The following is a 72,089-nucleotide window of genomic DNA, read 5'->3' as shown; positions in this document are numbered from 1 at the left end:
AAGCTGATGTCCCAAAACACTGTTTGCAGAAACCAAGGTCACACGCTATCACTCAAAGGTAAAAGTGAGTCATCTCGGAGCAAAGTAACATGCACTCACTCAGAAGTAAATGACACTAATCACTGAGCAAAATCAAGGGGACTCACTCGGAAGCAAGGGAAACTCATCTCTGAGAAAAGTTACGGCACTCACTCAGAAGTGGAGACGACTCTTCTCTGGGTAAAGTTAAGGGCGACCAGTGACATATCAAGAGCTTCAAACCTCACTCAAAATTTTGCTTGCTCTCCTGATTCTATAATCAGTTTTATTTAATTGTATTTGGAGTTATTATACGATTGTCGCAAGGCTAAATATATTTGTTTTCAATGTAAAGGGAAGCTTATCTAAAGCCCTGTTAATGTAAGGGATCCCAAATAAACATTAGAAATGTAGTTGATTTCTGCGCAAAAGATTCCAGTGAAACGTTCCTCAAGTTAAAAAGACTATCATATTTTTGTTATATAATTCGATTGATAATTCGAAGCTTGAGTCAAAATTTCGATCAACCAGGAAATTAAGTGTTGGAATCATAATTTTATTAGGACATGTCGTGCTAAGCATTAAATACTCTCGAGCCATATTTTCTGGTGTTTTCCAAACCTAGACGCTCGACATAATAACTATGTAGGACTATTTCTGCAAAGTCTGACATTTTTCAAGCATTGCCTGTCCAATTTATTGCTATCTATGAGTGCCATGAGCAAATGCCTTTAGTAGGTATCATTTGCAATGGCTTCATTAATTTGAAAGCAAATTTCTTGTAACAATCAGTGGGTACATTTGATACCTAATAAAATTCTTTCTTCTTCTGTGTAAACTTCACTACAGACAATAACAAGATTTGGCGGGGCCGACAACACGAAATTTTGAGCGCGCGATGAAAATTTCAAAGTGCGACACTGGCCACAAGAGAAATAATGATATTTATTGTGAGTCGACACAACCGCAGGTTACATTGAACCCAATTAACCCAATAAACAAATCATTTTAAATATGCCCGCATCGGTCATGGATTGCACAATTGTATATTGTACTCATTGAGTTTTAACGTCGACCTCGGGATTTTTGTAACGGCGATATCTTGCTTAAAAACAATCTCGAGTGCGAAGGAACAAATCAAGTTTGACAAATCACAAGATCGCAAAAATACGATTCCAATTTATTTATAGTTGGCAGTTTATCACGTATTTTATGTTATTTTAGAATAGTAATTTTTTATTTAAGTAATCCTCATGGTAAGCTTGAATCAAACGTGAGTAAAGATGAGCACAATTAAATTATTATGACAGGACAATTTAAATGCTCGCATCAGCCATGGATTGAAGATTTTACGCAACAGAAATCTCGTTATCCACTGAAATTTTTTTTTTCTTAATCTCGAAGAATGTTCCAACTTTGATCCCCCCCTCCCTCTTAAGAATTCTGGCTGCGCACCTGCTTATAAATAATGTCATTTTTGAATTCCGTCTCTTTTGCATATTTTGAGGCTACACTGTTGTCAAATTTTATTAAAGCTGTTTGGACAGTTACAAAATTAGCCAAGTCAGTCTTTTGAAAAGTAATCAAATAGCTCGCGGAGTCCCTAGGCTTCTCCACGGAGCCCTGGGGCTTCGAACGGAGCACATTGAGAACCTATGATCTATACGACTTGACGTTGCCTGCGATGTGAGACCCACAATTCCGAACAATATCAGAGAAGAGTTTTTTGTTTCTTCCGAAGTAGGTTCTTCAGAAATCAGTGAAATCTTGCACAGAGCCGTGTTCAGATGAGTAAAAATGATATCAAAAAAGTTCTCAAATTTCAGAAACCACAAGAAAAAGGGACGTATACTCGTATGTCGGCATTGCATCTGGCGCTCGATTCAAAATTTATTTTTATTCGATTTAGTGAATTCTTGACTTTAGCAATTTTTGTTCGAAATTTCTCTTTCCAAGCATTTATCATCTAGCGGTCAGCCAAAAACTTTTGATAAAAAACGAAATGAATCTAGTTTTTATAAATTTACAATGATTTGTGAAAATTTCTCTATTCAATGTGGTCCAATTTAGAATATAATCAGTAGCATTGAAATCCAATCAATTTCATTTTAAATTTCTCAGATTTTGAATAATAGAATAACAACATACTATTCGAATATCTATATTTGAATTTTTAAATGAACATAATGTGCCGTATTTTTGTAAAATTCGAAACTTCGATAAAAGTACCTAATGAAATGAAGTTTATAAGGTGTTCGAACGGGAGCGCGTAATATGAAAAGACAAACAAAAATATACAAGGAAAAAGCCATATTTTTTAGAAACATGTGGAAAGAGCTTTGGTATAGAATGAAATATGAAAAGGCGCAAACAAACTTATCTCAGAGAGAGAACATATTGTTGTGAAACATAGAGGAAATGAAGCCGTATTCTTGTAAACATGTCGGAAGAGATTTGCAATTGCGTGCAATTTGAGAAAACCATAAACAAACTCATACTGTAAAATGCTATATTATTGTTAAACAAGAGGAAACGTTTCGTGACAGCATGTAACCTTAAGAAGAATATCCAAACTAAAACTGGGAGTGGCCGTATTTTTCGGGAAACATGTGGGATGAGCTTTTCAAGAGTGTGTAGTTCGAAGATCTTACACAAAGCATAGGCGAGAAAGCCAAAAACTTATGAAACATGTGAAATGAGCTTTTCAAGAGCATTTATTATGGAAAGGCAAACGAGACCGTATTCTTATGAAGCATGTGAAAGAGATTCGCTATGACGTGTAATTTGGGAGAGCATAAAAAATCGTGTTGAGGAGAGACCATATTCTTGTGAATCAGGCCGAAAGAGATTCTCGATAACGTGCAACTTCAAAATCCTATATACAAACTCATACTGGGAATAACATATTCTTGTTTAACATATAAAAAAAGCTTCGTGGCAGCATGTAACATTAAGAAAACGATACTTACTTAAAATTGGAGTAGGCGTATTCTTGTAAAACATAAGTGATGAGTTTTTCGAGAGCGTGTAACATGAAAAGACCACCCAAACTCACAGTGGGGAAAGGACGTATTTTCAAGAAAAATTTGGAATAAGCTACATTATTGAGTGTAATTTGACATACACAAAGTCATACTGGTTAGAGGCCATATTTTTGTGAAACATGTGGTAAGAGCCTCGTGACACCATGTAATATTAAAAAAAGAATACAATTTTGAACTGGGAGTGTCGTATTCTTGGGAAACATGAGGTATGAGCTTCGCTATAGCGTGCAATTTGAAAAGCCAAATGCGATCTCACTGAAAAAAGGCCATATTTTTGCTAAACATGTAGGAAAATCTTTTCAAGAGCGTGTAGTTTGAAAAGTCCTACACATACCCAGACTGAAGAAAGGCCATATTTTTGTGCAGTATGTGAGACAAGATTCTTGGTAGCATACATTTTGAAGCCCGTTTACTAATACTGGAAAAGGACATATTCTTGTTAAATATGATGGAAAAGCTTCCTGACAGCATGTAACATTGAGAAAAAGATACAAACTAAAACTGGGGAGTAGCCATATTATTGTGAAACATGTGGGAGTAAATTTGCGATAGTGTGTAATTTTTGAAAGGCATACACAAATTTATAGATGGGAAAGCCAAAATCTTGTGAAACATGTGGAATGAACTGTTCCATAGCATTTAATATCAACTAAAAAACATATACTGATAATTATATACTCATACTGAAGTGAGACCCTATTTTTGCGAAGCATGTGTGAATAGATTTGCTATGACGTGTAATTTGAGAAGACAATAAAAACATTAACATGGGAAGAGATCATATTCTTGTGAAACGTGTGGGAAGACATTCGCAGCGGCGTGTAATTTGAAAAAAAAAGCATAAACAAATTCATACGGAAGCGAGACCGTATTATAGTGAAACAAGAAGCGAGAGCTTTACGATAGCATGTATTTGGAAATAAATACACAAACTTATACTGGTGAGAGGTTGGATTCTTGTGAAACATTTGGGAAGAGCTTCTTGAGAGCGTCTCATTTAAATAGGAATAAACAAACTTATACTGCAAAGAGGCCATAATATTGTGAAACATGTGGCAAAAGCTTTGCTATAGAGTGTGATTTGAAAATACGTAAAACAATTTAACCTGGGAAAAAGCCATATTCTTGTGAAATATATAAAAACAATATTGTTGAAATATATACAAACTTAAATCGGGATCAGCCGTATTCTTGCGAAACATGTGGAAAGAGATTCGCAATTGCGTGTAATTTGAAGAAGGCACACACCCATTAATACAGAACAGACGCTGAATTATAGTCAAACACGAAGTAAGAACTTTTAAAAAGCATGTATGTGAAAATAAATACACAATCTCATATGGGTTGAAGGCCGTACTATTGTGAAATATTTGGGAACAAATTTTCGAGAGCATCTAATTCGAATGGACATAAACAAACTTATACTGGAGAAGCCATAATATTGAGAAACATGTAGGAAGGAAGAACTTCTCTATAGAGAGTGTAATTTTAAATTACGTTAACACACTTATTCTGAGAAGAGTCCATATTTTTGTGAAACATGAAGGAAAAGCTTATAATATAGAAACTGAATCTGGGAGAAACCGTATCCTAGTAAAACCTAGGTTTAATATGAAAAAGCAAGTACATACTCATACTGGGAGATACCATATTTTTGTGAAGCATATGAGAAGAGACTCGCTATGATATGTCGGACGAGAATATTGATAACGTGGTAAAAAAGATTAGACTCAAACTGGGGAGTAGCTGTATTCATATGAAACATGTGAAAGAATACCAGTTTTAACAGTGCAATTATAATAGGATACATAAACTCATACTGGAAATAGGCCATAATGTTGTGACACTTGTCGGAAATACGTAAACAAACTTATCCTGGAGAGATGTCATATTTTTGTGAAACACGTGGGAAAAGCTTCGCGGTGGCATGTAACATTAAAGAAATGCAAAATTGAACTGTGGAGTAGGAGTATTCTGGTAAACCACATAGGAAGGGTTTTTCAAGAGCGTGTAATGTAAATAAGCAAACCCTAACTCATACTGGAAAGGGGCCATATTATTGTGAAACATGTGGCAGAAGCTTCGCTATAACGTGTAATCTAAAAAGAAATAAAAAAAACTTATACTGGAGATAGGTCATAACATTGTGAAACATGTGAGAAAAGTAAACAAACTTATCATGGGGAAAGACCATATTTTTGAGAAGCATGTGAAAATTCGCTATGGCGTGCAATTTGGGAGAGCATATACAAACTCATACTGGGAAAAAACATATTTATATTAAATATGTGAAAAAAGCTTTTCGGGAGTGTTTCAACAATAATTTATAAAAGTAAAAAGTGAGGCCACGAAATAAGTGCATGGTTAGCTAATTTTTGGTCGTCATTCTTAGATTTTCCTCACCTTGCTCGTGCGCTGGGCGTGCTTAATGTCAGCTTAGTTTACGTTTTGTAAGAGATTATAACATGCCTAAATGATTTAACCTGGATTAAGACGTTTAAATAAATATTTCTCGGTATACCGACTATTGGTATACAGTACTTTAAAACGGATCTACACTGAGGACCACACATGTTGTTCGTTTGTATGTATTTATATTTTAAATGTAAAATTTTTATTATTCAATAGAGCAGTCATATCATGAGATCAAGTCCGTATACTCGTTATTAAAACACATGATAAATGAATAACTCTTGTGGGAGAGCCCTTCGATTTAATATCACATATAATTAACACGGATTTCGACGAACGAATGCGTTTGCTGTTACATTAGTGCAGAATGAATATAGGATTGAAATGTAAAATTATCAATTTTTCTAATAAAGCAACTATCAGTTTTTATTTGATATTTATGAACTGTGGTTCACCAAAATGCACAAATGTTTCCTAACGGTTTCGTCTCAATGTTGTAAAATTAGTTCCGTATTAGAACATGTGCAACTATTTTTGTCTTGTCGAATTCTGAAACACTTTATTAGTAGACCCGAAGATAATTTTATTTAAAGCTATTTCAACATCGTTTCAATTTCAAGGAAATCGTTTTTTATTAGCAAGTCAGGAAAATCCAACTACTGTGAAACTAAAGCTTTGGCCAATCAAGAGTGTCCGGCGCTTCACAATCCATTGTGCAAGTTGATTCGTTCACGCCCACCCGAGTTTCCAGCAATTTACCGCAGTTTTGTTGTATCTGTTGGGTACATGAGACTCGCAAGGCGTAACTATTATTTTATTAGTAGATATGGCTAATAAATATGATTCTCCTATTTCCATACTTTAGATATATTATATACCACAAGTCTGTTTCCTTTAATATTCAGTAAGGTACCGTATATATTATTCAAGAAAATAAACCCCCAAGTTCATACCCACTGATTTTTATCAGCTGGTATTTTAAAGAGAAAATTCAGTTAACTCAATATTAGATGTCGATTTGATATGTCAGTATTCGCTAGATAGTCCTCTGTGATAAAAAAAAACCAACAGTGTTTTAATGGATGGATCTTGTGGGGTTTCCAACTCCAGTCAGATACAATTATAAAGCCGAACCTGAAAAAATAAAAACTAATCAGCTTTTCAACAGTTAACCCAATTTTTACACCATTCACTCAAAATAACCGTCAGTCTTATATACATGATACTAAGAGTGAACATGGGGGCCTGACTCTGATGACCATATATGGTCTTATCGCTCCCCCAGTGCATATAAAAAAAATTAGCGTATATTGTTGTAGGTTTTTATTACTTTTATAATACTCGTTGTTTGTTTTTCTGGTTGAGAAAATAAATCTCTCTCTCTCTCTTGTGACAGACAAAATTCAAATCCCCGAAAAGTTACTGAGTTTGACAATAGATTTATGGACTATGATTTTAAAATTTAGGGTTTGGTATGCAATAGGCTGCGACTGGATAACTTACGGGCAGTCATTTCATCTGGGCTAATATGTATACCTACTTCACTGCTTTTATTTTACGCCTGATTGCTACATTACCTAGCACAGTACTAGCTATCGACCCCAACGTTGCAATAACTCGGAACGCCCTGCAGCGTCTTTTCCGAAATATGTGCTCGCCACTAATAATTAGTTCAGAAAATCCCGTGAGCTGGAAAGCCACACAAATAGAATGGACGTTCACGATGCAAACGAAGATACTTTACAAACACAGATATTATTAGAGCGACAAAATACGGTGCTTATTCCACGGCAGCCAAAGCAATAAGAACGCTGCGAACAGTAGCAAGGCTTACGTATGCAGCGGTGTTTGGAGTCGTACATATGCAAGGACTAAACAATAAATATAAGTACAATACATAAAAGATATGACGACGCCCCTAGCACTACTTGCAGAAGGCACTGGTGTACATCTTGCAGATCCTCTTGATGCTATGGTGAGCTGTGTATGTTTGAGAAAAGCAGGCCCGTTGATTTTGAACAGCTGGCATCAGATAATTAGGTTTATTTTCGCAATTAGTAAAAATCAATCGTACACAAATTGCCCGAGTTTTTAAGTACATTAGACCGTTTCACCAGGGAAACGAAGCCGTAGGAAGACGAAGCTGGTTATCGAGCAACGGAACAAATACAGTTTATTTTAGTTTTGTATTGTTGTTAGCTGTGGGGAAGTATGGCTCTGATTATTTACCCGATCAATATTGTCATTCAAATACTATATTAAACAAACCATAGAACTAACAAATGGACTTGATTTTCAACAAGATTTCTTGAACAAAATTTTCAATTCCTGCGAACAGTTTGAAGAATATTGAAAGTGGCCCCTACCCATGTTGTTACAATGCAGAAATACTTAACTGTGTGCACTGGTAGATAATACAAGACAACCAGGTAAAATGAATCAAAAAATAACTTAGTTGACACATCAGGTGGCGCTCTGGAAGTATTTGTACCAAGATGACGCACAACCTGAACAAACTCAACCTGGTACACATACAATGTTCAGTTTGTGCGCCATCTTGGTACTATCACTTCGGGAGCACCCATCAGGTTTTATACTTTTGAATAAGGGAAGTTTGATCACAATGACAACTCTGCAAGTTCTAAAAACATGTTGTTCATTAAATGAATGTTTTAACTATGGTTTGGAGCTAAGTTGATATTGGGTTGATTGGCACAGCAAAGTTAAATACATTGATATTCAAAAAGCATGTATTGTACTTATATCAGGACTCTGTATCCTGTAAATCCGAGGGTAATATGTTAAAAGTCTCAAAAACATTTGTTCGTCTACAATACATCTCTATTTGATCAAGAGATTTGCTGCATAAATGTATTTCGATATCTTACTGTTTACCATTATGTTGTGGAACACGACACCAACAGCGGAAAATATTTGATTCAATGAATCAGCTGTTTTGGCGTTCATTCATAAAACGGTTTATCGTTCAGTGAATTCTTTTGCTTTAATTAAATAATTTCACCCGTTTTTGACAAGGTTGTGTATGTTGCATAGATGCCGCGTTTTGAAATGAAAGTATCATTAGGAACTGAGAATATTGTTAGAAGAAATTACTTTACGTTTGATACTTTGTGAAAAATAGGTTTCATCTAATATTTGTGATTTTTTTTTTTAATTTTAACGAAACAAGTTGTTTCTTTAACAATTACACAGATCCTACCATGGTCGTAGTTTAAATGTCAATTCACAGAAATTCATTTTCAGTTGGATCAGATTATTTCAAAGCAATGATGTCACATTAAATGTCAGTTCACAGAAATGCACTTTCAGCTGGATCAGATTATTTCAAGGCAATGATGACTCATTAAACGTCAATTCACAGAAATGCACTTTCAGCTGGATCAGATTATTTTAAAGCGATGCTGTCTCATGAAATGTCAGTTTATAGAAATGCACTTTCAGCTAGAAATGCACTTTCAAAATTTCAATAAGATGATATATAATTCATTCAATCATATCAACGCGTATATTCAAAACCTAAAATTATGTACAACAATATGTAATTTAAAATCACTTCTATCATTGCTAGTTATATTGCTAGTTTGGAGCGTATATGCAATACCCCAAAATTTCAATAATATGTAACTAGATATTTATTTTATCGTTGATCACATCTTCTTTTCTTCTTCCCTGGACTTGAACGCTTTTCTTTGATGTTCGTCGTCGTCATCCCGAACCACAGTGACGACAGTACCTTCATCTTCTTCTTTATTTTCTTGTTCGTCGCCCTGTGGTTCTTCAACCTGCGGTCCTCCACGTCCGGTCTCTACAATAGCATACAGAGAAAAATTGTGATAACTTGGGGCTAGTACATAATTGGTTTAGTGGATACAATTGAACAAATTTGAAATCGACAAGTCCCTGTTCTTCTAATCTCTAAAGCAATAAGTAATGAATTTTAATTTATTCAATAATCATTGAAAAAGCTTTCAGACCGCACTTAAAAGATTAATTTGAATTTCGAAAAAATTATTAAATTTACATTTCTTACCTCGAGGCCGCCGAGGGTTGTCATCAGAATTATCCTCATTTTCTTCTTCACCTGAATGCATTTCAAAATTCAGGGGTCCACAATTACTTTTCTGTGTTATGTGTATAATGGAATTGGTTACACTGGGGCTCAAAACTCCATATGAATAAAAACCAATAGATAGGCTAACATTTGTATAATGAATTAAAAGTATAAAGTAACAATATCACATATATTACTTTTGGCATGTTTTTTATCGATATTTTAAACGGCAAGGCCAATTTAATGTCAATCTACGTGAAAAATATTTATCGGTGGCTGTATAACTGCGAAAAAGATAGGAAGGCAATTTTTTGGCTTATTTTTTCGTTGTTATTATTGTGTATGCAACATGAATTGATCAAGTCCAGTTATCGTTCGACACCGGTCATGGGCATTTTAGCGGCTATTGCGGGCCTGAGATTGTCAAAACGAGCAAAAATACTGATGTCACTCACCCGGGGTCATGAATGGATGATCTTCTGTAAAAAAAAATAGCTGATATTATACAAAGCGGATGTGCTTCAATTCAAAGCTTTTAGGTTTATTGGTTTTGTAGTTTAATTACAAGAAAGTTATTAACTTGTAAGTGGAAGAGATATATGACTTGTGGAGAATGATGTCCACCGATCTCTACGACTGCAAGGATTCAGAGTACTGGAACTGTTATACAAATTTCGTGCCCATGAATTTGAGCTCGGATCTCTCATATTTACAAATTATGCATCAAATAATGAAGGCTGAATAAAAACTTACCATCATCGACATGATCAATATCGAACATCTCGCCTTCCTCGACATCTTTAACTGTGGTTTGTCCATGCTCATCAGTCACGATACGATTGTCAACTTGGCCGCTTGGTCCTGCTGTGAATTCTTTAACTTTGGTTTCTCCAAGTTCATCATTATAGACGCGGTTGTCACTCTGTCCGCTTCTTTCTGGAGTTTCTATCGTGACATAAATCACAACTAATATTTATCTTATTCTAATTTAGCTTATATTTTACTAGATTGTACATGGAGGCTAAAAATACTACTTTGTTTTTATTACAGAAAAACTGGATGTTACAAAGCAGTTGAATTTGCGATGGAGTAGTAATACATTTAGTCAGACCTGGAACGTTTCTCTCATTATCTTCCGCAACGACTTCTTGACTCTCTTCTTCACTAGACGAGTCACTGCTGCTATCTGTCAGTGATAAAATAATCTATCTCACATATCTTTGACGGAAAATAACCTTTGTGAAAAGATTGCTGATGACTCAACTTTGGATGCAATCGTACTCAAACATAAGTTCATTACAAGATATCTCACGATTTTTAGTTATTTTTTAATGTCACCCATTCAAATGTATGTTATGTACCAGGGTGTAAAGAATCGGTAGGTGATCTCGCTGCGGACAGATTCCGATCATTTGAAAGTCTGAAGTTTTAAGCCTAGAGGAAGGCGATATGCTTGCAAGCAATATTAAATTTAGATTATGCATTTAAAATATGTAAACACTCACCTATAAGTGGAAGTGCTACAGCTGTAGTAATAAAGTAAGATCGATTATTAATTCGAATTCATCTGTAAATAAATCCAGTTAACTGCAAACCACTTGCACCAGAAGAATTTTTATGTTAATGCATTTTTCATTAATGAAGTTGAGCTCTCTGAAGGTATTGGAGTTGAAAACAAACCACAAAAATTTCTAGCATCACGTCGAAAAACGTTTTAAGGTGAATCTCTTATATATTTCTCTAGGAGAACACATTTTTAGAAAAGGTCAGTCAATGAATAAGCAAGAGAAATATAGAATATTTTAAACTATAAACGACGCTGGTAGGGGATGTATTTTTTACTGCGCTGTACTTTAAATATAATAAGCGTGGAAAAATATACCACATGCTATGCTCGTATGTATGTATATTTATTGTTTATTTGTTAAGAGATTTTTAGAAACTTACCTGAAGTAAATTTAGGATCTGAAAATGATTAACTCAATCGTTTATCCGTCAAGACAAAGTTAAAGTATCAGTTTTATTGAATATGGCTCGATCTGGCTAGATCTACCAACGTAGATACATTGTGAACTATCAAACGAGTAACGAAAATAATTTTAACCAAATTTCTTGGATACATTATGAACAAAAGAGTAGGGTATTAAAAGTACCCATAAAGAGCGTTTTAATTGAGGATTGTCATAGGGGAAGACATTTGTGTAAATGGTCAATGAAGATGATCCAAATGATATGAGTTGCAAAAATATCCCATGTGTCAAATCATAGAATTTACAAAAATATATTTTTTGTTTATTAGTTTGAAGTTTTTAGAAACTTACCTGATAGTCGAGGGCCTGAAATTTATCAATTTTTGTGTTAGTTTGAAGAACTTTAGATAAACTATAAATAATGCTATATAATTAATAATCATCTGATTAAAAAATACAAAATGCAACCTAAAATCAGTAACAGCCCACTAATCGCTACGAATAGACATTATATTAATAAATTAAATTACTGACACTAATACATGTCTTAAAATACACTTTTTTATTTTGCTTATTTGAAACCTGCTTCGATAGGCTAGCAGCTTATCAGGTTAAAATCCCAATCAATCAACTCGATTCAGGAAAATCACAATAATATGAAAGCAGTGAGGATCACGAAATATTTGATATCTATTGATTCCTTTGCCACGAATGTACAGGATAACCGCAAAATGACCATTTGGTCTACTTGTCCGCGGCAACTTTGGTATGAATACGAAACTATAACGCCAAAGCTTTTATGTGAGAATTATTAAGTCAATTAACTGTTAATTTACTCGGAATAGAAATAATTTTTTTTGACTAATTATTTATTTTACCATACTTCATCTTGTTGCTCTGGAGATATTGTTGAAAATGATAAACATTTCAACAAATATTGAAGTAAGTACGTTAAAGTATTTAAGATATCTCACTCATATGTTTTTGTTTATTAAATCTATTTAAAACAGTCGGGTTGCAGTCAACCCTACAATTTTATAGTTCATGTATTAAATGAATCGCTCACCGTTAATTGAGATTTGTATCCCTGAAATAATAAAGTAACATTATTTTACCATTGGTATTCATTTAATCTTCAGTTTGTTATAAATGCAAGTCGGTTTAAAAACCTACAAAACACTTGGAAAAGATAGGTTTTCATACTAATACTTTTTTCATGATTAAATTAAGCTTGATTATAGTACTATTTGTAAAAATGTTGAAGTTAAAAACAATCTAATTGATTTGCATTGCACGGGTTCCTTGCGCATTTCCAATTTTGTCAGGTTGAACCTTCAACACTGTGTTATGTTGATAAAACGTAAACGCAAGTGTTATAGTAAGTAGTACAAAGCAGCTGAAGTGATCATTAGAGGCGTTTTTAAAAGAAATTCTTTTTTTATAAGGATTGTATGGTTCATAAATGACACTGTTCTATATATATATTTCCGTACGTAATCAATTTTACAGTCAGTAACAATGTTGACTCGAACAAAATGTGTTCACCTACACCCATACGTGAACATGCCGTACAATAATGAGCATTTTGAATCTTCAGATTTACCGTAAAAAGGTAATAAAATAGTGTCTCACCTTCCCCTAGCACTTTAAACATAGGCATCGGTACTGAAAAAAAAAATATTACTGAGATTTATTGGATCAAGTTACTCTTTTTCATACAAAATATATTCTTGAATTTGACTCAATAACTGTTGATAACCTTATTGCAAGTTGGTAAATAACTCGAATAAAAACAACATATCACTGAAACAATTTATGCCTACAATAACTGACAATAATATTCGCATTTTGGTGATAGATTGAATTCTCATCTAAAAGATAGTATTCCCATCATCATATTCTTGTTAGATAATAGGTGTTATTAGGTTAAATGACTCTTTATCTAACCCTCCAACGACTCGAAATGAAGCTAAATAGTATTAGATTAGATTGAAATATTATGTCAAGCCGGGAAGAGTTTTTCCAACAAATTTGCACATGTAATTTCAATTCATACAACTAATTGTTTACTACAGTTTTTGTTTTAAAGGGCATGTTGATTTGACACAACAATTACTGTAGAAATCGACTGCGACTCGGAACTAAACAACTAAAGGCGGTTGTAGGATAATATCGTATCAAACAATAATAAAAACGTTGTATTCTTCATAAGGCGATTCTTTGAACATTTAGTTAGGGTTTTCAATTCAATCCAGAAAAGAGTTTTGCGCCCATATTATTATTTCAGGAATGCTTTTTCAGAGATTGTGATCTCTATCTCTGGCGATTTATTATGTCACAAAAAATGCAAGTACATTGACTAACCTCGTATCCACTTTGGAGGTATTTTGGATTCTGTGCTTGAATTTTTCGGAGACGAAGTATCTAAATAACATCATTTGAAAGCCAGCTAGGATCTCTTGTATCTACAAAATGTACATCAAATAATACGTGAAAGATGATGAAGGTCCTATAAAAACTCACCTCCACCGACAAAATTCATTTCGAACATCTGGTCTTTCTCATCGTCTTTAACTGTTGATTGTCCACGTTCATCAGTATAGATGCGATTGTCAGCTTGACCGCTTTGTCCTGCTGCGACATCTTCAACTTTTGTTCCCCCATGTTCATCATTATAGAAGAGGTGGCCAGCCACGACATAATCAATATCAACCATCTCGTCATCTTCAACTGTTGTTTGCCCAAGTTCATCATTATGAACGCGGTTGTCGCTTTGTTCGCTTCTTCCTGGTGTTTCTTCTGTTGAAAAAATCACATGTCATCACCAACAGTCCGGACAAAAGAGGAGGATGCTAATATTTAGTTCTATCCACTTTTATAATTTCTTCTATACTCTCAACACTATTGACGCCGCGTCAAGTTGACGTACATTTCAATTCATATATGTTGAAATCATATCTTTAATCAGAAATTGAAAAATATTTTTAGGCAATATTAAACGAAAACACGATTGAAAACAGTCAGTAGTTTATTTATCACATGCTGAAGTACACAATGGACGAACATAATTGAGAAAGATAGTGTGAAGAGAGACGCAATAAACCAGTGATGGTTATCGAGCAGTGTCACCTGTGAACAGGGCTGCCATAACGTCCTTATTTTAAAGGTTGTTGATTTGTCTTCGAAAATATTTTGTCCATATTTCTAAGAAACGTCCTTTTTTTCACATATGTCCTTATTTTATGGGTAGAGGTTTTTCAACCTGGCACTTAAATCGGTCAATTCGAATAATGATCTTTTACAACCTCATTGATTGCGCATTTATTACGTAACAACGGCAAATTAATCGCCACAATGACAAAACAATGGACCTTTCCCCGAGCATCGACTTCCTTGTTTACTTCGTGACATTGGCCAATCAGCAAGATGCAAAAAGTGACGTAACAATGTTCCCTTTTCGCACCCGCTCAGACACTTTTCTCACTCTGAGACAGATTTTCAGTCGTGGGCGTACCCATTACCTCATTTTCGCGTTTTTGAACTCCATTCGTCAGTTTTCAGTTGTGTTTCGGAAATTTAGTATAAATCAGATAATTCAATGATCACTCTGTCTTCTTAGGAGTTTTAATTTAATTGCAATAATGAAAATTAGTGTGGAAATAGCTGTGTTAGACTAGGCTAAAATTTTTTATCGGTACTTTTAAAAAACAGATTGTTGTAGGCGATGAATCAAAATAATGGTTTGAAACAAATACCCCATTTTACAAGCGCCAACTCGCGAAATCACTCTTAAAAAAAGCCCTGAAAATTTTGCAATGGTAATGTATAGGAAGAATTTTTCGGGGTTCAAAAGTCGGGGAAAGGTTCATAGTCTACCGGCCAAAATCAGTTCGTGTAACTTGAATCAAATATAACTTAAATATGAGATGAAACAGATTGTTTCTAAGAATAAAGAATTACTGGAGCAAAATCCTTTCTAGTTTCTAAGAATAAAGAATTACTGGAGCAAATCCTTTCTAGTGCAAAGTATGATTAGACACGGGTCGCACTGGCATGAATACAATTTGTATATTACATTTCGTTCTTTTTTATTCTATTATTATGTTTCCCTAATGTTTTTTTTTTTGGTTTCATAGCGATGGCAGCCCTGCCTATGAGGGAGTGAGTCTAATAATAAATCATACTGAGGAAAAGTTCAAACATAAAATACTAACAAAAGCCAGGCTTTGAGACACACTTAAGCGCCACGATATCACAGTGTCATTCTATTTAATGAAAGAAAACGACCACAGACACTACATGCCGGGATAACCGTGGTAACCAAAGTTGATTGAATAACAAACGAAGAATAACGGTACTTATTCCAATAGCTGCGATGTGGACTGTTGGTATTTTGACCAGTACCGTAGTACAGCATAAGAGTAGAGATCACCGAACAATTAATAAATTAGTTTTTTCAATCTGAAAATTTTCTATTTTTTATGGTTCTATTACTTTGTGTATGTCTACTGCGTATCCAAGCATGGTGGGGAAATAAACTACTGATTACTAACTAAATCTTGGTAGAAACGTTCATTCCAACCAAACCATAAATCAGAAACCACAACCCTGAACGTTGCTATAATTTATTCCTAATACATTTCATATGTGATATTCAAGAAATTCAACGAACAAAAATTTATTTTTCGACTTATCAATATTAGACAAGAAAACTTCTACGGGATAAGATTACTTTGGCTAATTTTCCAGAAATAGAAGAAGTTCTGAGTCACTCAGTAAAACTAGTTTCAACATGAGTGTACAATATTTTAGACCAGTGTTTCCTAAACGAGGAGTTTCTCCCTAAATAGGAGAAACCAAATTTCGTGCAATTTCACCAATATTGTTTTATTTGTATGATTATTGCAATAGGTGCATATCTATTCATCAATTTTCAACTATTCAAACCTCGCGATATTCAAAGTGCGTGCTGCATTGGCTAAATTATTATCAAATTTGGGAGTTTTCATGAATAAGAAGAAGCAATAGGCAAGAGAAGAAATATATCAAAAAAGTTGGCGAATCACTGGTTTAGAACCTATTTCTGTAAAATAAGAAGAAAACTTTCATACCAGTTAAATTGGTTTGTTCCAAAGTCTTTGTAGAGATATGAGCTCTTGCTGCAGAAAGAGTTTCCTCTTCTGTTTGGACAATTGCCTTTTGCGATGCTATTTTTGTATGTTCAGAGATCACCGAAACATCTTTCGCACTTTCTATGGTCATATCTTCAATAGCAGCCCCGGTAATGCTGGTTTCTGGAAATGAAATAAATGACCTTTTCAATTATAATAGTGATCGTATTTGACAGCCATAAAATAAACTGAAGCAACATTCAATTATTCCTGATTAGTTGCAGAGCCCATTTCGAATCTAATTTGTGAATGAACAGGAGCATAGATTGGCTCTAACTAATGCAATATTATTGATGCAAATTGTCAGTAGGAATATACTTGGCGGTCACCGGTGAGTGAATGCGTCATGAGCTTGAAATAAAAGATATTCAATTTCATGCATATAACTCTTCTTAACATAACATTTCTCTCAACAAACATCGCCAGAACTCAAATTTTAAGATCTTCAACACAAGAATGTGACTTGTTGGCCACATTGAAAGTAAGTTTGACAAGAGGTATAAAAATATTTTACCATCAATGTTGGTTTGTTGAAGTATATTTGCAGAGATAATTGCCTCCCCTGCCGTAGCGTTTGCTTGCTCAGTGGAAACAGCAACCTCTTGAGCTTTCACACTTGTCTCCTTGCTCGCTGTAATATAATACCATATAACAGTCACATATACCAAATTAATCGGATCAAGTATTAATTAGAATCACTTCCTTGTGCCCTAAAACCCGTAAACCTATTTTTTTTTCAAAAAAATGAACATCTACTGAAACCTAACCTTGCCTACTGAAATCTTTATCAATAGTACTTTGTAATTTTACATAATTCTGATTTCATCATTTCAATCAGAATTTGCGGAAGTCGGGAAAATTGTAAATAGAGTTCCGCCTGCATTTCTCTTTAAAACAGCGATTTCCAAAGGGCGAAAATGAACCAAATTGAAATATCATCGAGTGAAAATTTTTTTTGCTTCTCACATTCCAAACTGGAGTGCCCTGACCGCAATTCTAGATGTCAAGAGAAACAACAGCAATTCGGCGTTGCCAGAAACACTGAGTTAAAACAATATTCCAAAACTAATTCTCTTACCGATGTGGCATTGTTCCGCAGTAATGACGACATCTTTAACTGGTACATTCGCTTGTTCTGCTATCACAGATGCTTCGTCTACATGTGCGATTTCTGATCGTTCTGTTGTAACGGAGACTTCTTCAGCGTTGTTCTCGCTCAAGTCTTGCACAACGATATCGGTTATGTGTGTCCCTGACACCGACATAGCTGGCCCGATCTCCTGCTCCATTTACAAATCTATAAAACATCAGATTTGGAGTTGCCGGATAGATTATACAAAAGAAAAAGAAATATGTAAAATAATTTGCTGGGGATATTAATAGACTATAGCCATAAAACTGTTAAGAAGGGCATTGGAAAGAAACCTTTTCTAAAAAATGTAAATCAACACAACACCGGTCAGGATAATAATATAATATGGTTATATATGGAAACCTATATTCTATCTAGCATTCTATATTCGTCCGTGGGAAGAAAGATGATATGACGATTCAAGCATAGAATAAGTTTTTAATATTTGTCACAGGGAGAGAAAAGTGATAATAAAGATTAATAATATACCACCACGTAATAGTATTAATCTGTGTTATCGACTTTGTTCTCTTCGGGATAAATATTGAACTTCCTATTCTAAAATTTTCAGGAATATTTTACAAAAGTAATGCCCATTGACTAACAAGTTCATAATGTAGTAAACTCACCATCAATTGCGATGAAATGAAACTTCAACACTTCAAGTGTTTCATATGGTTTACTTCAGGTTGACTCTTATGTTTATGGTTTAAACTGAGAATGACAAAGTAAAATTTGGCCAGTGTTGGATTTTTGTAATCTTAAGTTTTATCAAATATCCTAGGTATTCGTGTCGTTAAATATTCGTAAAATCTGCCTTGGTTTTCCTCGACAAAAAGCTTTATTTATAAAAGTTCCACTGTTTAGTATTATTATAGATATGAAATGTCAAATATTTCCGCTTTCACTATCGAATTTCTCAACATTATAGTAAAATAATCGATCAACATATCCCAAAGTACATTATATATGGCTTTCATTAGTTGAAGCTTAAACCGATGAAAAATGGCGAGAATTCAATAACTGAAAATAAATCTGCAAAACCTGTTTTAAAACCCCAAAATTCATTTCGGTTCGTTTGGAACAATGCAGTAGTCAAGTGCTTGTGATAATATTGTGACAACACATACCAAATTCAACCAGGCCTTTTAGATTGGTTATAGATCGTTTTGACATATTTGCAGTCACAATGACTCTTTGAGTGTCATGACATAACGAAAATCGAGTATATAAAAAACAATCCAAAAATAAAACTAAAATTTAATTGTTTTTTGTGTGCGCACTTTAGCAATGCATTTGGACATTTTCATGTATAGAATATGCGGAAACATATCTCTAGCAATCATATCGTCTGCCAAATACTGGTATATTTGGATCTCCGCTATAGGAGACCTTTATTATCGGTCGTTCTGTTTGTCTGTATGGCTAAGTCTTAGCGTCTTAACGGCTGGACCAATCTAGATGAAATTCCATGCATGTGTTACCCTAGTAATGTGCGTTTTATAGGAAGTACGGAATGAAGTTTCGTTTCTATAACAACAATGAAAAACGCGCCGGTTGTTATGAAAGCCCCAGATTTTTTACAATTCATTGCTGCTTTATCTTCAAACAAGTCGATAAAGAAAATTAAAATCAATCAATCATCATTTTATTCGTCAGCACAAAACAAACGTATCATAATAAAAAAAATTTCAAACACAACAGGAATATAACTTAAGTTGTGTGACAGGAGTCGCGAGGGACCTAATAAGGTCTTAAAAACTCTACCTTCCGCACAGAAAAATACTCTTTTCAACAAATCGTTTTTCGTCCCGATACTCCATAAATTGGGTAAGCCTTGGTGATTTTAGTGAACATCATTTTAATTTTTAGCTACAGTTTATCACTAACGCAAGAACGTCTACGAAACGCGCATCGTTTAAAATGAACTGACAGTTTCGGTTCACTTGATCACGCTGACGTTATACAATCGCAAGTTTCTGTGGAGGGTAACCGGTTGTTTGAATGTGGGCCTCAATTAGCGGGGATCCTGCGCACTTACCGGCTTGTTTAGAGTATTATTGCTGATTCTGCGTAAAAATATTAAGTACAAAACCCTTGAGCAAATATACAGTAATCAGTGGATGGTAATTTGTGAATGAACCTCGCTGCGCTGCTAATAGAATAATTTCCGCTGTTGGCATCGAATTTCACAGCATCATAGTAAACACAGCAGTAGAGTCAAACATTAGAGTTAAAGGAGTATCTTTTGTACAACGTTATATTTAATGACGTTTATCTTAACTCAAACTGGAAGGACACACTAATCTGATTTAGATGGCACATTTCCTACGCTAACGGCTTTTTACACAAGTTGAAGATTCTGAAAGATTATATAAAATATTACTCGCCTAATTAAACTCTAAAATTTGGTTTAATAATCAGTTGCGGCATTGTCTATTAAAAACTTAAATTTCAGTCAGATACAACGATCTCTACAAAAGGCATCGAAAACAATTCGCCCAAACAGTTGAATCGGGAACGCGCTGACAGCACTCGAAACTGCAATACAATACTATTACATCAGTCCAATTTACAATTTAGTTCGTTCTTCCGAAAATATACCTCATTCGAATAAATAACCTAATCTCCGGTATGAGCGGTCCATTACCAAATCGGCTGCTGAATAAACCAGAATACACGTGTGACGACCCTTGTTTTATCCGTTAAATGATGTCATGTGAAATTATTGCTATAGTTTGTATTTTTAAAACTGAGGGCTCTGTGACACTGTGAATCTGTCCTTTGGTATCCTGTTGGCATAGGATGGGGTTTAAATGATCTAGGTCTATTCTGAATTATAATAAAATAACATTTAAAACCGTATTACGTTTTGGGTATTGCCACTTATATTCCAAATATCGTATCCGCATCGCTGCTTTTGCAAAACTTTAAACAAATGGAGCAAATTATTACGAAAGTTATAAGCAAGGAAAAAACTGCCAGTTTCAATCGGTAGAAAGTAGAGAACATATGTAACCTGTGTTTTGGGAGAGACGGAAGTGTTTGATAATTCTTCTGATTCTTTCAAAAACTTGCCGCTGAAATAATCCGTCTGTGTTTCAACTGAAACAAACCGAATATTTATTTCATTTTTAAATTATTGATAGATCCTACCAGTTTGAGGATTACGGTTAAGATGTTTGTTGGCTATCTAGAAGTATCCTGTTACAGTGGTCCCGACCTATTCTTTAATCGGTTCAAAATTTCCACAACATAAATTTCATGAAATTACGCGTCCCTGGGACATGCTAAAAAACTAAGCGTCAGAAACCTCCAGAATATGGTATTATATCATGAAAAGTTGTATAAACGCAATTCGAATAAGACAAAACAAGGAGTAAAACAAAAACTCGAGGATACAAAACCAAGTTGTTCAATTTGTAAGATATAAAGTTGAATTCTGAATCGGCACAGACAACGAGAAAATTTTCCAAATATTTAAAAATACCTGATTGAATAGATCACAATATCAAAAAAGGAGGGAGGTAATTCTGTCGTTTAATTAAGAAAGATTTCGAGTTCTCGATTAAAATCCAAAAGCGTAGATGAGAGGAAAGCAATCACTTTCCATCCATAACTTTCCCTGTGCAACTGAAATGTCATAAAATTCAGAAACAAAACTCGAAGTAATTTAAAACGGAGACTTCTAGATTGTGTAAATGACGATATTGTGCAAGAGAAAAAAAATCAGACAAACTAATATGATCTGTGCACATCAACAATTTATCGATGGTAATTTATGCTCGAGACTACAATTCATATTTCAATATCGGTAATAAATGATAAATTAAATGGTAACCAGTCATTCATTCCACTTTAATGCATCGATCTATGCAAAAATTCTGTTTGAATAAGAGAAAGTCAAGTCTGAATCAACCAAAAATAACTTGAAAACAGGGGTTTCAATGTCGAAACTATATGTTTCAGATTCAGAGCTTATTATCTTTTTAATTTTGGCCGGAGTCGGTTAGTTATAAGATGATTCTTTTATCGACTTCACGATTCGACAATAAAGAATGAAACAATCAAGAAAATCTTGCTGAGCTGCGCGACAAAAATTGCTGTTACGGTTTATTCTAATCACATGAAACCCATGATGTCTGATATTGAAAATTGTTTGACACTTCATGTTTTTCAGCGGGGCATGGGTATTAAATACCCATTGTAAAATAGCATTATATTCAACATGACCCAATAATTGACCATACCTTTTTAAATAATGCTGATTTCCTTGTAAATTAATCCTGATTTATATCAACTAGCGTTTTATTATTTAGTGACGGAAATGAATTTTAAAATAGCTAAAAGATTGTTTCTAATCCGGTTTCAGTTTCCTGAAAAACACAACACTTTCTAGATTAAGTAAATTTCATTCAAGAATAAATTCTCATCATTTCAGACTATCAAAGTAATTTCAGACTCATTGCTTATCCACATCAGCTATCAATTTACAAATGATATCGCAACCTAATACCACCCCATAACGACCTTGTTTTGAAAAACGTTTTCTTCATCCTAACCAGCTCATCACTTTTTATATTTATGTAAGTTGTCGCTCAGATAATAACATGTTTGCTCAGAAAGTTTTTTTTATGGTAGGACCTAAGTAATTACACAGAGAGGCCCTTGTTATGAAATAGCTTGACTTATAAAGATACAGAAAAACAAACGTAAAGTAATTACTTGTGACAATATTCAGTTCCAAAATTGGTGGTGTTAATGATAATTTCATTTCATGGCGCACCACCAATGCAACATACATCACCTTGCATAGAACGATTAAAATTATTTAGAGCCATCGATTTTCATCGAACGATAATGAGTTTTATGGATGTACGCCAAAGCAGCTGATTAATTGACTCGAATAATTTCCGCTATTGGTACCGTGTTCCACAACATTATAGTAAACAGTTAGATCATGGTTGTGCTCAAAATATAGTTCCCACACAGCTGCCTCGCTACTTATAAGTGCTGCTGAATTATGTCATCGTATCGCTTGTCTTGAATCTTAAGAAAGCGGCTTGGCTCTGGTATTTATGTGTAGTTTTTAGGGATTTTATAAGCAACTAGAACGATGTCTTGGGCACTTATTTGAGCAATCCTGACCAAACTCACAGATTTATTTAAAAAAATGGCCATGGCGTCATGCCTGCGTCCGCACCAAGAAGTATTTGGGCGTTATTGAAGCATTGGTCAAGTGTTTGCAGATAGAGGGTAATAATTGTAAAGTTTCCAGCATTATAGCACAGTAATTTAGCACTTCTGGGTGATTAAAACAGTCGGTAACATAAATTTTCTCAACTTAACTAGTCTGTCTGGAATTCCATCATACTAGACTGATACATCAGACTAGATTTAAATATAAAAATCATATATTGATCCAATTTCTAGTGTAAGTATGAGACGGGAAGTATGAGTGAAGCAATAAAACAGATCAAAGCAAACTGATCTGCTGGTAAACTTATTAAAGTATGAATTACTAGAAAAGTACAGAAAAATCAGTAATCAGTTGAAACGTTAGCCTACCTACGACAATAAATTAAGATTTTTACTTCAGATAATTTTGATTTAAACTCTCTTTACTCATTTTGTGGATTGAGCTTATGGCAACATTCATTCTGACGAGAGCCTTTATTGACAAATCTATCTAATAAATTACATAAATAAAACCAAATTATAAAACCATATAAACCGTCAAATTACCAAAATACGAGCTTATTTGGGCTTAACGTCCACTGCCAATATCGGGTATTACAGCATCATATTTATAGAAACTGCATACCAATTGCTGTAAAATAGGATTTACGACGTGGATTTATGTTAAGTTTGCTCGCTTGTTACAATAACTCGAAGAAAGTCATGTCGATGATGAGTGTTGTCTGTATACGAATAAATCATAATTAGTTAGGATTTAAAAAAAATGTCCAACTCAAGATGGAAGTCTTAATTAGAAATGTATAAATATCACTTTTTGCCTATATTGATCAGGTACCAATGTAAACGGGCCTTGTTTCAAATTAGTGACATTTTTATAATATGTAATTAACATCAATGTATATCCAATGGATAGCATCATAATCGTACAAATATATTTTATTCACAACTTTATTATTTTGATTAGACTGGTTATAATAAATAAAGCAAACATATTCGATTTACTAAAACATACGTTTGTCTTACTATCTGTTATTTGTAGCTTATTCTTACAATACATTTTTATTTCGATCTTTCGTCTACAACAAATGTAAGAAAACACACAGACAAAGGCAAATGAAAGATCGGGAAAATGGGCAAAATCTATATAAAGGTTTATAATAAACGCTGCAACCAGCGCCTGTGCCCATTCACCCACACTCACAAAAGTGAAAACGCGACAATCATACCAGAATAAAATAATGAACAGAGTACATGATCACGAGAAAATAAATTTCACGGGCGAAGCCTACTTGTAATGTTGTAAATAAATTTGATGAGTGAAAGTCGTGAACAATACAAAAACATTTAGAAGTTATACGACGGTGCCTGTGCCGAAATGCGAATACCAATAATAACAATTAATTGATTAGCTGCTGTTTTTCTGTAAACAAATAAAGCTAAAAAGTAAACAACAAACATAAAAACACGAAAACTAGTTTCGGGCGTTGTTTCTTATGTTTCAAAATTGGGGCAAATGATTTTAGTCTCTGCAACGTCCAACATTGCAAAGACTAAAATCATTTACTCCAATTCTTAGCCAGTTACTTTTGAAGTGGGGCGCGAGACTTTACAAATTTTAAAAAGGGCGAAGCCTTAAAGAGTTTGAGAACCATTGATCTAGAATAAATAATTCTGATTTAAATTAAATTTACTTGTTTTGTGTTCTAAGCTTCTGCCAGAGATTTTGACCAAATCCCATGTTTACAAAGCTATCCTACTCTTGTCTGACATAGATATTCAAAGACCTGCACTCGCGAATATATCGAAAACTAAGTTGTATGCTTAGAATAGTTGCGCTATACATACAGAGATTGAACCTAAACTGCAACAATGTCAGGTTTTGCTCAAACGCATCGAAGCTATAGATGGGAATACGTGGGACAGGAAATTGAGTCAATCCTTGTATAAGATTACAGGGCTATTTATAAAATGGTAATTCCATCAACACAATGTATTGCAGCAGAATTATATACTTCAATGGCGTTTCAGGGTTTTAGTTAGGTCAATTTTTTAAAACAAAACTTTATTTGAGCATGCAGGTGATCTTCTCCATAAGATCGCTAATGCCAAATTCTGGAAAATTTAAATTATGATTAAAAGGGATTTGGAAAACTTTAATAGCATTTTGGTATTCTGGAATAACCTTAATAAATGGAACGTATGCTTCCAAATCAAAGTGTAAAGTAGATAAAAGAAACTTTTACGCATCAAAACCAATGATCGACATTTTCTGTGAAATTACAATGCCAAGGAATTCCAACACGAATTTTGTACAAAGCCCCATCAAAAATCACCCCACCACCTCTAGGATTGAAATGAGAATTATCCATTTAGAATAAGAAGGAATGCAGATTGCGCTAGAAATTCTAACTTTTATTACATTTCTAACCCTAACTAGAAAACACAAATTTGATACTTCAAATTTAAAACGTTGCGGGGATGTTTTTTCTCAAATCTCTCATGTTTGCATAATTACGAGCCGAGACATCAATACTGTATGACATTTAACAGTTAAATCAACGAAAATATTAGTAAAAAATAGGAGTAAGTTAGTCTGTCACGATATATGTATCATGATCTAAGCAAAGCAACAGTTCATAGGGGGCGGGGAGCTATAACTCTGACAACATTTCAAAGTTCAATATCGGTATAAATTGGTAACAAGTTATACCACTTCGACATTCGAGGCAAAAAATTTTTTTTTTTAAACTGGATAAAGTCAATCTAGAAATGACTACATCAAAATTATATATTCCGGAATTAAAAGGTTATTATGGTTTCAACTTGCACAAGAGCTAATTGTCGTCTTGTGGGAAATGTGGTAACCTTGGCACAAATTATAATTTTTCGTAGTTTTCGGGTTATCCTCTATTGTGAAAATGGGTTATATTTATTTAATAAGAAACTATTTTGGCATTTTACAATATATTCAACATAATAAACAGGGTTAAATGCTTTGATCATCGTTTATTAATATTATATGCATCGTGGTGTTTCCGATTGAGTCACCTTTTTGCGGTTTGCGTGCCGAGACGACTAAATTCAAAGACAAAAATCTTCCGCGTGCAAACTGAAATTTGTGAAAACATACTACTGACATTTTTAAAGGTATTTGTAAAGAACCAAACAGTAAAAATACAATGAAATAAAAGCAGATTGCCAGACAAATACATTTCATAGTTTTATCACTAACAGCAAAATATTTACCACCCTCCAATTTTGGAAACAACTCCCTTAAAATGGAAAGCTGGGGAGCATAGTGTTACGCTTGTCTCGAGAGAATTGTTTGAAGTTCGAGAGTTTAGCTAGTTGTTGCGTTATAACTCATTTGTAACCATATGTCACGAAAGAACAAAGACAGTTTTAATAATTTCATCAGATAATGTATTACCTTTAAGTAACTTTTTATCTGAAAAAAGGGAATGATCACGTTTCCGAGGCTTGCGTGCCGGGGCTGGCCCATTCTATTAGAGAATGTCATTCTGTCAACGCGCTGTCGCCTGTGGAAGCTGAAGTGGCTAAATAACATGTCAGCATGCCCACAGACAAACCAAGGGTCGCGACTACAAATGAGGTTTGAGAGATAATAAGCTGGGGTCGCAAATAATTAATAGGGCCAGTGAGGTATCGAAAAAGACAAATGTATGCAAAACAATTTTGTCTGGTTGATATAGTTTGGGAATTATTGTGAAACAATTTGCCCAGTACAAAATTCTCGAGCAATAAACACTACTTAAAACTTAGTGAATGAACGTTGCTACAGCTGACACTGCTCGCAGCTAGAATAATTTCGCTGTTGGTATGGAGTTTTGCAGTTGAAGGTAAAGGTTCGAGTATTGTACGTTCTGCCATGAGAGTTACATTCAATAGCTGATATTACCAGATAACATTCAGTCTCTGCCAGGATGTAACCACCAACACACTTATTATTGTACAGCTAAATCTTTGCTGATATAATTCTAACTCCATAACTTTATAAAAAAAACAAATATCTCCAAAGCACTCATATTGCAGTATAAATTATATTCCTATCTTATAATGCACTGATACCCATACTTCAAATTTCAGTTACACTGATATCAATATTGCTGCTTTATTTTATTACCGCGGACATATAAATACAATGTTCTGGACTGAACGAGATAGAAACAAATACTCAAGTATTGAGCCTATTTGCAAAAAGAAGAACATACCTATCAGATCGTCAGAAAGAGCTTTTTCGAATAAATATCTTTAACTCAGATGCATGGACAATGTGTCACTATTAAGGAGTTGTTAAAACAGTCACACACTATGATGAATATTGTGCACGCTTCAACAACACTCATCTTCATTAGGCAAGTTGAACTCAAATATGCAGTTGACAGCCAATCTGTCACCACATTCATTTATTCTCAAAGTTAATAAAAACCACAATTTGCAACAATGAAAATCAAAACTATTATTTTTTATCCTCAATACAACAAAAAGCCTAAAAGTATTTTAGCAGCAGTTGAGGTTTCAACACGTCAAAATTCGGCAGGAGGTTGAGAAACTGAATTATCTGTTATTCTGTAGCCGTGTTCAACATTGATCAGCATGTGGTCATCGACCACATACAACAGAAGATAACTTAATTCAGATCTATAATTCTCTAAATTCAAACATTTACGGTAAATATAAAGTCGCTAGACTCTGACTCTCACACGTCCTGCAATTTTAATTAACAAAATGCACATGCGATTGTCCAGTCTGGCATTTTAATATTGTAACAAAAGTATGAATAAATGAAAATTAAGAGTTGAAAAAGGGTAGCTGAAGACAACTGAACAGTATGTAAATAACAACGGGAAGGCTTATCATAAAGGTGAAAGGTAACGAGGCCCGATGGAAAATAATTGAAGATTGGCCGAACTCTTAACTTAATGCTTTGATTATAACATTTCTAAGGTATCAATGCGTCGTACATGCAAAACTATTGCGACACATATTTCTACGTCAATGAGAACAGATCAGTGTTTCTCAACCTGTAGTACGCTTACCACTAGTGGTACGTGGGATATTTTTAACTGGTGCGCGAGCAGCATTGAATTATTAACAACAATTTACTTTCAAGTAGGCCAAAATATAGTGCTAGCGCATTCTCTTTATTTTCCATACTGTATGTATTTGCTGAGCGGGTTTATAGCACTGCCAGAGCGGGTTTATAGCACTGTCAGTCGTTGTCTTAAGAGATCGCTCTCGCCCCCGCTACTTCCCACCTTAAACAAAACGAGGCGGGCATGTGTTCGCCGGTTTGCGAGTTACATATACTTATACATACGCAATGCATCTGCATTGAGAAAGCGCGGCAACGGAGGTGGCCTAATAGTGTGAAGATATTCTAATGGTGCCTTCATACACCATATAAACGTTACTATTGCTACCTTGTGTATGTGTTGATTGATCGACATAATCTTAAGTTTTAACGCTAATTAATTTGGAGACCATGGTTTTCGTTTGCGATCAAGTGTATTCGCTCGAGTTTTGCGATAAACAAACGATGGCAATGATTATAGCCCCATAGCTTTGACGGCAAATGACTTAAGTTCGCTTGCGACCTTGCAGACGATTAATACAGTACATTGTAACCGAACATAAATATTACGTTGAAACTTTACACGAATGTCTAAAAATGGATGCAGCGCCATATTATAAAATACTATCATAGCGCGTTTCTTGTGGCATTGTCTGTGGTATGCTGCCAGACTAAAAACACTGAAGTGGTACGCAGCCAGTAAATTGTTAAGAACCACTGGAATAACATCTCACAACATCAATACTTTCATGTAAACACTCAAATCAGCCTCATTTGCCTATGTGTTTCCTATGACTCACAAAATCAACGCTTTTCCCAAGAAGGGACAAAATATAGCACATCCAGGTCACCAAATATTGGTATAATATTTCGAAGTATACTTAGTGTATATGTATAATCCGGCATTTCCATAAATTCTTTGTTTTGATTTAAGTATTGTTGAAAGTGAAAACGAAATTGAAGTGCTAAAAGTCTGGAATGCCAACACCGTCAATCTTTCAAAACCAAGATATACCCGGTGTTGACTTTTGACAGAGTTTAGGACATTCTCGGCGATTTGTATCGTACATAGCAAAAACGTAACGTGCCTCTTTCTAAGTAAGACTGGAGGTATCACCCAAATAATTTGCGATAACACAATCATTGAAAACGTCAGTAAATCCACCTGATGCCGAAAATAAATTAAGATTTTTACCCTGGATAATTCTGATTTAACCTCTCTTTACTCATTTTGTTAGTTAAACTTTTGGCAACAGTCATTTTAACCAAAGCATTTGTTAACAAATTTATCCCAGCCCCGCCTGACTTGGATATTCAAACACTTCGCACTAACAAATATAATGAAAACTAAATTACTGTATGCTTGAATAATTAGCCGCTATACATACAGTGATTCAACGTAAACGCAACGCATTTCCTTATGTGTCAGGTTTCGCTCTAACGCGTCGAAGCTATAGGTGGGAATATATGAGACAGGAAATTGAGTCAATCCTTGCATAAGATTACAAAACTAGTTGGACACGTAGTGAACATAACGATCGTTTCCATATCATGTTGCTGTTTTTCGTCATGATTATCAATAAAAAGTCGCTTATCTATTCGAATACTGGACCAATTGCTTTGAAATTTTCAGTGGTTGAAGATTGATTTCTTTTGCCAGAAGGCTATTACTTTTATTCATTCCCAATTTTTCTATGAGATATGATATTTCATTCAAAATTTCGCTGTTCCAAAATTTACTCATGGGAACACAGTTTTAAAACTTATTTCAAGCGGTTGCGTGATCAAGCCTGCAGGTACGGTACTGCTAAGTGACAGTACCGCAGAGAAATTGACTTATTCCTTACGCGTTATTAGTATTGCAGTAATGTAGGTTATCTAGCAAATCTTGGCTACCGTATTTGTTAATTTTGATATGAGCAAATTGAGTTTTTATATGCCAGAAAAGAACCGTTCCACGATCGAATAGCAGGCCTACAGGTACCGGTACTGACCACTTCCCAGAGAACTGGCGCGCCGATCCGGACGAAATTTGGTGTGATCCCTGGAAGTGTTACCAGACTGACACAGAAAAGACATTTTCAGAACGATCGGGCAAAGGGAAGTAGGAAACAGATTTTACGTGACCCGGAACATGCCACCTGTCAATCAAACCATCGGTCAAGTCACGCTAGAGTGATTCTGGCGTTTAGAGGCCGTTAAATTTCGTCTCGTGAGCGATTCCGACTTCAGAGGCGGCTGAAATGTTTGATAGTTCTCTCAGTATTTGAAGTCCAACCGCTTCCCCTATTTTAATCTGTCTGCGTCTCAACAAACTGAATTTTGAAATATTTATATTCATTTTTAAATCACCAACAGATCCTACCAGTCGTGATGATCACGGGTAAGGTGTTGGGTATCTTGAAGTACTCTATCATTACTGAAATGGCGATTCGCAGGTTGGTGGATATCTAAAAAACATCCAGATTGTGCCACGCAAATATCAAACCGGACATTCTAAACTTCTAAAAGACTGCTAAACACTAGATTGAATACAGGATATAGTAATTCCGTCGTTTACTTTAATTAAGAAAGCGTGGAAGAAAAAAAAGCAATCACTATTTCGTAGCATTGTTCATTGTAGCATTGTAACTCCGAGTCGAGGGAATTATTTTATTTAGGAATCCAAATTGCTGATATGTCTAACTCTGATCCTGAAGTGGGGAAAGTTTGCCTGATCACCTCGAGCCGTTATTATCCGAAGTGGAACATTTAAATGAAGATGAGAAAAACCAACTTCAAACAACCAAAACGGATTTTATTATCCATGTGTTTTAATTTAGTTTGTCTGTTTATATTTGGATATACTTCATCCGGGTCCGGTTACTGTGAGACGCCGGCCACCATCGAGTAGTGAGAAAAAAGAGCTTCCGGTCGCCGCGCTGGTGGCCGGACGTGATTTCCTATGTTCTCTGTTTTGGGCTGTTTTAACTGTGAAGTTGCCTCCTAATAAACCACAATTCCGGAATCTGAGTCTTCTGATTCAATACACACGGTAGCAACATCTTAAACCGTGATACATGTTTGCTATATCGGGTGGCGAGTTGCTGTTATCAATAAATAATCAATCCGTAATCTTGTGTCTTCTGATCTATCAAACACAGTAAAACAACTAACTTCATGACTCAATGCAAAATTGTATGCCCCTATGAAGTCTGTCAAGTTAGGTAAAATAGTAACGTTGTTATATTGTTATGTCATAAAAGTCGTAACAGCATTGTTGCCAAAGCTGCATATACAGACTACCATAGTGATTCATTTATTGCTGGATTAAATTAAAGACTGCATTATTATAATTTTCATCGCTGAAATGTCTGTGCGTTTTTGCGACTGTTTGTGGCTTGACAGGGCACCGCAGTAGCATGCGGTTGATTAGTCATTCCTGACTTACACAATGGGTTGGTGATGAACGAATCTTATTTTACGAACAGACCGATTCAAAAAATAACCCCCAATTAGATAGTGTAATGATGCATTATATGCGTTTCAAATGTAATATCCATTCTCGTGGACTCCGGCGACCACAACTACCCATAGTTCCATCGTTACACGTGTTCCGTATCTTTTGGTTGCGACCGTGCCGCAAACGTTCGTTTCAGTCAGTTGCACGTTTGCTCCGGATGTTCGTATCTACAGCATTTCGTGTGGAATTTGCCTGGGACATGTTCGGGTAATTAAGCTAGTATACTTTACTTGTTTTTTCTATTATTTCGATTTGTTCTGTTTTTCTGTTTACATGGCATAACATAATCGACCTTGTTTCCTATATTAGAAGCTGAAAGCTGAGAAAAATAATAGCTCTGGTCACCTTTCTCGTGATATGTAAGATACTTAGGCGTATTATTCTATCCGTCTTATTTTAAAATGTCTTAATTCAGGTTATTTCTTCGAGTTGAGAGGTAAAATACCAGTGAACATATCCGCTCATATTTTCCATCTTAGGTTCTTGACGCTGACAAGAGATAGACTACTGATGATGCAGATTCGCAGAAACTAGACTTATAGAAACAAGACTTCAGCAAGGTGCGGAGAGGAGAGTGTGACAAATGAGATAAAGTCAATATTATATTACTAGAATACGATTCAGTGTTTTAGCATCGTTTTATTTCATATCTTCAAGCCTAAATGTTAACATCTGAACACGTTTGTCTCACGCGCACAATGACAACGATGCCTTTCGGGTCGTTCTGGTACGATTATGTGTACCTGTTGTAAATGGAAAGAGGACAACTCGCTTTTAATCGTTTTTTGATTTAATAACATTGGTTGTAAAATACCTCACTGCAAGTAGATAACACCATTTAAGATAAGGACCATTTAAGTCGCTCCGTTTAACTATTGAGCTTAATCATAGCATGAATAAACTGAATGCAGAATTATTTTCTATTATTTTGATTTGTTCTGTTTTCTGTTTACATGACATAACTAAGTCATATTTGTATTCTTTCTCGGCAGATGGAAGCGAAAAAAAGATACTTGCTCTGACCACTTTGCTCGTGACTTGTAAGATAATTTGACATATTATTTTATCCTTTTTATTTTAAAATGTCTTTGTGCTATTGTTGAGTTATGATTTTAAATTCCAACACAACACATTTGCCAATATTTTTCATTTTAGGTGCTTGAAGCTGACAAGAGATAGCCTACTGATGATGCAGATTCGCAGCAACAAGACTTGTAGAAACGTGACTTCAGCGAGATGCGGAGAGGAGAATGTGACAAATGGGATAAGTTAAATCAGGGTGGTCCAAACACAGGCCCGCAGCGTCTATATCTGTGGCCCGCGTCGCCTTGCTGAAGGGTAATCGAAAATCGCATGTGGTGTTGGTTTGTCATAAAAATAACCAGAAAATCTTTTCGACATCTTGTTACATCACGAATGTCACTGAATTGACTAGTGTCGCGGCTAGCTAAAGCAACTAGCGAAGTTGGATAGTGTGCCTGAGTAGTCTAAATTGTTAACTGGCTTTCTATTATTTTGGTTGAGAATATATTTCAACAGTTATTATAACTAAATTTTACTGTTATGGCCTATGAATATTATTCGTTTTGGTGATGTTTTGCAACCAGCCTAAACAGTATTACAAAAAATGCTTCCAATATGTTAGAAAAATTAGTAATTACTCTTCTGTACCTTACATTCGGTAAATTATGATATTCAATCATTCAGCAGTTACGGCAAATAGTCTAAAACGCCATTTTGCTATCATGTGAGCAATGAGCATTTCCAAATTTTTCTTGAACCTCATCGATGTGCGGGAGCACTTTTTCCGTTGTGAAGAGTTTGAAATCTTACATTAAATGTAGATAAATGTTTCAGTGATTTTTCTGACGTATTTAGCATGTTTTAGCTTGATAAATGACAAACAATGATAAATTGTTTGCACAATAAAAGTGTTTGTTTTGTATTGCCCTGTTTACTCATTTCTGACACTGTTGTGGCCCGCGAACAATGCAAAAATAATTTTGTGGCCCGCGAAGGCAACAATCTTGGACTAACCGGAGTTAAATATTATATGTAACAAGATTCAGTGTTTCAGCATTGTTTTATTCTAATATATTCAAGTCTAGGTGTTAACATTCGAACACGTTTGTCTCACCCGCGCAGTGGCAACGATGTCTTTAAGAGTCGTTATGATGCTGTGTACCTGTTTTAAGTATTTGACTCGTACGAGTGCTCAACACGGAAGGCGCATAACTCGCTTTCAATCGTTTTTTATCTGACCATTTAAAATAAACCAACGTATATAATATCAAGCTTTGAATGAGCTTACTTAGTTGCGACTAATATCGGTTGTGAAATAACGCACCGCGAGTAGATATCAGTCTGTAGCTAGAATTCCATTTTGCGGAAGAGAACCATTCAACAGATGGGCACTGCCGCTACATTTAACTATTGAACTCAATCTTAGCATGAATGGGCTGAATGACATACGGCCTCGGTCTATAACCAGCACCACGGAATATTTTTGAGACAGCTCACTTGCTTTACGAATCATTTGATAGGTTTCGTCTATAAATATTATATATCAAAGATCTACTTACTCGTTGCATAACTGTAGTGTATTCTGCCCTTAGATCTTTATAGACAAGCACCAAGTTTCCATTACAACACTACTTTATAATAAGAGTCAAGCACTTCAACATTAAGACATGTAAGACACCATAGCAGTAACAGACTAAACAGCAAGTTAGCACTCAGCACGTGCACAGATAGAGCAAGAATGACAGCCTCGGATATACAAGATTAACCCAGTCTGGTCAATAGCGCCACCTAGCGGTATTACATCATATAATATACAACAATAACAGTAGACGCATATCTCTGAGCACCCCAGCTCCGCCTTTCAATAGCCTTAGGCCGTAGCTTTCTTATCGCTCACGCTTCTAATTTCCTCAGGCTAGGGTATCTCCGCCACATCCGACTCTGTTTTGACGCTTACCACACACTCATACATTTTGCAAAAGTGCCGCCATATGTTTTTGCGCTATGCTATTGAAACATCTGTATAAACCTCCCCAAGTGATTATTTGTCTTGATTTCTACATCAAATACTGACCTTTTTATCTTTCTGCATCTCTTATGGCGAACCTGGAAGAAGTTTGGGTTAAATGCAAAATAATATTTCTCTCTTGTTGACAACGTTCGTTTGTTAAGTTGCTTTTTTAAATAAGAATGTTTGTCCTACTCTTCGCGGTGGCCGCTTGTATACAACCAGTCATAGCTGCAATCCTAGCAACAGGGAATTCAATTCCTACTCGAAGAGTACTGTTAAAATATTTGCCAACTCCACTGACGCAGTAATAAGTTGCGTTTAAGTAGACACTAATAGACGTCTTTTTACACAGCAGCATTAGAACAGCGGCATAGTGATCGTAGCTTTTTCAATTGATGAATGATTAAAAGTTGGCTAAATTCATGTAGTGATATAAGACTAGCAAGCATTTCTTGAAGGCTTTGATGACTAAAAGGGCATTATGCTATTATGTATTGAAACGAGTTTTGATTCTCATGTCTTAAAATTCTAACATATGGAATAGTGATGCGCTTGAGCGGTTTCGGTTTATCAATCAGTTTTTGATCCTAGCTATGGTTTCTAAGCATTTTCGTGGCATATTCATTTTGCCGTGAGACTAGCAAGCATTTTTTGAAGGATTTGATGGTTGAAGAGTATTAGGCTATATGACTTTCTCTACAATGTTGGTTCCTGCACTGGATTAATTCTAAAGTAATCTTTGATGATGGTTCTGTGTTTACGTTGAGTGAAACAATGTTACATTTCCTGATATGTTATAGATAATTTTGTGGTTCAAACATTTGAAATTAATATTGTATAATATCATGCTTGAAATTTGCACTTAGCTACCAAAGTCGGGCAAACAAATTCTTAAGATTGTTGTTTTACGTCTTCGTTAACATTATCAACAGTAAAGCATGCTCCAGTTATTCTCCTTGTTTTTCACTTCCACTTCGACATTGTCTGCTGCACGGATGCATTTCTTCCCTGATAACCGTCAGCATATACACAGTCCTCGACCCGCTAATATTTGTTGGTATTTTGGGTGCTACCTGCAAAGAATAATCACGAAATCTTTGATTTTCAGGATAACTAAGGTGTACAGAGAGGAGAAGGTTAGGTATTGTTTAATGCTGTATCTTTCTCTTCGATCAATATTATATGTTATGAAAACATCAAAACAACATAAATGGATTCATATGAGTAAATATTTCGTTTGCAATAATAATAAAAAAAAACTTTACGGATCTGCTTTAGAATGTACAGTGTTGCACTTCGAACATATATGTGTTCGTATCTATCGTATAGTTTTTGAGCTGCCTATCTTTATTTTAACATCATGGGTTCTATCATGATTCGTCTACTGTCGAAAACAGTCGCCAAAATGGTCCTGAATTCACTCAGGTCTGCATCTCCCATGTATCTACTGTACGATTCTTTGAGTAATCGCTTGATATGAGGTTCTGTACGTCCTCGCATATTTTCGTTCAATAATTACATCTCTGTAAAAAGATAATGGTTCGAATTCATAATAAAATGTCAGATTGGTAATTGTCCGAATGACAGGTGTATAAGGGACTAAAGAAGCTGTTGTACGCAAAATAAGATGAACCGCGTGATTGTTAATCGGCAAATCCCGCTATTTGTTGTGACAAGTTTGGCTAACTTTCATCCCACGTTATTAAAATTTTCCGTATTTTCTCACCTTGAGCTCGAGCAATTTCTGTTCATCATTCACTTTTTAATTTATGCTATGGTTTCTGAGCATTTTTATGGTATATTCATTTTCTCTAGGGCTAGAATAGTTAGTATTTCTTGAAGGATTTGATGACTAAAGAACATCAGGCTATCGCCTTCCATGACGTGTTAATTACAGCAGTGGGTTGGTTTCGCGTGCTCTATCGTAAAGTCTTATCAAACTTAGACCCTTCAACCGTTGTCCAAAATGTATGTTCATACTGATTATTCTTGACGCAGTTTCGGTGTTAAATGCATCACGTGTCCCTCAAAGGATCAAGGAAATATTAGTGAGCCTATTTACTAGATCTCTCTAAGCGGGCAGCAGCATTGGCAGTACAGGGTACGAGAGTATCCTAATATCGGTTTTAACAAGATATTCCTCTCCTTTTACCCGGGTACGCGTATGTAATCCCATTCATGGTAGAAACCTCTTGCTTTCCGAAAGCTTCCTTGACAGCGGCGAGTAGCTCGAGCCAACTACAGATCAAGGACTAAGGACTCTGTGATTGACAAACCTCTGTTTTTTAATTACCAATATCCAATTTTTTTCGATTTTCGGACATTTTTGATAATAATGAGAATTTTCGGGGATTTTGATCTTAACTTATCAGTATTATCGATATTGGCACCGAGTAACTTGAGCCTGCTACTGGTCACGGACTCTGTGAATGACAAAACAAACCTTTCATATCTTTTTTTCTACCGTATATTATATTTTTTGTCTCATCTTCGGACGAATTCAATAATAATGGGGTTTTCGGGGATTTTGATCTCAACTTATCAGTAATATCGATATCGGGTTTAACAATAGAATAGTCGAGATTTAGGTTGCAGTTTAGGGTTTTGCAACGAAGTCTTCAAACTTTTCGTATTCCGTTTCTGGCATGGATTTGCAGTCATGATGATTGATAGTTTCTTCGACTGTAATGTTTTAAATTATCCTGTTTTTTTATTAGAGGTTATTTGTTCACAATGCAATATGCGGTTACCACTCGCCAATTCATCAATAAAAATCCTTCCCATTAACGCAGTTGGATTTTCTTTTGCAAATCAAAGCTTTTGGGCATCATTGATACTTTTTATAATATTCTATAGTTTCATGTTTTGTATTTGTTGTGATCGCATGAAACTTAAGAATTTTTGCTAAACTAGCGAGCATGTTACTTTGCATGTATTCTAATAAATTTTTAGTGGTTAGTTCATGAACATATTCAAAGTCGATGTTGGTGGAAATGAGAGGCCATTCAGCTTTCATTTGGAAGACATCCGAGGATCCCTCCCCTGAGAAAAGTGAAAATTGATTTCATTAGATTCTGCGCATGTTTTTTTATCAAATTCATCTTCCATAATGGTTTTGATTTTTTTTAAAGTTAGTGATGTCATCAAGTGACCAGTTACTTTCTGGGAAGGACATCCTCGAGCTGGCCGCTTCAATTTTGGACCCATTTTGCTACTAATAATTTTGATATGATCAACTTCATAATTAAACGCTGTACTGGCAGATCAAGAATAATAAAAACCGGGGGATCTGTTGCATGCAGAATAGATGAATCGCGTGATGATAGCTGGCGAACATCGCTATTCGTTGAAACATGTTGGATTAACAAAGACGTGTTGGCCTGTTCCGAGCATGTTTTCCTATCTATTACAACAGTCTACGTTCGTTTCAACCCCAGGAACGGCAATGTAACTGTCAAACTACTCTAACTGCCTGACTAATCTTTTATCGTCTTTCCTCACCCCGGGATAAAAATGTAATATCCCGAATCTATGATACATCAAGCAATGATAGTTGCTGATACAGCATGACCTGGTTTCTTGAACATGGTAGATAGGACGACGAAAGTATTGATTATTCCGTAAAAAAACAATTTCTGGTAATTTTGTACTCGGGGCGTTGGACGTATTAAGACGGTCGTGTCTGTAAAGCAGTTGCCGGTTAAATTATTTTCGTTAATAAAAGATTACGAGCTGCGGTTGCATACATATACAAAACATCTTAGGAATTTCTTCAGTTGCTCAGCCAGCGTTTTGATATATGATTGTGTTCAATATTAATACTATGATTGACTGCACGTCCGAGCGTACGAGTCATCTGGTAAATATTCTACCTGCTCTAATAGCCAATTCAATAACGTTATCGTTTGTATGGGCAGCAAGAGCAATTTTCCGCGTTGCAGTTTGATGCGTCATTTGACTAACTGAACTGCGCAGCTTAATCAAAAGGTTGCTTTAAGGTTGTAACATTCTGGTTGCTTTAAGGTTGTAACATTCTGTCGTCCTAAATGGGACGCAGACGGCGAGTTTATTCGATGTTTCTTTGATGAGATAACGAACTACGTCTGTATGGAGCCATACGAAATCAGTGGTAAAAACCATTAGCTTCTTTTTTGTGCCTTTGAATGAGATTATTTTGAAGTTTTCTTGGTTGTCTAAGCGTAAGATATACAAGTGTTGATCAGGAGTCGGGTTGTTACCCGGTACGTCCAGAGCTTACCGAAGATTATCAACAACATCTTTTTGAAGCCTCGTAAATTAGTGGTAAAAAAAATCGCTTCTTTTTTGTGCCTTCGAATAACATTTTCATCCACAAACCACACAATAAATATTGCAAATTTCGGCAGGTTTTCCTGTGAAACGGGGACTTCATGTTCGCTTTAATCATAAGAACAGCCATTTCGATTTCAAATATAAAATAAGTAATCAATATATTAATAAGACCAGGTTTTTTGACTTGCTGCTGAACAATCGCAGTTCACATTTTTTTTGTTCTATCCGGGAACACTCCAATGGAAAAAGCAGAAAATTTTCTAGTTACGAAATTGCAAGCGTGGCCTTTCAGATCGTTTACAACAGGGGTGGCCAACCTTTCACATACCATGCGCCACGTTTTAAACATAATGTTTCAGATGCGCCGTAAATCTCTTGTATTCCCACGCCTAATGTCCGCTTCTTGTTGAAATTATATAAATTTATAATACACACACATATATACACACGTATATGTAGTTTTTACAATTTACAACTTCACATGATTAGAAATTAAGCAAGGAAGTATAATAAATAAAACTGATCAATTTTATTTAAGTACCGCCTTTATGAGACTTTTGCTGCTGTTTTACTTTCGCCAGTTTTTTTTTTTCTTGGAGTTAAGTTTGTTACTGAGAGGAGCAGTGCATTCTTCAAATTTAAATCTGTAAGTCTTGACCTCGCTTTGCTTTTAATTAGTTTCATGGCAGAAAATGTTTGTTCACATCTATATGTCGTTCCGAAATGACATATAAAACCCTGGGGAAATTTTCTCAGTTCTGGAAAATTTTCACGGGGTAACGATTGCCAGAACTTGATCATGTCAGATGCACTTGGGACTGAAGAAAGCTCATCAAATTTAATTTTCAATGATGGATGAGTTTTCAAGTCAATTAGTTCCAATTGTATATTGCTTGGCATCTTCATTATGGTTAGTTCACTAAGTGAAAATAGGTTTGAAAAAGCAAGTATAGAGTCTTCTTCTTTTGAAATATCATGAAAACGACTTTCAAATGACTCTTGCAATAACTTGATTTTTTCTGTGTATATTGCCAAATTGCCATTACCAGCAGCACATTCACGGTATTCTTTTATGTGAGGAAATTGGGACAAATCCTCTTTTTCCAACTGGGAAACGAAAAGTTTCAACTTCATCTTGAATGCGATAATGTCATTTACTAAGCTTGGAAATAGTTTGCTTTTGCCTTGCAGTCTCAAATTTAGATCATTGAGATGGCTATTAACATCAACTAAAAATGCCAAATCAAATAGCCAGTTTTTATCACATAAAAGTGCTCTTTCCTCAGGTAGCTCGTTTTTCTCTTCAAGAAAATCATGGACAGTATTTTTTAGCTTCCAAAATCTATTCAGCACCTGTCCCCTAGAAAGTGGGGAAAATGGTTGTGGGTTGATTTTTAATAATTTTTTCAGGCTTGGGCAATTCAACTGGTTGTTCAATGGTTATTGGGAGATATTTGGGAAGTCTGGGCAATGGAAAATCCATGTTTCAAGCTGATAAATGACGATTTTTTATTTTTCCAGAAGTTCTGAACTTTTTACTTCAGTAGGGAAAAAATAGTAAATTTTACTAATTTTTGCTAAAAGTCTAGAATGAATGTCATAAAGTCCGTCCAAAAGCTAACATCGATAATCGCCTGTTGTTTCTAATTCCAACAAGCCGTAAGTGGGCGACGTGGAGTAAGGAGAATAGATTTTAGGTACAATCAAAAGTCACCATGTAAATCGCAAAAAAAGCCAAGTGCAATTAACAATTTTGGCATGAAAAGGGTTAAAGATGCAATGCGCCACCTCTAATCATGCAATGCGCCACGTTTGGCGCATGCGCCATAGGTTGGCCACCCCTGGTTTACAACATGTTTTTCTAAAACGTTAACAAACGGCTGACTTCTTGTTGATCGTGTGTGGTCCAGTTTTCGACCGTTCCCGTTCGCTTATATACTAAATTTCGTTCCATTGCTGTCAGTAACTAGGATGGCGTTATCATGAGAGATCGTACATCGAATAAATATTCAGTTTGCTTCCCGCTTGCCCCTATTTTCTATGGCTTGCTTTTCACACGGAAGTCTGCCTTCATTTTCTTGTTCATAATGTTAATACATCGCCAAATGTATTTACTAAAGGTCCATCTTTTCCAAGTGGATCCTCTGGCAGTCACCAACACCGTTGAACGATTTTGCACTGTTCCCGTTTCTTGGTCTATCAACAAGGCATTCGAGCTTGATCGGGTAAGATGCTTTTTTGCCTGGAGATTGCCATAAGCCTCCTTCGACGTCTTTCCAGACTTCAACTGTCCTTCGATTTCTTCAATAGTTTTTTTAGTGGTTCGTGTGTGTGCTCTTCCCTTTCGCTTAGAATTTTTAATCAGGGAGATCAACGTGAAATGTGTGATCGCCAAAGGACAGTGTTTTATCTTACCGTCATCGTGTTTCCAACAATAGACGTGTCCTTGAAATGGATCACTTTCCCGTCCTCGAATATGCAATGAAATAAACTATAGCCTACTGTTTTCTGTGGGCAAAACTATCGGGAGGTAGAAGAGGATGTCAATTTTTTTTCTTCCTGCGACTGACATTTCATGAGACGGCATTGCTTTGAAATAATCTGATATAGCTGAAAATGCATTCCTATTAACTTCTGGCATTTCACTCGAGCTGCTGATCTTGTAAATTGATTGGACGGGAGGTCTTCTATTTTCGGTGCATAGAAGATCTTTTTCCAGAATTATGTTAATTCCGCGTTTCCACATTCCTTGATAGACTCACCTGATCTTATTTTGCGATACATTGATTGTACATTGGGGTATTCTGCGCTTTTATCTTTTGAACAAATCCCTTATTGATGACTTTTGAAGACTCGGGGTTGGTTTTGAGCCATTGACCATTTGCAAAGCATGTTCTTCAAACATAGACTTTAGTACGTCACTCTCGAGCCTGCGCCGGATTGCCTTGTCTAACTCTAGAATACTGGAGCGCCACGAGTTTTGTTATGGGTATTTTAGTGAGTCAACATAATTCCACATGAAATCTTTCTAGTTTTCTATTGTTCATTGTTATCTGGTTTCCGAACGTAGTGTTTTGAACGCCGACCTCTTCATCCTCGATTCAATTCTATTCATAGGGCGGCGAGGCAATATTTGCTTCAGGATGGAATATTTTTTCTTTACATTCCCCTTCGTCAAGAGAGATGTCTTCTAGTACAAGCAGATGATCTTTCTCGTAGTTCCACCTAGTTTGAGTACGTACTGGGACATGGTCTTGTTGAACCGATATTGTATTTTTCGATGCATTCGCAAACCGGATTTTAAGGTAAATTTACGACTGATGTAGGGAGCAGGAATTGATTCGCTGCTCTTAGAAGACCCGGTTGGGTTCAAACTATATCCCCCTCGCAGAGGCAATAATAATCTAATCCAGCTGAAAGTGCATACTGTGAATTAACATTTCATGAGACAGCATTGCTTTGAAATAATCTGATCCAGATGAAAGTGCATTTCTATAAACTGACATTTCATGAGACAGCATTGCTTAAAAATAATCTGATTCAACTGAAAGTGCATTTCTATGAACTGACATTTCATGAGACAGCATTGCTTTGAAATAATCTGATCCAACTGAAAGTGCATTTCTATAAACTGACATTTCATGAGACAGCATCGCTTTGAAATAATCTGATCCAACTGAAAGTGCATTTCTATGAACTGACATTTCATAAGACAGCATTGCTTTGAAATAATCTGATCCAACTGAAAGTGCATTTCTATGAACTGACATTTCATGAGACAGCATTGCTTTGAAATAATCTGATCCAACTGAAAGTGCATTTCTATAAACTGACATTTCATGAGACAGCATCGCTTTGAAATAATCTGATCCAACTGAAAGTGCATTTCTATGAACTGACATTTCATGAGACAGCATTGCTTTGAAATAATCTGATCCAACTGAAAGTGCATTTCTATAAACTGACATTTCATGAGACAGCATCGCTTTGAAATAATCTGATCCAGATGAAAGTGCATTTCTGTGAACTGACATTTCATAAGTCAGCATTGCTTTGAAGAAATCTGATCCAGCTGAAGGTGCATTTCTGTGAACTGACATTTCATGAGATAGCATTGCTTTGAAATAATCTGATCCAACTGAAAGTGCATTTCTATAAACTGACATTTCATGAGACAGCATCGCTTTGAAATAATCTGATCCAGATGAAAGTGCATTTCTGTGAACTGACATTTCATGAGTCAGCATTGCTTTGAAGAAATCTGATCCAGCTGAAGGTGCATTTCTGTGGACTGACATTTAATGTGACATCATTGCTTTGAAATAATCTGATCCAACTGAAAGTGCATTTCTGTGAATTGACATTTAATGAGACGGCATTGCTTTAAAATAATCTGATCCAGCTGAAAGTGCATTTCTGTGAATTGACATTTAAGGAGACGCCATTGCTTTAAAATAATCTGATCCAGCTAAAAGTGCATTTCTGTGAACTGACATTTCATGAGACAGCATTGCTTTGAAATAATCTGATCCAACTGAAATTGCATTTCTATAAAATGACATTTAATGAGACAGCATTGCTTTGAAATAATCTGATAAAACAGAAAGTGCATTTCTATGAACTGACATTTAATGAGACAGCATTCGTTTGAAATATTCTGATCCAACTCAAAAGGCATTTCTGTGAACTGACATTTCATGAGACAGCCTTGCTTTGAAATAATCTGATCCAGATGAAAGAGCATTTCTGTGAACTGACATTTCATGAGACAGCCTTGCTTTGAACTAATCTGATTCAGATGAAAGTGCATTTCAATAAACTGACATTTCATGAGACACCCTTGCTTTGGAACAATCTGATCCAGATGAAAGTGCATTTCTATGAACTGACATTTCATGAGACGACATTACTTTGAAATAATCTTATCCAGCTGAAAGTGCATTTCTATAAACTGACATTTCATGAGACAGCATCGCTTTGAAATAATCTGATCCAGCTGAAAGTGCATTTCTATGAACTGACATTTCATGAGACAGCATCGCTTTGAAATAATCTGATCCAACTGAAAGTGCATTTCTATGAACTGACATTTCATGAGACAGCATTGCTTTGAAATAATCTGATCCAACTGAAAGTGCATTTCTATAAACTGACATTTCATGAGACAGCATCGCTTTGAAATAATCTGATCCAGATGAAAGTGCATTTCTGTGAACTGACATTTCATGAGTCAGCATTGCTTTGAAGAAATCTGATCCAGCTGAAGGTGCATTTCTGTGGACTGACATTTAATGTGACATCATTGCTTTGAAATAATCTGATCCAACTGAAAGTGCATTTCTGTGAATTGACATTTAATGAGACGGCATTGCTTTAAAATAATCTGATCCAGCTGAAAGTGCATTTCTGTGAATTGACATTTAATGAGACGCCATTGCTTTAAAATAATCTGATCCAGCTAAAAGTGCATTTCTGTGAACTGACATTTCATGAGACAGCATTGCTTTGAAATAATCTGATCCAACTGAAATTGCATTTCTATAAAATGACATTTAATGAGACAGCATTGCTTTGAAATAATCTGATAAAACAGAAAGTGCATTTCTATGAACTGACATTTAATGAGACAGCATTCGTTTGAAATATTCTGATCCAACTCAAAAGGCATTTCTGTGAACTGACATTTCATGAGACAGCCTTGCTTTGAAATAATCTGATCCAGATGAAAGAGCATTTCTGTGAACTGACATTTCATGAGACAGCATTGCTTTGAAATAATCTGATTCAACTGAAAGTGCATTTCTGTGAACTGACATTTCATGAGACAGCATCGCTTTGAAATAATCTGATCCAACTGAAAGTGCATTTCTATAAACTGACATTTCATGAGACAGCATTGCTTTGAAATAATCTGATTCAACTGAAAGTGCATTTCTGTGAAGTGAAATTTCATGAGACATCATTGCTTTAAAATAATCTGATCCAGATGGAAGTGCATTTTTATGAACTGACATTTCATGACACGACATTGCTTTGAAATAATCTTATCCAGCTGAAAGTGCATTTCTATAAACTGACATTTCATGAGACAGCATCGCTTTGAAATAATCTAATCAAGCTGAAAGTGCATTTCTATGAACTGACATTTCATGAGACAGCATTGCTTTGAAATATTCTGATCCAGCTGAAAGTGCATTTCTATAAACTAACATTTCATTAGACGGCATTGCTTTGAAATAATCTGATCCAACTAAAAGTGCATCTCTATGAACTGACTATTCATGACGGCATTGCTTTAAAATAATCTGATCCAGCTGCAAGTGCATTTCTGTGAATTGACATTTCATGAGACGGCATTGCTTTGAAATAATCCGATCTAAATTAAAGTGCATTTCTATAAACTGACATTTCATGAGACAGCATTGCTTTGGAATAATCTGATCCAACTGAAAGTGCATTTCTGTTAAGTGAAATTTCATGAGACATCATTGCTTTAAAATAATCTGATTCAGCTGAAAGTGCATTTCTGTGAATTAACATTCAATGAGACGGCATGGCTTTAAAATAATCTGATCCAGCTGGAAGTGCATTTTTATGAACTGACATTTCATGACACGACATTGCTTTGAAATAATCTTATCCAGCTGAAAGTGCATTTCTATAAACTGACATTTCATGAGACAGCATCGCTTTGAAATAATCTAATCCAGCTGGAAGTGCATTTCTATGAACTGACATTTCATGAGACAGCATTGCTTTGAAATAATCTGATCCAACTGAAGGTGCATTTCTGTGAACTGACATTTAATGTGACATCATTGCTTTGAAATAATCTGATCCAACTGAAAGTGCATTTCTGTGAATTGACATTTAATGAGACGGCATTGCTTTAAGATAATCTGATCCAGCTGAAAGTGCATTTCTGTGAATTGACATTTAATGAGACGGCATTGCTTTAAAATAATCTGATGTAGCTGAAAGTGCATTTCTGTGAACTGACATTTCATGAAGCAGCATTGCTTTGAAATAATCTGATCCAACTGAAATTGCATTTCTATAAAATGACATTTTATGAGACAGCATTGCTTTGAAATAATCTGATAAAACTGAAAGTGCATTTCTATGAACTGACATTTCATGAGACAGCATTCGTTTGAAATATTCTGATCAAACTCAAAAGGCATTTCTGTGAACTTCATGAGACAGCCTTGCTTTGAATAATCTGATCCAGATGAAAGTGCATTTCTGTGAACTGACATTTCATGAGACAGCCTTGCTTTGAAATAATCTGATCCAGATGAAAGTGCATTTCTATAAACTGACATTTCATGAGACAGCATTGCTTTGAAATAATCTGATCCAACTGAAAGTGCATTTCTGTGAAGTGACATTTCATGAGACATCATTGCTTTGATATAATCTGATTCAGCTGAAAGTGCATTTCTGTGAATTGACATTCAATGAGACGGCATGGCTTTAAAATAATCTGATCCAGCTGGAAGCGCATTTTTATGAACTGACATTTCATGAGACGACATTGCTTTGAAATAATCTCATCCAGCTGAAAGTGCATTTCTATAAACTGACATTTCATGAGACAGCATCGCTTTGAAATAATCTGATCCAGCTGAAAGTGCATTTGTATAAACTGACATTTCATGAGACAGCCTTGCTTTGAAATAATCTGATCCAGCTGAAAGTGTATTTCTGTGAACTGACATTTCATGAGTCAGCATTGCTTTGAAGAAATCTGATCCAACTGAAAGTGCATTTCTGTGAATTGGCGTTTAATGACTCATCATTGCTTTGAAATAAATTGATCCAGCTGAAAGTGCATTTCTGTGAATTGACGTTTAATGAGACAGCATTGCTTTGAAATAATTTAATCCAGCTGAAAGTGCATTTCTATAAACTGACATTTCATGAGACAGCCTCGCTTTGAAATAATCTGATCCAGCTGAAAGTGCATTTCTGTGAATTGACGTTTAGTGTGAGACATCATTGCTTTGAAATAAATTGATCCAGGTGAAAGTGCATTTCTGTGACTTGACGTTTAATGAGACGGCATTGCTTTAAAATAATCTGATCCAGCTGCAAGTGCATTTCTGTGAATTGACATTTCATGAGACGGCATTGCTTTGAAATAATCCGATCTAAATTAAAGTGCATTTCTATAAACTGACATTTCATGAGACAGCATTGCTTTGAAATGATCTGATCCAACTGAAAGTGCATTTCTGTGAAGTGAAATTTCATGAGACATCATTGCTTTAAAATAATCTGATCCAGATGGAAGTGCATTTTTATGAACTGACATTTCATGACACGACATTGCTTTGAAATAATCTTATCCAGCTGAAAGTGCATTTCAATAAACTGACATTTCATGAGACAGCATCGCTTTGAAATAATCTAATCAAGCTGAAAGTGCATTTCTATGAACTGACATTTCATGAGACAGCATTGCTTTGAAATAATCTGATCCAACTGAAGGTGCATTTCTGTGAACTGACATTTAATGTGACATCATTGCTTTGAAATAATCTGATCCAACTGAAAGTGCATTTCTGTGAATTGACATTTAATGAGACGGCATTGCTTTAAGATAATCTGATCCAGCTGAAAATGCATTTCTGTGAATTGACATTTAATGAGACGGCATTGCTTTAAAATAATCTGATGTAGCTGAAAGTGCATTTCTGTGAACTGACATTTCATGAAGCAGCATTGCTTTGAAATAATCTGATCTAACTGAAATTGCATTTCTATAAAATGACATTTAATGAGACAGCATTGCTTTGAAATAATCTGATAAAACAGAAAGTGCATTTCTATGAACTGACATTTAATGAGACAGCATTCGTTTGAAATATTCTGATCCAACTCAAAAGGCATTTCTGTGAACTGACATTTCATGAGACAGCCTTGCTTTGAAATAATCTGATCCAGATGAAAGAGCATTTCTGTGAACTGACATTTCATGAAGCAGCATTGCTCTGAAATAATCTGATCCAACTGGAATTGCATTTCTATAAAATGACATTTAATGAGACAGCATTGCTTTGAAATAATCTGATAAAACAGAAAGTGCATTTCTATGAACTGACATTTAATGAGACAGCATTCGTTTGAAATATTCTGATCCAACTCAAAAGGCATTTCTGTGAACTGACATTTCATGAGACAGCCTTGCTTTGAAATAATCTGATCCAGCTGAAAGTGCATTTCTGTGAAATGACATTTCATGAAGCAGCATTGCTCTGAAATAATCTGATCCAACTGAAATTGCATTTCTATAAAATGACATTTTATGAGACAGCATTGCTTTGAAATAATCTGATCCAACTGAAAGTGCATTTCTGTGAAGTGACATTTCATGAGACATCATTGCTTTGATATAATCTGATTCAGCTGAAAGTGCATTTCTGTGAATTGACATTCAATGAGACGGCATGGCTTTAAAATAATCTGATCCAGCTGGAAGTGCATTTTTATGAACTGACATTTCATGAGACGACATTGCTTTGAAATAATCTCATCCAGCTGAAAGTGCATTTCTATAAACTGACATTTCATAAGACAGCCTTGCTTTGAAATAATCTGATCCAGCTGAAAGTGCATTTCTGTGAACTGACATTTCATGAGTCAGCATTGCTTTGAAGAAATCTGATCCAACTGAAAGTGCATTTCTGTGAATTGACGTTTAATGAGACATCATTGCTTTGAAATAAATTGATCCAGCTGAAAATGCATTTCTGTGAATTGACGTTTAATGAGACAGCATTGCTTTGAAATAATCTGATCCAACTGAAAGTGCATTTCTGTGAAGTGACATTTCATGAGACATCATTGCTTTAAAATAATCTGATTCAGCTGAAAGTGCATTTCTGTGAATTGACATTCAATGAGACGGCATGGCTTTAAAATAATCTGATACAGCTGGAAGTGCATTTTTGTGAGTTGACATTTCATGAGACGATATTGCTTTGAAATAATCTTATCCAGCTGAAAGTGCATTTCTATAAACTGACATTTCATAAGACAGCCTTGCTTTGAAGAAATCTGATCCAGCTGAAAGTGCATTTCTGTGAATTGACGTTTAATGAGACATCATTGCTTTGAAATAAATTGATCCAGCTGAAAGTGCATTTCTGTGAATTGACGTTTAATGAGACAGCATTGCTTTAAAATAATTTGATCCAGCTGAAAGTGCATTTCTATAAACTGACATTTCATGCGACGGCATTGCTTTGAAATAATCTGATCCAACTGAAAGTGCATTTCTGTGAATTGACATTTAATGAGACGGCATTGCTTTAAGATAATCTGATCCAGCTGAAAGTGCATTTCTGTGAATTGACATTTAATGAGACGGCATTGCTTTAAAATAATCTGATGTAGCTGAAAGTGCATTTCTGTGAACTGACATTTCATGAAGCAGCATTGCTTTGAAATAATCTGATCCAACTGAAATTGCATTTCTATAAAATGACATTTTATGAGACAGCATTGCTTTGAAATAATCTGATAAAACTGAAAGTGCATTTCTATGAACTGACATTTCATGAGACAGCATTCGTTTGAAATATTCTGATCAAACTCAAAAGGCATTTCTGTGAACTTCATGAGACAGCCTTGCTTTGAATAATCTGATCCAACTGAAAGTGCATTTCTGTGAAGTGACATTTCATGAGACGGCATTGCTTTGAAATAATCTGATCCAGATGAAAGAGCATTTATGTCACACACATGCGCGTCGAATTCCTACATACAATGTTCTCTGTAAATGATCAATTAGTTTCTTGAAAACTAAATTCTTCTTTTACTAAGCTTAGGAAGCGTGGATAACCATTCAGTGCAGGAAGAGCAATCATTTTCATTTCGCCGAAACCCCAATTCCATGCATAAAAAAACACTGTTTTAAACCTAGTGAATTGCCTCCCCTGCGCTTTTGCTCTGGTTCGTTGTTTAACATGAAAATAATCTGTTGTTGCATTTCAACTTGCAGGTACAATGATGCTTTTCTTACCTAGACTAGATTCTGACAATAAGGGATATGTGCCCTGATTTGTCTTTTACTGCTTTCTTATCGTTAAAACAGCTTAGTTCCTTACATATTGGAATTCAAATAAGCTTTACAAATTCTACTTGTACAGACTTCGCTCAACATACTGACTTATGACAAACTTCTAGAAATCAGACCAAAATACCATATTATATAGACAGGAACACGGAGACTGGATAACTGAGCTGCAAAAAAAAACATTATTCCAAGCACAGAGAAGCAATTTCATAGGATGTTGAGGTCGGTGTTCGTTAAGAGTTGACAAGATTTCGAAATGCATCGACTAATCACCATGTGGAGTCAAGAGAAAGGGAGCTACAGTCAAGAGATGAAAAGAGGGAAAATAATTTCGTCGCAAAAAACATTCGTACGAGCAATACACTCAAAATGACATTGTGGCAATAGACAAAAATGACATACAGTCGAAAATTGCTGCAAGTCTGTTGAAGCAAAGTCCCAATTTCATGAATGATTTTGTGCTACGAGATATAATGACGTAAGAATACGGGTCGAAAAGAGAAGAACAACATTGCCTATTTTTTGTCGACGAGAATGGTGTTGAATCTATTTTATGGTTGCACTGTTTAATTTTTATTTGTCACTTTCGTGAATACTGAATTGTATCATTAAAAGCTCGTTATTTTGCGTGTAGATATAGTGTCTTGCTTTGGGGAAAGCTTAGCATGATAAAGAACTTTGAGTATAGAGGCGGGACGTAGCCGTGACGTGGTGTTAGGATGACTCGGTCGTGTAGGATCGGGAATGTCATATACCATTATTGGTGCTTCTCCCCCACATATGTACTTGCGGTATCAAGGCACAGTGGCCGTTCCATACTTCAGCTTTGTTCAGGGTATGGTTTCGGGAAAATATCTCGGCTTTCGTGTCTATATATTTGAGAATGGTTTATTTGCATACTCCTATTTTTTCTTATTTAGAGATAGATGACTTTGTTTCTAAACATATTGTACAAGCGGTGAACCTGTCGGTTTCGGTGAGGCTGTCATGGGCTAAATTATCTAGCGGCGGCTTTTTGGCGTCATTTAAATCTATCCTTGTGAATAAACGTTAATTTATCACGTAATATTTTTGAACCTCGTAACTACAAAACTTTTGAATACTTTTTAACTTTTTCATGTCAGCTGATAAATTGTTTGATATTGATAAATTTATATATATTATATACCACAATTTACCAAAAGCTGACTCTTGGCTCTCTATCTTTACTGTTAACCTAAATTATCCTGAATGTCTCAATTTAATAAATTATACAACTTTATTGTTATAGGATGTATATATATATATATATATTGCTAGTTTGAAGCGTATATCCAATAACCCAAAATTTCAATAAGATGATATATAATTCATTCAATCATATCAACGCGTATATTCAAAACCTAAAATTATGTACAACAATATGTAATTTAAAATTACTTCTATCATTGCTAGTTATATTGCTAGTTTGAAGCGTATATGCAATACCCCAAAATTTCAATAATATGTAACTAGATATTTATTTTATCGTTGATCACATCTTCTTTTCTTCTTCCCTGGACTTGAACGCTTTTCTTTGATGTTCGTCGTCGTCATCCCGAACCACAGTGACGACAGTATCTTCATCTTCTTCTTTATTTTCTTGTTCGTCGCTCTGTGGTTCTTCAACCTGCGGTCCTCCACGTCCGGATCCTACAATAGCACACTGAGAATTACCTTGGAGCAAATTCATGCTTCAATAAATGCGTAAGCCAAATATAAAATCGACAATCTTTGTCGCTGGAAAGCAATAAAATGTTATGGATAGTTGTAAAATATATTTTTCAAATTACATCCCGAAAATGAAGTGTATCACTCGAGAGAAAAGGTGATAAATAATCTATCCGCGATATTTAATTAGATGTTCTTTTGAATTAGGGTACTTGTTATTAATTGCACTTTTATGGGATTTATCCGAATTTCGAAAAAAAAATGAAACTAAATGAAATTTTTTTTTTCTGAAAGTCGTCTATTACCTGGCGGTCGATGACTGTTGTCATCGGAAGTATCATCATTTTCGACATCACCTGAATGCATTTCAACAGTGACTTAGACACTTAGAAATTCAATTTTTGCAACTTTACTTCAAACATAAATATATGGAAGTCCCAATTATGAGAAAGTGCTGAATATTTAGCGATCGGCGGTGCCTAGCCAATTACGCTATTGTGGTAGTACCATAGCTCAATATAACCTACGACGCCAACATTTATAACGCTAGATCGCTATCACGTACATTTCACTGTGTATCCGTTTACGTGACAATTTTTTCACCAAAGCTGCTGTATAAATGCGGAAATGGTATGATAGTAAATTTTTGACAATTCCGTTGTTATTATTGTGTATGCGACATGAATGGCTCAAGTCAATTATCGGTCATGAGAATTTTAGTGGCTAATATCGATTTGAGTTTATCAAAACGAGGTAAAGTACTGATGTCACTCACCCGGGGTCATGAATGGATGATCTTCTATAAAAAAAATATATATATATGATATTATACGAAGCGAATGCGCCTAAATTCGAAGCTTCTAGTTCTTTTTTTTCGTTTTGTAGTTTAATCACAAGAAAGTTATTAACTTGTGCGTGGAAGAGATATAAGACTAGTGAAGACTAGTAAATCATGACCAGGCTTTTCTTTGATCTTCAGGGATCCAAAGTACTTTTATGAGAATTTCGTGCCCATGTATTTGAGCTTGGATTCCTTATGTTTACATATTGTGCATCAAATAATATGTGAAGGATGTTAAAGACTAAAACTTACCGTCATCGATAATGTCAATCTCCATTCTTTCGCCTTCTTCGTCATATTTAATTGCTACTTGTCCTTGCTCATCAGTCACGATACGATTATCAGCTTGACTGCTTGGTCCTGCGGCGAATTCTTTAACTTTGGTTTCACCATGTTCATCGTTATAGACGCGGTTGTCACGCTGACCGCTTCTTTGTGAAGTTTCTATCGTGATATAAATCGCCACTAAATTTATCTTAATTTAATTTAGCTTCAATTTTACTCGATTTTACATATTCAAATCAAACACTGCACCACATTGTAATCTTCCATTCGCAAATACTTTCAGTTGTCAAAATTGAAAGTTTTAGATCAGTGTTTTTCAACCGGGTTTAAAATATACCAAAGCCAAGTGTAAACCGTACCATAAGTATGGTATAAAACTGATAAACACCATCCATACAAATGTTGTACAGCCCAAGTCAGGGATTTTAAACTCTAATGTAATAAATTATAAAATATTCAATTATAGACAGCAATGCTAACGCGGTGCACATGAACTTTAAAATGTCATTTCCGCAAAGAATCGACTGGAGCACATTGTTGCACCAAAAATTATATAGATAATGAGGCACGTGGGTGGGTTTAACGATTTCGGCTGCCATGCACATGGCTTGAATTAACGATGAACATTATTCCCGTTGAAGCTCTGGTCGTCTGTCAAAGTTACACCGTTTACAACTTGCGTATAGTACCTTATTATATTGCATGCAGAATCGTCAGGTTTAGTTTTTTCACAACGTGTGCTTAAAATTAAACGTTTATTCAAGCATTAAATGAACATTAGTTTTTGTAAGGTATATAAAGTTCTTGAAAAATTGTAGAAGGTATACCACGGTAAAAAGGTTGAAGAGAACTGTTTTAGATCAAATATGAGTAAGTAATTCAAAGACGCTAAAAACACAGTCATAAATTCAACTGCTTTAAAACATATTGGTTTTGTTGTGATAGGATAGCAATACATTTAGGCACACCTGGAACGTTTCTCTCATTATCTTCCGCAACGACACCTTGGTCTTCTTCTTCACCTGAAGAGTAACTGCTGCTATCTGCCAATGATAAAAATGATTCAACAGAGCCCGGGCGCATGCACAAGGGGTAGCACGAAAAGCAGAATTGTAACATTTTCAAGTTGTTATGAATTTGGTATTATATGAAAAATTTATAATCAAAACTAAAAAAATCGTCCAAGTTTGCAAGATAAGATTATATTCTGCGAAGATAATACAATGAAAGAAAAATGACGACAACTAATGCTTACCGTGCGAACGAGGTTCTGCAAAAAAAAAAAGGAATAATGGAATACTTTCAATCATATATTCTGCTAATACCATGTGAGGAAAACTACGACACTAATGCTTACCGTGCGCTAAGACTTGTTCAAGTTCCAGATATTTTTCTTCATCCCACGTATTCAAAATAGCCATATGAGATGACGCGATGTCTTAGCATTCTAAAAGTTACGACCTTAACTGTATTGGCTTCCCGACTATAATCCCAGGGTGCAATGAATTGGGTCGGCAATGCAATTATCAGTTCTCTTGAAAATATTAGCTTTTGCATATCGATATCAGTGGTTGTCTTCACATAAAAAGCATCTATGGCTGCTCATTCGTGGCATTGTTCAAAGCGAATAAAATTTTACAATGATTTGCTATCAAGCAATGTAGGCAGTCTAAGATCATTTCTTTAAAATATGTAATCACTCACCGCTAAAAATATATGATTTTTCCGAAACAATATAGTAGCATCAATAAATAATCATTAATATTTATCAAATCTTCAGTTCATTATAAATTCAAGCCTATTTTAATACACTTGGGGATTCAAGCCTGTTCACACACTTGGAAAAGATTTATTGATTCATTTTTCATGAATGAATACAAGGTTAATGTATGTACTCGCTCTAACGATACATGACTTGAAAACAATCTAATACAACGTGAAGCAAGCAAACATGAATGAATTTATAATTGAAAATTCAAGGCAAAGGGCGTGAGCTGAAAGATGTGTTATTACTTAGGATGACACACCGGATGACATTTTTAGATTAGGTGTCCCATAGCCATTTGATTTAATATAACAACTCAAATTCAGTCACACCTAACACCCATAGACACGGTTTAGGACCACGCGATGCTAATTCTCCCAAAAATAGTAGCTTTTTGCATATCGATATCAGTGGCTGCCTTCACATAAATAGCATCTATGGCTGCTCATTCATGGCATTGTTCAAAGCGAATAAGATTTTACAATGATTTGCTATCGAGCAATGTAGGCCGTCTAAGATCATTTCTTTAAAACATGTAATCACTCACCGCTAAAAATATATGATTCTTCCGAAACAATATAGTAGCATCAATAAATAATCATTAGCTTATCATAAATTCAAGCATGTTCAAACACACTTGAAAAGGACTTATTGATTCATTTTTCATGAATGAATACAAGGTTATTGTATGTATTAGCTCTAACGATACTGGGCTTGAAAACAAACTAATAAGACGTAAAGTAAGGCATAAAACATGAACAATTAAAGCATGCGTGAACCAAAAAATGTTTTATTACTTGGGTGTACCTTTGAAATATTTACACGCTATATGATATTTCTATTAGATTTGGTAAAGCGTATGGGATATAAGAATCAATGCAAAGAATGGATTTAGCAAACTATTCAAATTTTTATTTGTGATTCACGCCATTATTCTTGATCAATTTCGTAGCTAGACGGTATGAATGATTAGAATACTAAGAAATATAAAGGAAGGGTATTCATTGTATTTATTATCACAAATACATCACAAATTCGGTAAAACCTTACAAGACTGTATGTACCTGGTTATTACCAATACCCATAAACAGTCTTATCTATAGCCATTGATTTAATATTATAACTACAATCCAAATTCAGTGACACCTCACAAAAAATTTAATTTATTAATAATATTTAATTAAATCTACATTGAATAATGTACTTGCCCTGAAAAGTGCCCTAAAAATGACCATTTATTTACTCGTCAACACAAAGTAAAAGCATCAGGATAATTGAGAGAATAACTTTTTATATAAAAGTACACTACATATGCTATCAAGCAATGTAGTTTATAGTTCATGTCTTAAAAATATGTTATCACTCACCACGAGTTGGAACTGCCATTCCTGAAAAAATATACTAGCATGATTAATCATTAGTGTTCATTTTATTATTAGTTCAAGCAAGTTTAAACACACTTGGACCAGATTTAATCTAACTTTGACTCAATTTTATGAATGCACACAAGGTTGATTATTGTATTAGCTCTAACGATACTGGACGTGAAAACAAACTAATACAACGCGAAGCAAGGTATAAAACATGAATGAATTTTTAAATTGAAAAATCAAGGCAAAGGGCTTGAGCTGAGAGATGTGTTATTACTTAGGATGACACGCCGGATGACGTTTTTAGATTAGGTACTGAATATGTGAAATATGAATCAATGCAAAGAATATTATTTGATATATCCCAATTTTTTTGGACATTTTAGGAAGCTATTTAAAATTTCATTGTGATTCCCGCCATCATACGTGATGAATTACGTGGCAAAACAGCATGAATGATTAGAATATTAAAAAACATAAAGGGAGGATAACCATTGCATTTATTTTAACCAAAACAACATAAACCTTGATAATCAACCCCTTAAATTGGGCTTCGCTTCTTTGATTTATATTTACCTGGTATTACCAGTATCCTATATCCATTTGAATCTTTTATAAATACGTACAATGATTTGCTATCAAGCAATGTGTTCAGTCTAAGATCTAGTTTATAGTTAATGTCTTAAAAATATGTTATCACTCACCTATTACATCTGCCATACCTGGAATAATATAATAGCGTCAAAAAATATTCATTAATATTTATCAAATTTGCTTTTTATTATAATTTAGAGGTTAGCCGGTTCAAACACACTTTGAGCAGATTGAATTTAACATTGATTCATTCTGATGAATAAATACAAAGTTAATGTACTAGCTCGATACTTGACTTGAGAACAAACTAATACAACGTAAGCAAGTTATAAAACCTGAATTGATGGATTTTAAAATTGAAAAATTCTAAACAAAAGGACATGAGCCAAGAAAATGAGTTACTAGTTGAGTGTAACTTTGAGATTTACTTGCCAGATGACATTTCTATAAGATTAAGAACTGAATATGGGAAATATGAATGAATCAATGCAAAGAATAGATTTAGAAAACTATTTTAGTTTTCATTGTGATTCACGATATTATTCTTAATCATTTTCGTAGCTAGACAGCATGAATGATTAGAATATTAAAGATTTTATAGATTTATTTTCTATAGAATATTTAGTCATTATAATTATTTCACGTATATATCATAAATTCGGTAAAACCTTACAAGCCCGTATGTACCTAGTTATTACTAATATCAACAAACAGTCTCATCTATAGCCATCTGATTTAATACAACCCAAATTTAGTGACACCTCGCATATCGCCTGGCATTATTTATTAAAAAGTTTCAAATTGAAAAATGTACTCACCTGTGGTCATTATACGTATTTCCACACGACGATATATTTTATCACGATCATCTAAAAATAATAACCATTTATTTACTCGTCAACACAAAGTAAAAGCATCAGGATAATAGATGTTGCTAATAAATATATGTTTAACGTAAATTGTGCGGCAGGACAAATATCCTTATTTTGGAGAAATATCCTTAAGTTTCCATCAGCGACATCTAGTACAGGTATGGAGTGAAATTACCCGGATCTGTTCGTTAGGTAAATTACGTACTAATAATGGGTAGGGTGGTTTACGTCCACAATTAAGTCCATGCTTCCGAAAACAAATACCTAATCAATTCAATGAGGGGATTTTCCTTTTCAGTACAAAAAAGATTCCCAACTTGTTAACGCATATTGCAAGTCTTCGGGTTGTTTCCAATTTTCAATTGATGTTTCCATTGGCAAATGCTTTCGGTTGTCAAAATTGGAATTATTTTAGATCACAGGTGAGAAGTAATTTAAATACGCTGAAAATATCAGACCTGGAATGTTTCTTTCATTATTTTTCGAAACTACACCTTGTCCTTCTTCTTCACTAGAAGAGTCACTGCTGCGGACTGTCAATTATAAAAATGATCAACAACATTTTCGAGGTTTCTTGAAAATAGCGTATTAAATACAAGAAGTATTTTTAAGCTATACTATACAGCATGATTGATTTAAATATTGCAAAACACGGATTTAATAACGCGAAACACAACATGAAGTCAGTTGATCCTTAAAAATCAATCGTAATACACTTCATATTATTGAATGAAATTCAAACTCGCATAAGGTTCTTGATATAAGAACTGCTGGACTGTCGCATTAACGTACAAAAGATATATCTAGTTTATTTGACATAAGTAGGGATGGGAATTTTAGAAAACACACCGGGTAATTTTAACCGGTTAACCGCCGCGTGACGTTTAAAGTAATAATTTGAAACTTCAGCTTGTTACAATGGTAATAAAGCAATTCGCGTGTTCTTGCTCTGCTGCAAGAGTTAGGCAGCGTGGTTCGGGCATGTGCAAATATTTAGAAAAATTCGTTGTCAAACTTCATTCATGTGACAAATTTTTAGTGTTCGATGTACAAATTCTACTTCGAGATATCATAAACAAAAACGGTATCAACTGTGCACTTGTATTACATTGAATATCCGATTTTGCAATGCAATCGTGAACAATATATTTCAAAATCGACCGAAAACTGATTCTGAATTCATCATTTCCAAATTTCATAATCACCAATCTTGGTACTTCCAATATTTTTCACATTTATTGAGTCCTTCCCACACAGTTAATAATATTTTTTTAATTAAACGTCACAAATGATAAATTTGCGATGACGTAATCATATTTGACGAAATTGTACGGTATAAAGATGATTTGTACCTGAGATGGCAGTTAAAGGGTAAAATAAATCGTAACCGTTAACCATCAGAAATCGGTTAACCATTCCCAGCCCTAGACATAAGATTATAGAAATTCACATCCAGCTCAAAAGAATGAATCAATCTTTTATCAGTCAGGACAAAATTCAAACATCATTTTGGGGAATTACTTTTACAGGATCAATGATTTAAACATTGCAAAAAATAACCTCTACCTGGAACGTTTCTCTCATTATCTTCCGCAACGACACATTGACTTCCTTCTTCGCTAAACGAGTCGCTGCTGCCGACTGTCAATGATAAAAATGATTAATAACGTTTTCCAGGATTTCTTGAAAATACACAGCGTATTGAATACAAGGAGTATTTTAGGCTATACTATACAGCAGGGGTGGCCAACCAGTCAGAGGCGAAGGGCCGCATTTCGTACTTTGATAACGCGAAGAGGCGCATTATAAACCAGAACATACATGAACATCATTTTACCTATATTCAGCTGTGCCAGAATGCTAGTTTATTGTAATCACTAACCAACATGATTATGACAGAAATTTAAAAGCCGTTTATCATTATGCATGCTACTTCGTGGGAATTATGGTATGTCGTTTTAGCCAATCGATGCGTGTGGCAAGTTGGCCACTGCTGCTATACAGCATGAAAGATGTAAATATAGCAAACACGGATTTAATAACACGAAACACAATAAAAAGTCCGTTGATCCTTAGAAATCAATCGTAATACACTTCATATTATTGAATGAAATTTAAACTCGCATAAGGTTCTTGATATAAGAACTACTGGATTGTAGTACGTCGCCTGGCATATTGATTTGCGATGGCATAGTGATACATTAAGCAAACCTGAAATGCTGCTATATGTCAGAGACGACACAAGGGGTAGCATACAAAACAGATATATGACATATCCTACTGTCAATATTTTTCAAGGATTCTTCAAAAATGTTTAAAACGCAGAGTGATCCCAAAATTGTCTCAATTCTGCAATCAGAAAAATTAACGGAGATTCACTATCATCGACAAACATACCGTGATTGTAGAATGGGAAGTCTAAAGTATTTTATTAAAAATATTTGTTTTAAGTTTACAATAGGAATATTTTAACGGCAACTTACTGTTGTGAAGAGTCGTTCTTCTACGGCCAAAAGATATTCTCTGCCAAAGACGACGAAAAACATTTCTCACGCCAGTTGAGCGAGATTCTGAAAGAACACAAATGGTAATGAACTACCTTCAATAATTAATTCTGCTATGTATGTAAGCTTTTATTTTTAAGACATAATTGAAATGTGGATATTCACTTGAATTACCCTGTAAAATACAACTCTTTCTCAGAGTCACGGCCGGTGTTTTAAAAGACGGAAAATACACATCCTGCATATTTCCATGCAAGACTTCTGAATAAGCTGCGATTACACGACGTGTTAAAAAGTTGACTTTCAGCTCATAATTTTTCAGACTGAATGACAATATAAGCGCAATGATGCTCCAAATATAGCCGGGATGCTGCTTATGTGCTTATATATATTATGGTCCTAACTTGAATGGTAAGTAAGATTTGATATCCTTAGGTCTTATGGTGGACGTATGTTGTAAACAACAGCGATAGAACAGTTTTACGTAGTTTTTACCCACGATCCATGCTTAATCCGAGTATTTGTAATCCCGCTCAGCGTGTAATGTTTTTTCGCATATTTAGATAGATAGATTTTATTTTGAAAACTCCATAATACACACAAAATATAAATGGAGAATTCTGGAGAGCGAGCAAAACATTTAAAAAAGTTTAAAACATGAAAAATATCAAGTGCCCGCCCACCAGCACACACACAAAAAAATTACAAAAAACACAAACCTAGTTAAACAAGGCTTGGGCCAGAAATAAAGAAACAAAAGATACGCGAATGTATTGAACCTTCGGGCTGTTTTACTTTTGAAGCACTCAAGCTACAGTAATAATAATTTATATAATCTTATACGAAATATCTGCATATATATGCCAAATTTAAATGTCTTGAAAATATTGTTAAATCGGTTGCAACATTAATATCGAATTTCCACGCACAACCATCATTCCAACAGGTGCAGTATTTTCTGAGCTCTGTTCCATCATCCACAACTAGATTCATCAAAGGACCCAATCCTCGCAAAACACCCATAACAGATCGTCCACAATTCAACTTTAAATCTAATCTTTTATCCAAATACTTTTAATTCTGGTGGATGGGCTTTGTTTATCTTGATATTAGGCGATACAAACCAACAGTAAATACAGAATGACATGCCGGCATGAAAAGATGTTTGTCGTACGCCTTCAAGAGTTATGTTATCAGCTCGACTTTTATCCAAGTTAGTAAATTCCAATTGTAATTCGGGTCAAGTAGCCCCTCCAAATCAAATCCCGTTGCAGAACATTAGTCCTATTATTTCAGGCGAATTGGGATTCAAAAAAACCGACGAACTTAATACAACCAAATACTCCAATAGTGTTGTTACTCTGTACCAAATACTGTACTCATGTCGAAATACAACCAAATACTCTGTTCTACTATTTGGTGAGTTTTATATGTGTAAGTATTTGAAAGCTCATAAATATACCAAAAATCTGCTGTTACTTGAACGAGATGTATTTTGCACGAGTTAGCAATCGTGCTCTACACGTAAACGAGCTAGCAATTATGGCCCGCGCATGATCATCTCGCGTTTGATTACACTTCATAAGGCAAAACTATGCAAGTGTGAAAGGTGACGTAATATTTTTCGTGACTATTTGATGTTTGGTCCCTCTCGCTTGTGTTTATCACAGCGCTATCAATTTAAATTTTTTTTTTCAAATTTATGTCATTTTCTACGCAGGTATAGGTATCAGGTATAGATCAGCGGTTTTTAACCTGTGGTAAATTTTGTCATTTTTAGGGGTGAATTTTGGTACTGTGAAAAAAGTTTAAAAATAAACGAAACTGCATCATTTTGCCTGTTTTTTTTCGAGAAACGTGTTAGATGTAGGCTAACTTGCGGGAAATATGTATTAACGGGTTCCATTACATTTGAACCCGCGTACATTTGAACCCACGTACATTTGAACCCACGACAATTGCACCTGCATACTATTGCATCTATGGAAATTTTTTTGTTTTACGGATATTTGAACCCATACTAACCCTAACCCATGGGTTTTATCATCCGCATATAGATCAGCCTATCATTACGAGTCAATATCGCATGTCGTGCAAAAGGCGATTATGACAACTGTTAACGAGGCCGGCGATGAATTGTCGCAAATTCAGCGTTGGAGTGGAGAATGTTAGCTCGAAAGTGATTCGTTCCGGGTAAAAATGAACGAAGTTACCGCGGGCAATCTGCAGTTGTTATTATATGTGAAACAGTACCTCGCAGCTGTGATACGTACATGTTTGGCGCAAAAAACGCCAAAAAATCTGTTATATGGCTCATAGATTGGGTATACAAAAATCAAGCTCTCAAATATGCAAATATACATTTATCTCTATTTGCTTCCTCGCAATCACTGCTGTAGACACTGATTTTTCACTTTCTGTTCCGATCACGCTGCCCCATTGTGATGTCACATAGCTGTGTACCGGTGATATCACAGAGATAGTCCAATTGCTGCAAGTTAACTAACTGAACGAATGCAGCTGACGATGCTTTTTGGTATTTTTGTTGGTATGAGGGAGAGTTACAGTAGGCAGGTTATGAAGTTATGCCAGTACGCTTCTAAATGCTGTTTTATGATTTTATATTGAAAGATAGTTTAGGTAGATAACGTTAGGTATGTAGAGCGGTTCCATTACATTTGAACCCACGTACATTTGAACCCATGGCAATTGCACCTGTATGCCATTGCACCTATGGAATTTTTTTTTGTTTTTCGGATAGTTGGACCCACACTAACCCTAACCCATGGGTTTTAGCACCCTCATATAGATTGAACCCGTGGATATACACATGGGTTCAAATGTACGTGGGTTCAAATGTACGGTCACCATGTAGAGCGCATACCTAACACAAAGTTTTAGTTTTTAGCTGTCAAATTTAGACTTTGACATACAGTAACGGTAGGCGTATATTTTTACGTGTTCAGCTTTGTAATATTAAGTTCAAGATGCCGCCCAAAAAAATTTGAGATACGACGAATTTTTTGCAAGTTTGGGTTTGTGATAAATGGAATTTTGGATGAAAATGAACTTCAAATAAGCGACGATATAATCGAAGTAATGAAGTCCCACTTATCTATTCTCAGTGAAGTAATTACACATTATTTACCGGATGTACAGGAAAAATTACGTCTCATTGGACTCGAGTTGAACGATTTATCTTTCTACAAACAATCAGATTCAAGAACAGTTTATTGATATGGTTAATGATGGAAGTGCAGAAAATCTCCATCGTGAAATGTATTGCAGAGACTTCTGGATGGCAATGACGCAGGCTTATCCAGATCTTGCAAAGATGGCTCTGAATATGTTCATTCCATTTGCTACAACCTACGAGTGCAAGGCAGCTTTTTCCACTCTACTCCATATCAAAACGAAATATCGAAACAGACTGGATGGCCGGGAATCATTTAAAAAATTAAAAATTGCCGTTATGAAATATTTTTTTAAAAAGTTTGGGAACCACTATCAGATAGCCAATATTCAGTAAAAACCATATACTCAGTGGTGGGATTCAGTCGGTTCGCACCGATTTTACAGAACCGTTTAACGGAATTTTATGAGATTAGCGAACCGGTTAGCATTACTGAAAAAAACATGACTTTTTGTAACAGAACGGCTGAAAAATATACTTTTTGTGATGGAACTGTCAGACAAAAAAATTGAATCCAACCATTGCATATACTTGGTGTTCAGATACGAACGGAGTCACCGCCTATGAAGCGGATAGACTGGTATATCAGTTACTGTTACATTTTCAGTAACGTAGAGTCGTAGACATTGGCAGCAATTCGCACAATCAAAACGAGTTCGTACCAGTGCATTCTTATTTCTGAATACATACTAAAATTCATATAAAATTTTTTATATATCAGTAAGTTGAAAAGTTTTCTATTTTCGCTTGGCTTGATTAATGTGGTCACTTAAGATTTAGTGCATGTTACTTATACTGCTTTCTCTCACAACTGTTATGATATTCTATGATTGCGTATACGTCGTCTTCTAATCCAAGCAGGGTTATCCAAACAAATTTTTGCGTTTCATTACGATTCGAGCTTGTATGGTTTAATATTAAATTTATATTCCACTGGGGATTGCTAATAACCATATTGTGGCCCATTATGATGATAGTACATGTTCAAGGTACTTACTACGACTCCTCTTGTCACTGGTACTTTTGCCATTGGACTGATCCTCATCCATTATTGAGTATTTCGTGGGTTTCTATTCCAGCGATACTTGGAAATTGAATTAATTGATTCACAATATTTATTACAATATATTTGCTCTGAAACATGTGAATATATGAATTAAAGTCAATCCAGCAAGTTGAGAGTGCTTAGAACCGATTTCGCTTAGTTATTTACGGGTAACAAACTCATATTGTACATTGCATATTATTATTATTACTACATCTAAACCAGTGTTTCCCAACCCCAGTCCGCGGGCTCAAATGAGTCCGCAGAGCGTTTGAATAAGTCCGCAGCGAGCCAGAAATTCACTGCGGATTGCAAACGTTTTTGCGAAACTTTATTAACTATTAGCCAAGTTACGATTTACAAAAAACATAAAAAGCCAGTTTATCCACATAACATTATTCGGAACAATAATTACTGGTAACTGAATAGGGCTGGGCATATATCCGAATATTCAACTATTAGATTTCACAGCACACTTGCGGATTTCCGACGAAAACAAGAGTATGTACACGCTTCGATAGATACGTAGTAGGTGTTTCTCGCGAGTTATGTTTTTTTCCTGGTAGGAGTAAATGGTGACAACCCAAATTTTCTAAATTAAAAAGCGGTCCGCGACCGATAAAGACATTGCAAATCGCAAAACTTCGGGTGCTACCGTAGTATACGTACCAGGGCATTTTCCCTTTGCTATACTCCACATTGGTACGTACAGTAGTAATGGAGCGCCGTAAGTGTTGTACGAACAGCTCAGATTTGTCGAATTCACGAAAATATGAATCAAAACAAAATATAATCGGACACTTTATCACCCATTTTTGTGTTCACGGATTGGTATGGTATTTTCTGAGTAGTATTGCTCTTATTTCGTCAACACAACCGCAGATTAAAAAGATCCCACATATGGATGGATCGAATATTTTATGCAACAGAAAATATCATTGAAAAGTCGGCTCTTTTAACGAGTGACGTATACGCGACGTTTATTTCAGAAGTTGTTCGCGAGAATTTTGATTTATTGATATACTTCAAATATATTTTTAATAAATACTAAATTAAGTTGTACATTCTGGAAATTATAGCAGATAGTAGGATTTTTGCTAACGGCGATAACAAATTCGCAAGATCGCAAAAAATATCTATCAAAGCTGAATATAATCGCGCAATATATTCTCTCATTATTATGGCATTTTAAAGAACTAAAGCTTTTATCTTGTCGTAAGTCGACACAACCGCGAGTTACCATGAGCACAATTAAATTAAAATAGTAAGACAATTTAAATACTCGTCCTTGTCATCGATTGAATACTATGCGACAGAAAAGTCCATTAGATTATACGCCAAAAAGATTTTGAAATTCGTTAAATTTCTGTTGTGTTTGGTTTTATTGCTTCTTCACACAGAGAATTTTCTGACGCATAACGCACAACCTTCATTCTATATAGTTTCGGTAGCCTTTGGCATTCCAAGGGGCGCTCGAAACTCTGCCAGAAGATGAGTCTATTTACCTTATCTGTAAATGCGCATGGCTTAAAACAAGTTCTTTATTTTAAATAATCCAACTTGTGACGAAACATTTCGATCAGATGAATTAACAAACAAAAAACTGAACAAACAGCCTCCACGTTGAACACTCAAAAGCTGATCTGAAATTCGCAATAAATGGCAAATCACGAGGTATAAGCTGAACATATCTAACTAATCCAGCATCGCCGTTGTATTAAAAACTGCTCAGTGGTGTTATTAACAATCATATAGGTAGTCGAATGCGTTGATCACGTCATTTAATCGATTTATTGCGTGCGTCTTCCTATTCCCGCGACTTGAACAAATATAATAAAACTCAATGTAAACAAGGAACGCGTCTTGTATTGTAAATCATGCTAATGGCGTATATTGTCAGTCCGTGTATCGAACGCTTTGATAAGAATACACATGATGTATTTTGGGCGTATAGAAATTTATTTACAAATGTGTGCGGACTTATATGAATACTATATGACGAATGTTACATTTTGTCACATTTCTGAACTCCGTTAGTCCTGTTACTAACCGACTTACTCACGTAGCGACTTACTTACTTTTTACATTCTTCACATAATGTGGATAGGCATCACAAAATGTCTTGACCACTATCCCCGTACAATTGTTAAAATAACTACAGTCCTTAGTTGCCGCCCTGAATCGTGGAGTCTATAAATTAACAAATTGTACATTTATAACTGTGATGGATTAATGTAAAGAGGCCAATTGCGTTGGTTATTAGAAAGCATTTCAATGAATTTGGCAGTGGCGGCGGCGCGTCAATAGGGCCAACCGGGGCAATGCCCCGGTTGTTTTTTCGGTATAATAAAAAATATTCGAATAATACCTCAATATCGGTTGCACAGACTGTCTACACTAGCCATATTCTCCCGACATGGCTCATTTTTCGCTCGCAAAGCCTTCGCCGAACGTCGACGGGGCGACGCCGATTTTGCCCCGGTTGCTCATTGTATATCGTATTCTCTCTTTTATCTTCCACTCGCCGCGTTTGTCTCGTTTGTTTTCTGTTTCTTTTACTAAATCATCGGGGCTAGCCCCGAAATTATGACGACACGATGCCGACGTTTCTTACAACAACGTGTTGACATATTCACGCATTCCTTCTCGTTCGTTGGTTGCTTGAAGAGTTGATAGTTTCCTCGCCTTCGTTTTTGTCGCTTGTTTCGCTATTTGAATCAGTTAGAGACCTTTAGTCCATTTGCTTTTGATTTTCCACATTCCTTTTGAGCTCCTCACTTCTTTCCGGCTTCGCATTTCTTAGCCTTAGACCTCATAATGAATAAGGTTGATGCACTACTTCGCACTCCGCTTTCGCAGCTGCCGCTGGAACAAAAATTAGAGGTACAACGTCTTGGGCCTTATCAACCAAAAAATTGTTCACTGGAACAATCCCATGACGGAGGAAAGCGTCGGCGTACATTCTGCGCAGAAAATTAGTATAAAAAACACGAATGGTTGTGGTACAGCGAGGACAAAAATGCACTTTTTTGTTTTTATTGCCTACTTTTTGCTACCGCCCGTGACTCACGTTGGTGTAAATTTGGTTTTAGAGATCTTAAACATCTTTCCGAGCGTGGCAGGGATCATCAATCTTCTATGGAGCATCTGGACAATGCAGTAAAATACCGAACATTCGGAAATGTTAATATTGCAGCACATTTGGATGAAGGACGCGCGGTTTCTATTCGTCGGCACAACCAAAACGTCGAGAAAAACCGCCATGTTCTCGGTCGATTGATAGATGTTTTGAAGTTCATTGGTTGTCACGAGCTGTCCCTCCGTGGGCACGATGAACAGGCTGGCTCTTCTAATAAAGGGGTATTTTTGGATATGGTGAAATACACCGCATCCCTAGATACAGTATTGAGAGATCATCTTGATGCCGCAACTGTTTCGAGAGGGACATCTAAGAATATCCAAAATGATTTGCTCGACTCAATGTATAAAATTTATTTACAACATTTGGCTCTGGAAATTGAGAATTGCCAGTTCTTTTCGATTCAGTCTGACGAGACAACTGACATCACGTGCGTTTCCCAACTGGCTGTGATTTTTCGGTTTGTGAAAGATGGTAAACCTACCGAGAGATTTCACAGCTTTGTACCAATCGTTGATCGCACGGCTTGCGGGATATCGGCTGTACTGAAAGAAGTGTTACAGCCTTACAACGCGAAGTCAAAATTGATAGCTCAAACTTATGACGGCGCGGCAGTCATGAGTGGGTCGAAACATGGTGTTCAAGTTTATATAAAAGAAGGTTTACCTCATGCGCATTTTTTACATTCTTATGCACACCAATTTAACCCCTTATTAAAAATATGTGTCTTGATACCCCTCTCGTCCGTATATTTTTTGCGGGGTTTTCTTCATTTTTTTTTCGTTTCGCCGAAGCGCTCTGACCTCCTTCGCCAGATATGTAGCCGCCGTCTCCCAGCTTGTGCACCAACACGTTGGAACTTCCAATCACGCGTGGTGCAGGGCGTGTCCGAAATTAGGTCTGAGCTCATTGAGTGTTTCAATGGCATTCAGAGCTCTCCGGCTTGGGACGAACGCTCTGTGAGGGAGGCGGCAGGTCTAAAGCGTCTGCTAGAAGACGGTGAGTTTTCATTTTTTCTCGCTTTTTGCTCCACAATATTCTATCACGTGGATGTATTATACGGCGCATTGCAGTCAAGGCTAATGGATGGAGCGTCTGTGCAGTCGTGTATTTCAGACTTCTGCGATGCTGTATCTCGTATCCGGGAAACAATAAAATACGACGACACATGGAGTGCTTCTTTACGCCGCGGGCAAACAACGCAGCGTTTTATTTTGTCTGCAAAGGAATGCTGGGACATTCTGGTGAATCAAATAGGCGATCGTCTGCGCACTGAACACCTTGCCGCGTTCTCTTTGATAAACCCCAAAAATTTTTCAAAATTTGCACGTCAATTTCCCATCCATTTGTTGGCTACTGTCTCCAAATTTTACCCCATGATAAACGTGGGTAAATTGGAAAATGAATTGCGATGTATTATACACCAATCAAACTTTTTTGAACATCACATCAATTTGCGCGCTCTATGGGTTCCTCATAGATAACACTGCAAAATTTCTGGACATCATTTTGACGACGCCTATTTCTTCCGCCGACGCAGAGCGAACATTCAGCACGCTGAAGCGTATTAAAACGTATCTCAGAAACACAATGAAGCAAGATAAATTCCTTGGCTGTTTTATCCATTCACAGAGACGTTATTTCTGGGATGCATGACTTTAATCAGCGCGGTATTGAGCATTTTGCTTCCAAGAAACCGCGGCGTGTTGCATATATGTTCAAGCAGTAGAAGTCTAGCAGCATATATATCTATGAGTGAGCGACGCATGTCCTTATCTTTGCATTACCTTTCCTTTCTTCATAGTAACGTTTTAAACCTTATTTTAGGTTTTGTCTGCTTTCCCGAAGTTTCTGTTAATATGTCATTGTATTTATCTGGGTAAATATTGCGTTTCCTTTTGAAAGAGGTTTCAAAATAAACTATGTCTATATTTATTAATCCCTTGACTTGGACCGGTTTTAAAGACACTTTCTTATCGTTAAAAATTGTTGCTTTTGCCGATTGGTTGTTACCGATGGAATGGTTTTTATACTCATAAAATGATGGGAGAACTTACAGCGCTCATCCTGTCCCCGTAGATGGGGGTGACTTGGTCCCGCAGTAGCTTGCCCCGGTTGTCAAAATGACCACGCGCCGCCACTGCAGTATATTTACTCGATAATATCGTATTACATATGTGAGAAGTCCAATACTCATCTGTTCGTAATGTTTCTGGACGGGTACTCATTGTCACCGATCGGTCATCAACAAATAACAAACAATACAAGAACAGTACTCTTGATAACCATACTAGAATTTGCGATTTTTCCCAGAGGCGAAGATGACGCTTACTCTGTTCTTGATTGTTCACTTCTGTGGTGGCAAGTTTCACCCATGACTCTATTAATCGTATTCACTTTGTAATATCGAACAGGGAACTGCAACTTATTGCATGTGTCATTCCTCTTATTAACACATCAGGTGTATACCAAAGTCGCAAAATAATTTCTTACCAAGCTTGGTGGTATCACCAGCTGGTATTAGTTTCACGCGTACCGTAACTTATAAGTGTGTTCCATTCGTATCAAACACTTCTTCAACAACACAAGTTGTCGTTATTACTGGAAATGTTGTATGCTATTGCAAGAACGAATCCCTTGATTAAAAAAATATTTCAAAGTTGAAAATGAATGTTTAAGAAATAGTTTTCGGTGTGGTAAATGTGGAAGCGGGGCACTGCGCACAAACTAGTGGGACATTCTTCGCAATAGTAGGCCGTTTCTCTCTTTATCCCAAATTGCATTAACACAGGAAACACTACCTCTTCATAACAGGCAACTGAATCGAATGGAATAATGGGGGTCATAGGTCTGCCACAACGACTAACATACCATGATACGTAAGTAAAACAGATCGAAAATACGTGAATATGAATGCATGCCGAGACTGTAATAATATATTGTCATGTGTGTGTGCTGTCAAAAATCCTGGCAGACTGGGATGTGATTTCTTGTCCGTTGTTTTCACTTCTTCAGGTATAGGTTCCAATTTCGTAGTGCGCGATGGATATGCCAAGACTGGCGTATGAATCCTCTTTTTTGATTCTCACTGGACATATCTGCTGCTTCATTTTAAATACTCGTGCGTTGTCAGAATTCTATCTTACATCGTGCTCGTTGGACTCAATCTGTCGCTTCATTATTATCACTACAATCACTCGTGCGTTGTCAGAATTCTCTCTTACATCGTGCTCGTTGGACTCAATCTGTTGCTTCATTATTATCACTACGCTTCATAAGTCTGAATATTGTTACGCGCCAGCCTCAACTGAACGCGAAGAAAAAAAACTCCCGTCACCCTGTCACAAAGTAGATATTTCAGGACGAAAACTATCAAATACATTTGGTTACAAATTTTTACAATGTGAATTTGCGCTGTGTGCGCGAAGAAACTAAATAACTGTTGATAAGATTGGATTTTTATTTGATCCAGACCTAAAGGTGTATTTGGTAATGGTGTAGTTTGGACTAGCATGGCGCGAGAACGTACTTCAGTGGCATCAACAACATTCTTCACGTCATGCCACCCATTAGCATAATCGAGCGATTGTTTCATGCTTGGGGAAAAAAACATGTTCAGATCATTTATTTCTGAATCTCTTTGAATTTGTTGATTAGCGAGGTTATCCAATGGAGAATTGCAGTCGGACAACACTAAAACGGGTAACATATAATTGGTGCCTTTTCACTTTGGTTTATTAATTCGAATATATTCAGATCATTTTTAATGATCACTTACCCCCTTATTGTTTTTCTTTGTCATTTGTAAGCATATTTCGGTTCTCCTAAGACAGTTCCATGTATCAGCTACTGATAAAAGAGGAGAAAAACGTCGTGTCTGTAAACATATGCACTTTTACAGTTGTTATTTTTGATATGTAGATTGTATTTAAATGAATTTCTTTTGTCCTCAGTTGTTTCCCATATAATTGTGTTTAACATTATTAGTACGGTTAACAGATTGCACGGGTGTTCTTGTAAATAGGCTATCAGCTTTAATAGCCAATTCATTAATGTTGTGTGGGCAGCAAGAGCCATTTCCCTCGTTACATTTTAGTACGTCATTTGCGTAAACGAGCTGCGCAACTTCATCAGAATTTCAGACTATTTTCAGGTATCTTTCGTCGTTACACGGCGAGTTTGTAAAGTACAATTTTCTCATCTGGTGTTAATGATCGAGCCCTGTATCACGTGCTATTCGAAGCAATATTATGGGAGTATAAGCAGAAATCCAAGTCAATTGATGGCGTAAGCTTTTACGTCATCAAAGATCACTGAGGACCCGACCGACGTCTTCAAGTGCTTTTCACTCAACTTTTCTCTCCCTCATCAGTTTTAAACGCATCGTAAATTAGGTGTATAATAATTTTTGAAATAAAATTTATTATTTTCAGGATACCTTGAATGTACAGAAAAATTTAAGGTTTGTGTGATGCTATCTATCATTTCAGTTATATTTATTTTTCAAAATTAACTATTATGCTATGAAAACAAAACAAAAAACGGATTTAATTAGATAAATAATTTTTTGTTTCAATCTGAAAATGCGATAAATTTTTCTGCCCATATGTGCACCGACTAAACGGGTGAAATGTTGAGAAACTTACATCTTGCCATGTAAGATTTCTGCTATATGAGAGTGATATCTTAGTCAAATTCAGTTACCTGAACATATCGAATTTGTCTGCTATTCCAGGCTTAAATTATCGT

At 35.6% G+C, this 72,089-nt stretch overlaps 3 protein-coding genes and 1 long non-coding RNA gene across 7 annotated transcripts; 1 reads left to right on the top strand and 3 right to left on the bottom strand.

Annotated features, from left to right (window-relative positions):
• Positions 1-9,017: 9,017 nt before the first annotated feature.
• LOC120327793 (uncharacterized) lies at positions 9,018-18,511 on the bottom strand. 2 transcript variants are annotated; one of them, XM_078114815.1, is made up of 16 exons: positions 18,449-18,511; positions 17,766-17,984; positions 17,202-17,318; positions 16,628-16,810; positions 14,040-14,315; positions 13,881-13,940; positions 13,149-13,181; positions 12,583-12,603; positions 11,868-11,882; positions 11,494-11,511; positions 11,052-11,072; positions 10,658-10,732; positions 10,300-10,491; positions 10,002-10,025; positions 9,526-9,576; positions 9,018-9,300 (listed from the first exon to the last, which is right to left on the bottom strand). In XM_078114815.1, exons 2-16 carry the CDS (start codon positions 17,974-17,976, stop codon positions 9,143-9,145), a joined length of 1,455 nt encoding a protein of 484 aa, XP_077970941.1. In that variant the 5' UTR covers positions 17,977-17,984; positions 18,449-18,511; the 3' UTR covers positions 9,018-9,142. The 2 variants fall into 2 exon arrangements, with proteins under 2 accessions (XP_077970941.1, XP_077970942.1); XM_078114816.1 differs by lacking the exon at positions 11,494-11,511.
• Positions 18,512-31,723: 13,212 nt separating this feature from the next.
• LOC144425274 (uncharacterized) lies at positions 31,724-32,531 on the top strand. Its single transcript, XR_013477422.1, has 2 exons — positions 31,724-31,822; positions 32,095-32,531. It is a non-coding gene; the product is annotated as an uncharacterized LOC144425274 (long non-coding RNA).
• Positions 32,532-51,335: 18,804 nt separating this feature from the next.
• On the bottom strand, positions 51,336-55,134 carry LOC144425217 (uncharacterized). Of its 3 annotated transcripts, XM_078114707.1 has the most exons (6): positions 54,114-55,134; positions 53,827-53,901; positions 52,826-53,017; positions 52,508-52,531; positions 52,038-52,088; positions 51,336-51,714 (listed from the first exon to the last, which is right to left on the bottom strand). In XM_078114707.1, the coding sequence occupies exons 1-6, from the start codon at positions 54,184-54,186 to the stop codon at positions 51,557-51,559; spliced, it is 573 nt and encodes a 190-aa protein (XP_077970833.1). In that variant the 5' UTR covers positions 54,187-55,134; the 3' UTR covers positions 51,336-51,556. The 3 variants fall into 3 exon arrangements, with proteins under 3 accessions (XP_077970833.1, XP_077970832.1, XP_077970834.1); XM_078114706.1 differs by having other exon boundaries at positions 53,827-55,134; XM_078114708.1 differs by lacking the exon at positions 52,038-52,088 and having other exon boundaries at positions 53,827-55,134.
• Positions 55,135-55,982: 848 nt separating this feature from the next.
• Positions 55,983-64,286, bottom strand: LOC144425083 (uncharacterized). Its single transcript, XM_078114353.1, has 7 exons — positions 64,154-64,286; positions 59,943-60,029; positions 59,026-59,100; positions 57,918-57,992; positions 57,406-57,456; positions 56,698-56,715; positions 55,983-56,011 (listed from the first exon to the last, which is right to left on the bottom strand). Exons 1-7 carry the CDS (start codon positions 64,203-64,205, stop codon positions 55,983-55,985), a joined length of 387 nt encoding a protein of 128 aa, XP_077970479.1. The 5' UTR covers positions 64,206-64,286.
• Positions 64,287-72,089: the final 7,803 nt, after the last annotated feature.

This window comes from Styela clava, chromosome 7 (assembly GCF_964204865.1).
Source record: "Styela clava chromosome 7, kaStyClav1.hap1.2, whole genome shotgun sequence".
Classification (NCBI taxonomy): Eukaryota; Metazoa; Chordata; class Ascidiacea; order Stolidobranchia; family Styelidae; genus Styela; species Styela clava.
This window is presented reverse-complemented; position numbering and strand designations above follow the sequence as displayed.

What these genes read in the sequence shown, in the direction of transcription:
- LOC120327793 (XM_078114815.1), bottom strand. Translation starts at nt 17,976, where the DNA reads ATGGAGCAGGAGATCGGGCCAGCTATGTCGGTGTCAGGGACACACATA. An exon ending in TGCGGAACAATGCCACATCG is followed by an intron (nt 17,319 to 17,765) that starts GTAAGAGAATTA and finishes ATTATATTACAG; the next exon opens with CGAGCAAGGAGACAAGTGTG. An exon ending in TCATCCATTCATGACCCCGG is followed by an intron (nt 9,577 to 10,001) that starts GTGAGTGACATC and finishes AAATGCATTCAG; the next exon opens with GTGAAGAAGAAAATGAGGAT.
- LOC144425217 (XM_078114706.1), bottom strand. Translation starts at nt 53,977, where the DNA reads ATGTTACAATTCTGCTTTTCGTGCTACCCCTTGTGCATGCGCCCGGGC. An exon ending in TAATGAGAGAAACGTTCCAG is followed by an intron (nt 53,018 to 53,826) that starts GTGTGCCTAAAT and finishes ATATCACGATAG; the next exon opens with AAACTTCACAAAGAAGCGGT. An exon ending in TCATCCATTCATGACCCCGG is followed by an intron (nt 52,089 to 52,507) that starts GTGAGTGACATC and finishes AAATGCATTCAG; the next exon opens with GTGATGTCGAAAATGATGAT.
- LOC144425083 (XM_078114353.1), bottom strand. Translation starts at nt 64,205, where the DNA reads ATGGATGAGGATCAGTCCAATGGCAAAAGTACCAGTGACAAGAGGAGT. An exon ending in TAATGAGAGAAACGTTCCAG is followed by an intron (nt 57,993 to 59,025) that starts GTAGAGGTTATT and finishes TATAATTGACAG; the next exon opens with TCCGCAGCAGTGACTCTTCT. An exon ending in TAATGAAAGAAACATTCCAG is followed by an intron (nt 57,457 to 57,917) that starts GTCTGATATTTT and finishes TATTATTTTTAG; the next exon opens with ATGATCGTGATAAAATATAT.